Source organism: Gymnodraco acuticeps, unplaced genomic scaffold, assembly GCF_902827175.1.
Source record: "Gymnodraco acuticeps unplaced genomic scaffold, fGymAcu1.1, whole genome shotgun sequence".
NCBI classification, from domain to species: Eukaryota; Metazoa; Chordata; class Actinopteri; order Perciformes; family Bathydraconidae; genus Gymnodraco; species Gymnodraco acuticeps.
Window position 1 is genome coordinate 1 of NW_022991247.1, and position 51,577 is coordinate 51,577.

Here is a 51,577-nt window from a genome sequence, read left to right on the forward strand (position 1 = left end):
ATTGTGTTCTACATGTAAGAAGTAGAAAGTACAGGTATTTGAGTTCAACATGTAAGAAGTAGAAAGTACAGGTATTTGAGTTCAACATGTAAGAAGTAGAAAGTACAGGTATTTGAGTTCAACATGTAAGAAGTAGAAAGTACAGGTATTTGAGTTCAACATGTAAGAAGTAGAAAGTACAGGTATTTGTGTTCAACATGTAAGAAGTAGAAAGTACAGGTATTTGAGTTCAAATGTAAGAAGTAGAAGTACAGGTATTTGTGTTCAACATGTAAGAAGTAGAAAGTACAGGTATTTGTTCAAATGTAAGAAGTAGAAAGTACAGGTATTTGAGTTCAACATGTAAGAAGTAGAAAGTACAGGTATTTGGGTTCAACATGTAAGAAGTAGAAAGTACAGGTATTGTGTTCAACATGTAAGAAGTAGAAAGTACAGGTATTTGGGTTCAACATGTAAGAAGTAGAAAGTACAGGTATTTGAGTTCAACATGTAAGAAGTAGAAAGTACAGGTATTAGTGTTCAACATGTAAGAAGTAGACAGTACAGGTATTAGTGTTCAACATGTAAGAAGTAGAAAGTACCAGGTATTAGTGTTTCAACATGTAAGAAGTAGAAAGTACAGGTATTTGAGTTCAACATGTAAGAAGTAGAAAGTACAGGTATTGAGTTCAACATGTAAGAAGTAGAAAGTACAGGTAGTTAGTGTTCAACATGTAAGAAGTTAAGGAAAGTACAGGTATTTGAGTTCAACATGTAAGAAGTAGAAAGTACAGGTATTTTGAGTTCAAAGTGTAAGAAAGTAGAAAGTACAGGTTATTGTGTTCAAGATGTAAGAAGTAGAAAGTACAGGTATTGTGTTCAAAATGTAAGAAGTTAGAAAGTTTACCAGGTATTTGTGTTCAACGTGTAAGAAGTAGAAAGTACAGGTATTTGAGTTTCAAGATGTTAAGAAGTAGAAGTACAGGTATTTTGTGTCAAGAATGTACGAAGAGAAGTTACAGGTATTTGTGTTCAAATGTAAGGAAGTAGAAAGTACATGTATTTGTGTTCACGATGTAAGAAGTAGAAAGTACAGTATTGGTTAACACTTAAGAAGTAGAAAGTACAGGTATTGTGTTTCAAGATGTAAGAAGTAGAAAGTACAGGTATTTGTGTTCAACATGTAAGAAGTAGAAAGAAAGTACAGGTATTTGTGTAGAAATGTAAGAAGTAGAAAGTACAGGTATTTGTGTTCAACATGTAAGAAGTAGAAAGTACAGGTATTTGGGTTCAACATGTAAGAAGTAGAAAGTACAAGGTATTGTGTTTCAACATGTAAGAAGTAGAAAGTACAGGTATTTGTGTTCAACATGTAAGAAGTAGAAAGAAGTACAGGTATTTGTGTTCAACATGTAAGAAGTAGAAAAGTACCAGGTATTTGTGTTCACCATGTAAGAAGTAGAAAGTACAGGTATTTGTGTTCAACATGTAAGAAGTAAGTAGAAAGTTCAGGTATTTGTGTTCAACATGTACGAAGTAGAAAGTTCAGGTCTTGTGTTCAACATGTAAGAAGTAAAAGTAAAAAGTCGTCAGAAAAAGAAGTAGTGGAGTAAAGTACTGATACCAGAAAAATGTACTTAAGTACAGTTAACGAGGTATTGTACTCCACTACTTCCCACCTCTGCAGATGATCGTCTTGATTGCCTGCCTGGCGACCTCTCTGAATCACACTGCTGGGCTCTGAATAAGCCGAGCAGTAAAAGTTTAGGACGGGGAAGGGACCTGCTCTGCCTCTGGGTTAAACCTCTGGGATATATCCTCTGCCTGTCTCGCTCCGTTTCCTGTGATATCTGTGAAAACTCTGCTCCGTGCCCTCTGGTTGCGGCCCGATGGACGGTCATGGCTTTAACTCAAATGGAAGATGGAGGAAAGAGGGGGAGAAGGCAGGAGATCAAAGCCATGGAGGGAGAAACCAGGTTACAGGCAGCGTGAGGTGAGAAAGAAAAATGAGACAGAGCAGGTGTTAGATTGATGACACCCTGTCAGGTGAGTCAGGGTCAGGAGGAAAGGTGTGATGACGACCACGGAAGAATGGAGAGGGGATGCCAGAAACGTCCACTGAGACTTTAAAGCAGTTTGCGCATTGAAGTTTGAGAGCTGTTCTTTTCATTAGCTAAAACAGCTGTGGACACAAACATATTGCAGTCTGCGCTTCCACACGTCTTGAGTGATGAAGACTTTACTCACTTCTTCATCCAGTCTGCAATATCCTTCGCTGTGCCTCCGTAGTTCTCAAAGTGGTGAAGGAACTTCCCGTTCCTAAAAGAGCACAAAATGAGGTTTAGTCCAAACCACATGTCAGCAATTGGAAGAATATGGATTGGTCGTTTTGCTGTTTTGAAAGACTTTTAAAAATCCCAGGCAATGTAATAACTGCCATATCATACAACACTACAAATATACTTTAGTTGTATATTTCTGCAACATTTCTACAATTGTATTTGAAGAGAATACCCTACCTAAACATGTCTTCTGGATAATAATAATAATACATTATATTTATATAGCGCCTTTCAAGGGACACAAGGTCGCTGTACATCAGGGGTGTCAAACTCAATTTCATCGCGGGCCACATTGGAATTATGGTTGCACTCAAAGGTCCGGGTTGTAACTTTAAGAGTATATAAATATTTAATATGTATAAAATGAATAATAAACGGATTATTATCGGATAGGGTAATAACTTCGTAATTAACTACGTCTGAAAGCAGAAGTCTACGGCAAATAATTGCAAGTCTCCGGTGAGAATGTCACAAAATTATTTAAAAAGAAAAGCCAAATTCTGGAAAAAAAGTTAAAACAAATAAAATGTTACATTGGGGGAAAAAAGTAAGATTTTGAAAAAAAAACTATGTTTTGGAAAATTCTGAGAAAAAGCCAAATTCTAAGAAAAAACGCATATTTTGAAGAAAAAACATCAAATTTGAGATGCATTGTGGGACATGTAGTTTATGGGCAACGTGCTTCTGTAAATTGGCATGTAACCGTATAATACACATATTATATTCTTTGCAAGCTCTTGTGAGGCCACAGAAAATGAAGTCACGGGCCGGATTTGGCCCCCGGGCCTTGAGTTTGATCCCCCTGCTGTACATGGTGGACAAACAAAACAAACAGACAGTCAAAGGGCAAACAAAAAATAAAGGAAGCCGGGGGACCAAGAAAGGGCTAGGGCCCGAAGGCCAGGGGGAACGGGTGTGTTTTTAATGATGATTTGAAGATGTCCAGGGAGGCAGCATAACGGCAATCTCGGCAGGAAGTGCATTCCAGAGGGTGGGGGCCGCAACACTGAACGCCCTGTCACCAACAGTTCGGAGGCGAGAGCAGGGGATGGAGAGCAGGCCCGTGTCTGAGGACCGCAGACTCCGAGAAGGGGTGTAGGGATGGAGGAGGTCCGATAAGTACTGGGGGGCGAGGGTATGGAGGGACTTGTACGTGAGGAGGAGTGTTTTGTACTGAATGCCGGTGGAGGTGGATGTGGGTGATGTGTTGCCATGGCTTGGCGGCAGAGTTCTGGACGTATTGGAGCCTGTCCAGGGGCTGGGAACCCCGGACAGGACTCCATTGCAGTAGTCCAGACGGGATGTGATGAAGGCGTGTACGAGTGTTTTTGCCACAGAGTCAGAGGGTGTTTCTCAATGTCGAGTAAAGCTGCTCCAGAGCCACTATTTCAAGCATACTACGTCATCGAGTGCCGCCGAAGTGCTGTTCCAATGTCCAGCATACTTGGAATCCTACCGAGCCCGGCGTACTTCGTTTGGAGACATCTCGAGGCTGCACATGAGTAGACTCCGCGGTCTTAAAATCCCCACAATGCTTTGCGCACGGACCAATTTCCCCAAATCTGTGGCGGAAGATGTAAGGCGGGGCCTCTCATATGACGCACACCTGCACACTTGCTCGCCTGTTCCACTCTTTGTTTTCCGAATGCCAGGAAGTATTCTTCTTTTACACTCGGAAGACATGTGCTACCAAGCAAGCGTACTCAACATTGAGAAAACCCAGAGAGTGAAGGCCGGAGTCTGGATATTTTAAACTCTAATAGGTTCATTAGTAGTAAATACTAAAGCTGTATACAATCAAAGAAAAGGCATTATAGTAGAAACCCAACTTTAACAAGGACTGTATGCTCCAAAGTCATTTTCTCCATATGATTAGAAACAAATGACAATTTGGTCAAATATAAATTAAATAAACCACTTTAAAAAGAGTCAGCCCTAGTAAATATACCACGGTGCATTTGGTATCGTAACCTTTAGACTAAATAATTAAAGAGGCCCTATAGATGCTTTTTGGGGTTTTACCTTTCCTTAAGTGTTCTATACGTTTGTGTGCATTTATAGCACATGAGTCAAACTCAAGGCCCGGGGGCCAAATCAGGCCCGTGGTGGATTTAATTTCGGCCCGCAGAATCATTTCTAATTACTATTAGATCTGGCCCTCCGGTATATTGCACGCACACCTTCACTCCATCCTGAGGGTCTCCTCCGCTCAGAGCCTGAGCCCAAACATTGATGACCTTGCTCCCAAGATGAGATGCCAAGTATCTGAGCTAGCATCACAGAGCAGCACACTGAGTTCAATGGATGTTTCCTTCTGCACTTTCTCTCTCAGGACAACAGGGCATGTTTGGTTTTCTCTTTGAGGGGAATAGTTTTGTTGAAGCTGTTGTTGGCCTGTGGAGAAATGTACTCATAAGAAATGACTCTGGAAAAGCTGCAGATAGAGCCGTAAGAAATGAAAGCAACTGATTATTTAATGTTGTTTTTATAGGCAATCATTGAAGCTTTGTTAGTTCCAGGTTTAATATGTGCAATAAGTTCATTTCAATAAGTTCTGCAATAAACATTGAACCAGTCCAGCCCTCGAGTAGTACCCATTTTTTTAATTTTGGCCCACTGTGTGTTTGAGTTTGAAACCCCTGATCGAAATGGTCTGCAAAGGCTAAAATAAAAACACACAACATAACAGCTCAAAGTCTAAATGAAAAGTAGATCTGACGAAAGGAAAATATGATTGATGCCACTTCCTTGTATTTTGAATGTTAGCATAACATTACAGATGCCAGTGACCCCTCGGTATGCATTTAAAGTGAGCTGAAAGCATTTACTCAGCTGCAAATTCGTGAGAAGATAAAAACTGTAAGCATATTTCCTTCATAAGAATGAGTTTATCTACTCTGCTGTTCGCTGCGACTCAGAGCAGGAGGATCAGTGTCAGGAGTAACTGGCTTTCTGCAAACAGTTACAGCTCGGGAGACACAGCGCGGACACTATTAAAGGTGATACACGATTACACACAAACTGGATTTTGAGCTTAAAAATCGCATTTTAAGTGATCCGAATGCCGCGGTGGAGAGAGGAGCTGCTTGGAATTCAATCAGTGAGATTTATGACCAACTCTTTATTCACCTGCTTTATCTCCGCTGCTGTAAATCCACTGAAACCGTGTTAAAAAGTTAAGTCGAGATATGTCGAATTCATGTCATTCTTGGGTAAAGGACACAGGAAAGACAAAGTAGCTCAAATAGTTTCACTTTCATTGTTGCTTTAATTGATAGGAAGTGGAGGGCTGCTGCAGTATTGGCCAGTAAGCTTCCTTAATCTGCAGGGCTGAAAAGGTAAAGGACCTTGAAACCTCGCTCCTGCAGCGGAGAGATAACTCCAGCCGTGTTGATGCCGATTGACCCCGCAGTGATTAGCTGCTGTTTATCAGCCAGGCGCTCATTACTGAAGCCAATGGCCTCGGCTGGTCGTTAGCTAGCCCTGCGCTGACACTAATGCACTGCCTGCTAACGGACTGGCTCCAGACCAGCTACACGTTAGCTAGCCCGCATGTGTGTGTGTGTGTACAGCAACACACAAAGTAAGAAGTGCAGGAAGAGGGCAAATGCACACACACACACACACACACACACACACACACACACACACACACACACACACACACACACACACACACACACACACACACACACACACACACACACACACACACACACACACACACCACACACACACACACACACACACACACACACACACACACACACACACACACACACACACACACACACACACACACACACACACACACACTTAATCAGCCCCGGTCTAATTAAAAGGCCAGACTAGAATGAGAGTGTTTAATGTGGAAATGAGGGTGATAAAGCTGCTGCAGGAGGAATAAGAAGAACCGCTATGAAGCACAATGTGAACAGCAGTAAATATGAGGATAGTAATGCTGTGGCTGGGGGGGTTTCTTGCATTAACAAACACCATCAGCCTCAGCTCCTACTTTGCAAGTGGCTTCAATGTTATAGTAGTAAAGCGAAATGAGTAGATTAACCAACAGCATTTCAAACACTAAAGGAGAAACGCTGAAGCCCAAACGCTAAATCGATACCTTTAAAGTGTTCTTTGAGATGAAAAAAACATTGGCACGGTATTTTAAAGCCTTTACTTAGTCTGGCGTATTAATTATTTAAAACACTGGTTCATTTTGAGTGTTTGGGCAGACAACAGCTCTGTGTGGAAGAATGCAGCCCCACTGAGTTTCCAATGGGCAGCTGCGATGGCTCAGTGTGGCTCCTGAAGAAAAGGCTCTGCCAGAAAATATGGGGTTGTGAAGTGCAAGACCGCTTAGAGATGTCCCGCCCCTTTAGCCTATCACGTACAATGTGTTGGAGCGCTAGCCAATAGGAGCATGAGTGTTACCGCTACACAAAACGTACTTCTTAATCCATTATTTTGGAGCATACTCAGGGTATATGCAGGAATCCTGAAGTCAAACGTAAAACCTTTTAAGACCTTTTTTAAGACCCTTTCCATACATTTTAAGACCTCATCGCCACTTTGAGTTCTAACCGGTTACATTGGCGACACACCTCTTTGGACAATTTATATACTTATTGAAAACAAGCTACAAAATGTTATACCTTGGGAAATGCCCTTTAATACTTTTTAATAGCCATCATTTTCGCTAAATGGATTTATTAACTTTTAATACTTTTTAAAACCCCGCGGACACCCTGATACAGCCTCGTTAAAGTCAGTTTCCTACTATAATGCCTTTTCTTTGATTGACTACAGCTTTAGTATTTACTACAACTGTACTTCAGCGAGTTTATAATATCCAGAAGACAGGTTTAGGTAGGGTATTCCCTTTAAATAAAACACATGTTGTAGAAATATAACCAGTTAAGTAAGGTTTAAGAAAAAAAATGGTTTTGTATTATGACAGTTATTATATTGGCTGTTACATAGTGAAGTCACTTTGTTCAGGAAGTGATCAAAGGAGTCCAATGGTGACTTTTCAGGCAGGGGTTGGGCGTGTGTGGGAGAGAAATACAGGGATTTGAGCCTTTGCAGACCATTTACATGCACTAAAACCTATATAAACACACCAAAGGATAGGGAACACCACAAAAAGCACAATTATGAATTGGTGAGCATGAAGGAAGGGGTGAGTAGCCATTTTGTTTGATAAATGGCTTCAACCATGATGAACCATTTTGAACAATCAAAATGGTTACCGATAATTTTCTTTCTCCATTAACTTCAGCTCTACTTCATATCCAAGAATACAGCACCTCGTGAGTGAACTCCATGCCAGTGTGAGAAAAAGTTTTTAGAGAGATTTTACTGCATCACACATAGGGTTGGGTATCGTTTGGATTTTAACGATTCCGGTTCTGCTTTTCGATTCCGGTTATTTTCGGTTCTCGATTCCGGTTCTTTGAGAGGGTAAAAATAAGTCAAACTGGGAGAAAAATATATTTATGAAAACATTAAGTCAAATCTGTATTCCTATTTACAAATCACTTCATACTGTTTAATTTCTTACGGTTATTGAATACAATTATATAAAAATTATCTCTGCATTGTTTAGTTAGTTCTAAGTGGTGCAGTTTCAGAATGTGCAATTGGCCCAGTCTCCTCTGATGTTACACTGCAACCTGCCTGTGAGACAAAGTCCAACCACACATGTCCAACACATACGTGTAGGACATAACCTAATAATAATAATAATACATTATATTTATAGCCTATAGGCCTAGCGCTTTTCTACAACTCAAAGACGCTTGCACGCTTACACATGTCCTGCAATACACATGCTGCAGCTGCCCAGCTGCTCACTGTTTGTAAAAGTAAATAAATAGTATTTTCATTTCAATAATGTACTTTCTATACCCTGCTTCATAAACAATACTGACATCCCTGTGCTCCTCCGAGTCTGGGGTCCGGGGATGTGAGGACAGCGCGAGGACACAGACAGGGAGGCTGCTTTACTTCATAAAGGACATGGTGGTCAATATTAACAACACAGGAGCTAAAACGCTTAATAACCTTCATTACGTGTTAGAGAAAGAACATAAGAAAGTTTGACAAAGATGAGGCTGTTAAACGGGCAGCAGAGCCGCTGTGTGTAGAAAGAGAGAGAGACGCTGAGCTGCACCTTGCAGCGATCAGCTGATACGGAGCATAGAGAGAGAGAGCTGCGGTCCGCGGGCTCGGCCTCGCCTCCTGTCCTCACAACTCTTATTAATCCCGGGACCGGACAATTGTTATTTGTTCCCACTGTGCTACACTTCCCGCCCCGCCCCGCCCCCGTCTACTGTACAGAAAGCGTCGAGATGCATTTCCTTATGAATCGACAAGCAGAACCGAAACTAACATTTCTAAACGAACAATGGAGGACACGTACAGTTTGCGAATGAGTTCTGCCTTTTGTAAACTGAATGTATCAATAATTTGTCAATAAACGTCACTTGTCTGCCGGACAAGTCAATTGACAGATCTACTTGTCCGATATTGTAAATAACACGTCCCGGACGGTGGGACGTGTACTTTTTCGCACACTGCATGCTCCTCGACAATAGCACTCACATCCTTGACTTCCTCATGTGAAATTACTTTGTCCAATATACTGAGAAACTTTTTCCTTCACACCTGTTAAAGCAATTTTCTGAACCTCCCTGGCAAATTGTACGTTTGACACCCCCCTGTCTGCCGGTGTTTGAGCTCTGGGCTGGCCTTTCTGTTTGAAGTGTCCCAGATGTTCTGAGCCTTGGAAGTGAGGCTGAGCCCTAAGTGAGACGGATGAGAGGACTCCAACTCACTCAAAGTAGCAGAAAGTCGGGTAGCCTTTGACGTTGTACTCCTGCTTCAGGCCGTCAAACTCGGCCGGGTGAACGTTCATCCCCGCCAGCACCTGGAGGAAAAACAACGTCAAGGGGGAAATAAGGAGTTTGCTGTCAGAGAGGTGGAGAAAGCAGAGACACAAGAAACAGAAAGGACATGAAAACAGGTCAGAGGACTCCGTAATGAAAGTATGATTACTCCATGATTGAAAAGAGACTTCACTGGGAAAGGACATACATAGGTCATAGGTCAAATGAATGTTGATTAGCGAACTGTAATCACATTTAACTTGATTAAATAAATAAATAAATAAGTCCCCTATTGTGGACGTGATTAATGTACAAAATATATTTATAGGCAAGAACTACCTTTAATTGGTTGCAGCAAACTTACCATTTTAATTAAAGGTCCCATGTCATGCTTTTCTGGTTGTTACCCGTCCCCTTGTGTTATGTAGCTTTGTCTGCATGTAAACGGTCTGCAGAGTCACAAACCCTCAAAGTGCACCCTGTAGCGAGTAAAACTCTAACACAGAAAATACCTGTCTGTGCTGCCCCAGAACGCCTCGTTGTTTCTCTTTTTCCATTGTTTACTTCTTGGGTTTAGTGACGTATTTCGGGTATAGTGACGTATTTCGGGTATAGTGACGTAACGGCTCCTGGATTGGTCCAAATTGACCAATCCAGGAGCCGTTTAGGACAGAGAGTGAATACACACACTATACAGAGATGCTGTCAGAAACCAATGTGAGTTTGGAACATTGAACAATGTAAATCTATTCTAGTAGACCTCAACAATGGAATTATGATCAGTAGAAATGGCCATGACATGTGACCTTTACGTGTTTTTTTAAACAGTTTTATTTATTTTTTGTTTCCCATGTTTTTCACATTAAGATGCGTATAACATCATCAGACCCAAAACACCCTCCCCATTGGGAGTGCTCTACATTTTTAGATTAATGTAAAGATATCTTTTTTGATTTTAAACTTGTGGGACAAAGACTTTTTGTTTGTCCTTGGGGTTGTGCATCGGGAACGGTAATTTGACTAAGCTGCTCAACATTGACAGATTTTGTTTGAAAGGTCATCATATAGCCTTGACCTCATACTTGCCAACCCTCCCGATTTTCGCCAGAGACTCCCGATTTCATTGCCCTCTCCCTGTTTCCTCCCAGGGTCATATTTCTCCCGCATTTCTGACAAAATCAGATTTACTCACGACAGTTTCCACTCGGACTTTAATACAGCTACAACATTGTTTGGTTGCCATGGTAGCGCGTCTCTTTAGCAGCGTGCGCAACTGAAAGTCTGAGAGGGTGTTCAGCATGGTGAGGAAGATAGTCACAGAACAAGAATGGACAACTCGACCCTCTGCTCACTCCTTTCCTGTAAATACAGGTCCAGCCCACACATACGCTCCATCAGTGCTACAGGCAGCAAGGCAGTGCACTTACAACTACAATACACATGTGTAGATGTTCTTGTCATCTTTAAAAGTCAGTTTCCCCGGGGGGTGATACACGTGGGAGAGGAGTTCAAACAGCTCCGGCGATCAACTAGCACCGCCCCCTCCCATTTTTAAATGCTCACGATTTCTGAGGTCTCAAGTGTGGCAAGTATGCTCGACCTTCAGCTGGGTGGAATGCTAATGTTAGCAGGATATTGTTAGTGTATTTTAATGCTAATGTAAGCATCTTACTATGCTTATAGTTTGCTAACATTCAGTATGTAATGATGTTTACTCACATTAACTTGCTAGTGTGTGCAGTTAGTAATACAACAATATCTCCATGACGCTGTTTCAGTCTATCCAGGGAGTCAGACGAAATCAAATGTGAATGTTTACCTTTTAATCTTTAGCGTGTTATAATGTGTACATATACAACCTCTGCCTTTGTGTCAATGTGTGTCAACTGTTTAGCATCCCAATAGTTTATATGTATGGTATTTAAAATAAATCAAACACCTGACATTTCCCAGGTTTCTTCAGAGGTAATGTGGTGTTTAAAGAAGAGCCAAAAACTGATTTCAAAATGTCTTTGTCCTCTTGAGTCTTTTCAGATACATCTACCTGACTGCACACAACACTTCAGACATTGACCGTACGTCTTCCTGTCTCTATGACACAGAGGTGAGTAATGTGTACAACTCTGCTGAGCACTAACTCAGTATTCAAACCTGTCACTTCTCCGTAGTCTCTTGTAATAACTGGCACGCCTCCAATAATCCATCTCAGCCTGGCAAACAAACCCCTTTGTGTTCTGAGCAGGGAACTTGTATGCATACTGTTAATTTCCAGTTAAGAGGCTTACATTTCACAAGCTAAAATGCTCCATAATCAGACAAACATGCAGGCGAGCACTACTTCACGCTCCCCTCAGGCAGCTGCTCTCTTATTGTCAGACACCCTCAGATCCCTCTTCTTCATGGTGCTTCAAGTGTTTGTGAACACAAAGCATTTGTTTCCCTAGCTGATCACATATGCCTCTGGTTGTTTTTGTGCTGGCATCTCTCCAGTGCTCTTAAAAAAACGTTACCACAGCTGGAAACAGAGCACCCTTTCCCCCCCATGTTTAGTTGCGGTTGTAATACGGCTTGTCTGCAAACTGACAACACGGGTCTTTAGGGGACCCTCGAGACCAGGGAGGAGAAGAAAACATGATAAATACAGGAGGGAGGAGGAAGCAACACTAAGACTGGATGGACTAAACTGATATTCAATATATTTAGGTGGTGGTCTTTATCTAGAACCACATTAGCCCTGTATTGTGGATGCGTTGCCAGGTAAAACATAAATGAATTCCATGATTTAAAACCTGCAAAATGATATCAACTACTCAAATTATTTAAAACAGATTGAGATGCAAGGTTGGAAGACTTTTGAAGGAACATCTGTGATGGTTCTGGTTTGTCAAAATATACAGTTTAAATGAAGTCCAGCAGAGAGGGGTGTCAGGGTTTCTGTTGGGGAAATACTGAATGTTCTCTTCCAGTATGAGAGTAACATGATAACAAAGGTATCCCAACTGTAGCTGTGAACATGACAGGATGTGTGATTACCTAGAAGAGCATCAGGACTGTTTGAGGCATATGATAGCTATGTGATTAACATGATGATTCAGCCTCTATGGAGATAGACATATGACAAGCATGCTCATTTCTGACGTGGAGCTAATCTGAAGTAAACATTGCATTTTTAGGTTTTGAGAAAAAAGTCAGATTTTTGAGAACAATTTCAGATTTTTTATATTTTGAGAAAAAGTCAACATTTTGAGAAAAAGTCAACATTTTGAGAAAAAGTCAACATTTTGAGATTTTGAGAGAAAGTCAGAATTTTTTGATTTTGAGAGAAAGTCCGAATTTTTTGAAAAAGTCAGAATTTTTTGAAAAAGTCAGAATTTTGAGAGAAAGTCAGAATTTTGAGAGAAATTCAGAATTTTGAGAGAAAGTCAGAATTTTGAGAGAAAGTCAGAATTTTGAGAGAAAGTCAGAATTTTGAGAGAAAGTCAGAATTTTGAGAGAAAGTCAGAATTTTTAGAGAAAGTCAGAATTTTGAGAGAAAGTCAGAATTTTGAGAGAAAGTCAGAATTTTTAGAGAAAGTCAGAATTTTTAGAGAAAGTCAGAATTTTGAAATTTTGAGAAAAAACTATTTTGTACATGACAGGATGTTTGATCACCTAAGAACCGGTATTCCTCCATCTTGTGACTGTGTAACTCCCTCTCTTGGATATCAGCATGTGAAGGACACTGTTCAGGAACTAGTTGATGCTCTGTATGTGAGGACTACTTCCATTCTGGAGAGGATCACAAACACATGGATCCTGAGATTGAAGCTGAAGGGTAGTGTACTGGTGGTCATTTTAGCAGGAAGTACAACAAGGGAAGGCTTTGATTCAGGCCAGTCTGACAGATTGCTCTCCTGCCAAACTTAACAATCCAGACATCCACTGCTGACACATCTCATCTAATCAGCTCAGATCACAGATCAGTTATTGCAGTGAAACAAGTGAGCAGACTTACATATGTCCCCTTGGTCTCTGTGGCTGCTTGCTGAAAGACGGGCTGCATCCTTTTACAAACCCCGCACCCTGTAACAAAGATAGAAATCACGAACAGAAGTTATGACAGAGAACTCGATGGGAACCAGCGCGCTGACAGCATCGATGCAACTGTCAACAAAATGTCCATAATCTGACAGAGGGGATGTTTTTTTTTGTCAATAGCAGCTTGCGTTGTGTCATCGGCAGTGAAAGAGGTGATGCACTGACAACACACTTTATTACATGGCTTAGTTGAATACTCGATTCTGATTGGTCAATTCAGAACATGTGACACGTTGTTAATCCAGTACAGACAGACCGCTGTCAAGGACTTATTGACCGTTGTTAAGGACGCTCACATCTGCAGAAAGAAGTCCGGTCGATTGAACTGTTCGACCTGGGACAAGAAAAACAGCGCAGAAGTAACGGGGCAGAAACCCTCGTTTTTACGCAGCGGTCCAGACATAGACATCAAAACATATTCAGTTGCCAGTTGCTTTGGCATTAGGGCAGGGATATCGAGGGTTGACATCATGAACTGTGCTACTTTTAAAGCAAGCAACGATGTTTTCAAATCTGTAATCAAAAAGCTCCTCAAAAACGCTATCGAAGCAGATCCTGACGTCGCTACGTTAGTTCAAACGGTAACAACGGACTATTTTTCTTAGCGGATCAAGAAAGAGAAAGGAAATGAGGTTAAAAGGCGGAGTGCTGGACGTCAGATAAATCACCAGAAGAAGGCAGAGGAAGTAAACACCAACAGGAACAGAACACGGTATGAGCTCAGCATAATGACCGCCTCGCTGCACATTATCCCTTACTTAATAACCGAGCACGACACATGGGAAACTGCATAATACTGTTTTACTAACCATCAGGTGACAAGACAATTAACTCTACACTGACGTAACACCATTTTGTTTCATCATTTGTAATTGTTTCATTCATTCACCTGAGAGAAAACACTGAACATTGACACTTAATGACTTTATATTCAATGTTTTGAACCAGGAGACTTATTGGGATTATAGAAAACATTTCAATATCATTTCTATGGGGAAAAGCATCTATTTTTCAAAGGGAAACCTGACAAGTTACAGAAGAACAAAAATCAAGTAAGTGGACCTCATATTTAAGTTTCATTCATATGAAAATATTGGTATCTTAATTTAAAAGCATAAACAAGTCCTGAGGAAGCAGAGAATATAGTCTGGACATTTTCTCCCATAAAATAAAAAAACAAAGTTCTTACATTTTAAAAGGTCCCCTATTTTACTGTTTGTCATCAATGTATCACAGGTCTCAGATATATCCAGAACCTGTCTCTGATTGGCTGAAACACCAAACTGATCATTGCAGCATTACCCATAATCCCCTCTGTTTCAGCCCTGTTTCCAAAGTACTGATTCTCTGTCTGTTACTTCAGATGAAAATAAGGAGCCCCTCCCCACGCCCCTCTGAGAGACATTTGGTTAAAAATAACACAATAGGCGCGTTCACACCGGAGTACTTTTCCCAGGACTTAGTTCATGAGAACTCTTTAGTTCTCATGAACTAAAGAGTTCTCATGAACTAAGTACAGTACCGCTGACGTCACTTATTCTTCTTCTGCTTTGGGTTTACTGGCAGGCTGCAAACAACTTCACGGCGTATACTGCCACCCGGAGTCCCCGGCCGGAAGTCCCCGGAGTTGGGGACTGGCTTCAGTAGAAGCTGCTGGGAGTCCCAGCAGCTTCTACTGAAGCCTTCCGAGTAAATCGCCAGAACGCCGACACCTCCTCATCTCCACCGCTCCCATGTTTTATTTTGTGTTGCCATTCGTTAGTCTCTCTGCGTTTCTGCGCTGGGCTAATGATAATGCTAATAATGCTAATGCGAGGATAATAAAATGGCGGCTTCACAAAACTTTTTCAGAGTTTTACGGGGCGTGGTTTGCAATCCGCCCAGCCAATCAGACATAGGGACCTTTTTCTCCCACGAAAGAACCTGCTCTCTAGCAGGGACTGAAAAGGGGGTGGAAAGGTTCTCATGAACTAATTTTAGTTCTGGCTCTTTTTGGTGTGAACGCGACATTTCGGAACTAAAGTGGGAAAAGTACTGCGGTGTGAACGCGGCTAATGGTGCTCTAGGAGGAGATTCAGGTGATAAGGTGTGGGGGGAGGGTTCCTTGGTTGCTGATTGGCTAATGGGTACACAAGCCAAAAACATCGTTATGACATCATAAAGTGGCCAAAATCTGATCAGCTCATTTTCAGACAGGTTTTTATAGAAATGGATCAAAAAGAGAGAGAATCTATGTTCCTGAAACGTTCAGAGTCTCTTTCCACAGAGGGGACACATGTTGATGTAGAAGAGACATGGAGAAGAGGGGACACATGTTGATGTAGAAGAGACATGAAGAAGAGGGGACACATGTTGATGTAGAAGAGACATGAAGAAGAGGGGACACATGGTGATGTAGAAGAGACATGAAGAAGAGGGGACACATGTTGATGTAGAAGAGACATGGAGAAGAGGGGACACATGTTGATGTAGAAGAGACATGGAGAAGAGGGGACACATGTTGATGTAGAAGAGACATGAAGAAGAGGGGACACATGTTGATTGTAGAAGAGACATGAAGAAGAGGGGACACATGTTGATGTAGAAGAGACATGAAGAAGAGGGGACACATGTTGATGTAGAAGAGACATGAGAAGAGGGGACACATGTTGATGTAGAAGAGACATGAAGAAGAGGGGACACATGTTGATGTAGAAGAGACATGAAGAAGAGGGACACATGTTGATGTAGAAGAGACATGGAGAAGAGGGGACACATGTTGATGTAGAAGAGACATGAAGAAGAGGGGACACATGTTGATGTAGAAGAGACATAAGAAGAGGGGACACATGTTGATGTAGAAGAGACATGAAGAAGAGGGGACACATGTTGATGTAGAAGAGACATGAGAAGAGGGGACACATGTTGATGTAGAAGAGACATGAGAGGGGACACATGTTGATGTAGAAGAGACATAAGAAAGAGGACGGGACACATGTTGATGTAGAAGAGACATGAGGAAGAGGGGACACATGTTGATGTAGAAGAGACATGAAGAAGAGGGGACACATGTTGATGTAGAAGAGACATGAAGAAGAGGGGACACATGTTTGATGTAGAAGAGACATGAAGAAGAGGGGGACACATGTTGATGTAGAAGAGACATAAAGACAGATGGGGACACATGTTGATGTAGAAGAGACATGAAGAAGAGGGGACACATGTTGATGTAGAAGAGACATGAAGAAGAGGGGACACATGTTGATGTAGAAGAGACATGAAGAAGAGGGGGACACATGTTGATGTAGAAGAGACATGAAGAAGAGGGGACACATGTTGATGTAGAAGAGACATAAAGAAGAGGGGACACATGTTGATGTAGAAGAGACATGAAGAAGAGGGGACACATGTTGATGTAGAAGAGACATGAAGAAGAGGGGACACATGTTGATGTAGAAGAGACATGAAGAAGAGGGGACACATGTTGATGTAGAAGAGACATGAAGAAGAGGGGACACATGTTGATGTAGAAGAGACATGAAGAAGAGGGGACACATGGTGATTTATGTAAAGTGGATTTTGCATAATAGGTGACCTTTAATATTAACGTAATACATACTATAATAATAATACATTACATTTATAAAGCGCTTTTCCCGGTGCTCAAAGCGCTTACAAGCAAGTAAAACAAAATAGGAAATATATGCTCTCTCCATATCTGATATGTTTTTCATCGTTCTGCACGATAACAGCTCTTGTCTTTTGATCACAACATGTTCTGCACAGTAAAGAGAGCAGCACTTGATAATAGAGGACTCACAGGGAGCGTAGAACATCATGAGGACCGGCCTCTCCTCTCTCTTCAGCAGCTTCCTGAAGTCCTTCAGAGGAAGGAGAGAGGGAACATGATTAACACGCCTTATCATCTATTAATGAAAGATATGTAAAGTAAGGGCTGGGGGATAATTAGATATGATAATGCATCGGGGCTGCGAGGAAAACGTTAAACATTGTCTAAATTAAAGATAACAAGCACATGCCATATCACATTTCGCAGAAGATATGATCACCTTAATCACACAATGGTTTTAATCTGATTATACCTGTAAAACATTCAATTGAAAAAGTGTTTTGCATTTAAGTTATTTTCATTTGTCGGATGCTTAATACACACAGGACTTTATAAAAATAGGTTTTAAGACTCGGTTGTTTCATATACACTTGGTATTGAATGGACACATGCTATATCAGATATATATATTGTGATACTGAGTATATATCACAATAGATATATCACTTCTGGGATACTGACAGCATCCAATATAGAGATGGACAATTTCACAAATATCCCAGAAGTGTCATGATGATGGGTTTGTGTTGAATGACTCCAGTTTGATTTTGAAATGTATTTTCCTCCTTGTGTCTTGTCTGGGTTCTCTTGTGTTTTCCCTCGTGAGCCTGATTGTCTGGGTATGTTTCACCTGCCCTCTCCAGCTGTGTCTTGTCTCTGTGATTAGTCTTGTGTGTATTTAGGTCCGTCTTCCCTTATGTTCTTGGTGCGATCGTTCCTGTCAGCATTTCTGCTCCTGCTCCTTGTCCCCTATAGGGCTGCTCGATTATGGCAACAATCATAATTATTTGGGTCAATAATTGATATCACGATTATTAAAAACGATTATCCATTTACTTTGAAAACATCCATATATTGAAAATAAAAATTGAACAGTATGTTTTTAACAGTTGATTACCCTGAACTTTAAGTCTAACTCAACTGAAAAACAAAAACAAAAAAACAAAATTAATTAAAACAAAATTAATTAAAATAAATAAATAATCGTTTTATTTCGATGTTGTTTGTTTTGATAATCGTTGCAAGCCAAAATCGTAATTGCGATTAAAATACGATTAATTGAGCAGCCGTAGTCCCCTGGTTAGTACTTCTGTTTTTTACGTGAGCTAGTCTGGACCCCCTTTTTGTATAAACTCCTACATACGCCTCCTCTGTCTTCGTACTGAATGTAGGTCCTGCAGCCTTACCCTCAACGTAACAAGAAGCCTTTGTACAGTAAATCAAATGACTAACTTTGTCCAAGAAAATTCAAGATGTCTTTAAGTATCTCTCCGTTTAGATGGAGCTCTAAAACAACTAAGCACACCATCATCTTCCAGCTTTTTCAGCAAATTAATAGACTGTATTTTCCACATCAGCAGACACATTAGTTATTCTGACAGCAGGTGGACCCCCCCCGACAATTCCTCCTGCTCCTCTTCACCTCCATGAGTGTGGATACTTCCTAATAACTCACATTCAGCACAATCTTCTGTGGATACCTTCAACAAGCCTCAGGGCAGGAGAGGGCGAGGGGGTGGAAACCAACAGAACTGCTGTTCGTTGAGTCACAGGGTTTTCAAAATGCTGTATATATCTGTGAGTGTGTCAGGTTGTCAGGGGAATGTCCCGGGGGGGGGTTAAGACGAGTGCCATCTGACCTAACTGGACGAGAGCTGTCTAGAAAGGCTTTTTGGTAAACTTCATGAACCACGCTGAGCTGCTCTTTGATGATAAAGCCCTGATATTGTACTTTCCTGTGTGGGTGTTTTGTTGCAGAGGTGGACATGCTGCTGAGTCAGCTTTAGAGGCAGATCAAACCCTCAGCAGGACAGGAGAGCTGGATCCTGCATCACATTACCTGCTTCCTCTGTCTTATTATCACAGTTACTGTCCATCAACATTAAAGAGTTCTCTCCTGCTGATGTTCAGGTGTATATCAGTATGTAGTGTCTCTACTTTAAAGAGTCCTCTCCTGCTGATGTTCAGGTGTATATCAGTATGTAGTGTCTCTACTTTAAAGAGTCCTCTCCTGCTGATGTTCAGGTGTATATCAGTATGTAGTGTCTCTACTTTAAAGAGTCCTCTCCTGCTGATGTTCAGGTGTATATCAGTATGTAGTGTCTCTACTTTAAAGAGTCCTCTCCTGCTGATGTTCAGGTGTATATCAGTATGTAGTGTCTCTACTTTAAAGAGTCCTCTCCTGCTGATATTCAGGTGTATATCAGTATGTAGTGTCTCTACTTTAAAGAGTCCTCTCCTGCTGATGTTCAGGTGTATATCAGTATGTAGTGTCTCTACTTTAAAGAGTCCTCTCCTGCTGATGTTCAGGTGTATATCAGTATGTAGTGTCTCTACTTTAAAGAGTCCTCTCCTGCTGATGTTCAGGTGTATATCAGTATGTAGTGTCTCTACTTTAAAGAGTCCTCTCCTGCTGATGTTCAGGTGTATATCAGTATGTAGTGTCTCTACTTTAAAGAGTCCTCTCCTGCTGATGTTCAGGTGTATATCAGGATGTAGTGTCTCTACTTTAAAGTGTCCTCTCCTGCTGATGTTCAGGTGTATATCAGTATGTAGTGTCTCTACTTTAAAGAGTCCTCTCCTGCTGATGTTCATGTGTATATCAGTATGTAGTGTCTCTACTTTAAAGAGTCCTCTCCTGCTGATGTTCAGGTGTATATCAGTATGTAGTGTCTCTACTTTAAAGAGTCCTCTCCTGCTGATGTTCAGGTGTATATCAGTATGTAGTGTCTCTACTTTAAAGAGTCCTCTCCTGCTGATGTTCAGGTGTATATCAGTATGTAGTGTCTCTACTTTAAAGAGTTCTCTCCTGCTGATGTTCAGGTGTATATCAGTATGTAGAGTCTCTACTTTAAAGAGTTCTCTCCTGCTGATGTTCAGGTGTATATCAGTATGTAGAGTCTCTACTTTAAAGAGTCCTCCTGCTGATGTTCAGGTGTATATCAGTATGTAGTGTCTCTACTTTAAAGAGTCCTCTCCTGCTGATGCTCAGGTGTATATCAGTATGTAGTGTCTCTACTTTAAAGAGTCCTCTCCTGCTGATGTTCAGGTGTATATCAGTATGTAGTGTCTCTACTTTAAAGAGTCCTCTCCTGCTGATGTTCAGGTGTATATCAGTATGTAGAGTCTCTACTTTAAAGAGTCCTCCTGCTGATGTTCAGGTGTATATCAGTATGTAGTGTCTCTACTTTAAAGAGTCCTCTCCTGCTGATGCTCAGGTGTATATCAGTATGGAGTGTCTCTACTTTAAAGAGTCCTCTCCTGCTGATGTTCAGGTGTATATCAGTATGTAGTGTCTCTACTTTAAAGAGTCCTCTCCTGCTGATGTTCAGGTGTATATCAGTATGTAGTGTCTCTACTTTAAAGAGTCCTCCTGCTGATGTTCAGGTGTATATCAGTATGTAGTGTCTCTACTTTAAAGAGTCCTCCTGCTGATGTTCAGGTGTATATCAGTATGTAGTGTCTCTACTTTAAAGAGTCCTCTCCTGCTGATGTTCAGGTGTATATCAGTATGTAGTGTCTCTACTTTAAAGAGTCCTCTCCTGCTGATGTTCAGGTGTATATCAGTATGTAGTGTCTCTACTTTAAAGAGTCCTCTCCTGCTGATGTTCAGGTGTATATCAGTATGTAGTGTCTCTACTTTAAAGAGTCCTCTCCTGCTGATGTTCAGGTGTATATCAGTATGTAGTGTCTCTACTTTAAAGAGTCCTCTCCTGCTGATGTTCAGGTGTATATCAGTATGTAGTGTCTCTACTTTAAAGAGTCCTCTCCTGCTGATGTTCAGGTGTATATCAGTATGTAGTGTCTCTACTTTAAAGAGTCCTCTCCTGCTGATGTTCAGGTGTATATCAGTATGTAGTGTCTCTCCATGTCTCCATGCTTTAATGTTCAAAAAGCTCTTTATTTCTCTCATACTGCCTGTGCTGCAGCACCTCTTTTCACCCTCTGTCTGAAACCAGAGCCCAGTCTGCTCTGATTGGTTAGCTGGCCGGCTCTGTTGTGATCGGTCAACCACTTAGAGATGTCCCGCCCCTTCAGGTACAATGTGTTGCAGCGCTAGCCAATAGGAGCGCAAGTATTATAGTGTTGTCATTATGTTATGGAAGAAAAACAAAAGTGTTGTTGAGGAAACTACTTACTTTTTCTGTCTCTACATGGACAATGTCTTTCGCTTCAGGGTTCTCCTCCCACAGCGGGGGTCCCGATGGGTCTTTTAAGAACGCCACCATGGACTGAATGGAGACAAAAGAAGATGAACAAGTCAGAATGATGAACAAAGGCAACATGCATGCAACAACTGGCATAAGAATAATCTCCTGAACAGAATGACTACTGATAGGGCTGCACAATTAATTTAAATGTTATCTAAATAGTGCAACATCCAATCAAAGGAAGCACAATATTTGTTAAATAATAATAATACATTTTATTTATAAAAGGGCGAGTTTCAAGGTCGCCGTACAAGGTACACAAAACACAAAAGAAACCGGACAAAAACAAGATAATATAATCAATAAAAACAGAGGACGTGTGATGTGATCAGAGTGGATGCCAGTGTGATGAGATATATAAAATATGTTAAATTAACACACTTAATAAAACCTATTAGTTGTTCAAAACCCCCCCAAAAATGATCAATCCCTCCTCTATTGTGATTGTAATATCTGATCACAATTTGTTTTGTCTTTTTTCAAATGGTGCAGCCGCACTGCTGATGATTTACCGGAGCATTGCAGAAGAAACTCTTGAGCGTATTGGAGGCTGTAGGCAGCGGCAGATGGAAACTCGTACAGACCAACATGTGCGTCGATCCAGGAGGTGTCGGAGATATCTCACTACCTGCAAGTGTCTGGTAATGGGCTTAGTAAAGCTCTGAGTAAATATAATGCACCATATGTCTGTGCAGGCGACAGCAGGAAGTATTTCATTCAGCAGCGCTACAACATTGACAATGTGGACACGGGTGGAATATTAAAGGATTATGAAGATATCATCAGCAAAATATATTTGGGGGGGTTTTAAAAGTGTATCTTACCTTTTTTCACCTAGTTAACTTTTTATTTATTTATTGATGCATATTTTACTAATCATATTACATTTCATTTAGCTGACGCTTTTATCCAAAGCGACTTATAATGACCGATTACAGGGACATTCTCCCTGGAGTAACTAAGGGCTAAGGGCCTTACTCAAGGGAACACTAGTGGTGGTGTTCCTGGCGGGATTTGAACTCACAGCCTTCCGATCTTCAGCCCACCTCACTATCCATTAGACCAGTGTTTCTCAAACTTTTCCATACCAAGGACCACTTAACCAATAAAAAAACACTCGCGGACCACCTAACTCCACAAATATCCAAAAACACATCGTTTTTTACAAATCGCCTGAAAATGGTACAAACAAGTGGCAACATGTGGGATGAAGGTGTTTATCTGGGCTATATCATGCAATCGAAAGTGAAACTTAAGCTCGCTCCATTGTGGAGATATTCCCGCGAGAGTGCGGAAAACTTAAATGTATTTATTTATTTCAAATGTGAAATGTTACCAATATACTCACGGACCACTAGGGGGCGCTCACGGACCACCAGTGGTCCGCGGACCACACTTTGAGAAGCACTGCATTAGACCATTCACTACCCTCTCAAATGGAAATATGTGTTTACATAAATGGTGACCACACCGTTTGAGACCCACTGAGAACTTAGATCAGCGTTTCTCAAAGTGTGGGGCGCGCCCCACTGGTGGGGCGCAGAGTTGTGATAGGTGGGTCGCGAAATAAAAAAGACATTTATTTAAAAAACTTTTTATTTTTTTATTTAAAAAAAACATTGTTCCCACACTGGTGGAATATCAAAACAGCGGCCCGGGGTGCAAAACGCATCAATGAAAGCGACCCTCTACCACACAAAACAACACCTGTAAATAATCCAATTTGTGTTCTTTGAAATTGAAAAGGATATTGTATTGTGTTTGTTACTTGCGTTGCAGTTGTATGTCTTAAGTGTAATTTGGCATGCTTTTATTTAGAAGGCGAGTTTACGCTGTTGACAGTTGTTGTTGCTATGGAAACAAGAAACGTTTCACAGCGGGCGGAACTTGTCATAAAGTCCGCGGTAATAAAGCCCACCCATTTAGAGGGAAGATATGATTGGTCAATTGTACTGTCATTTGACATTACTCTCTCGTTCAGTTACTATAGCGGGCCCTCTGTGAATTCATAGCTGGACGTCCAATCAGCTCCTGTCTTCACCTCGCAGAGACGAGCTTCTTTCATTTAACCCTTCACATTCAAACAGAAACTGAATAGGCAGATTCAAAGGATTTATTTCTTTGGAAATGTTATTTTAAATACAATGAAATCAAGTTATTATTGGTAAAACTAATGACAAATATTACTAAAAACATATTTAAAAAAAATATATAAAGAAAAATATAATTTGTTTTAATGTTTTTAAATATTTTTTGTAGAATATCTTAGGGAGACAGAGACAGGCTCGCCACTGGTAAAAATCTCTCATACACACATGTGAAACGCTCTCAGACACACACAACAGCGTTGCAGTCGGGAAGAAAAGCAATGTGGAGAGAGAGAGAGCGAGAGAGCACGAGAGCAAGAGAGCAAGAGAGCGAGAGAGCAAGAGAGCAAGAGAGCAAGAGAGCAAGAGAGCAACAGAGCAAGAGAGCGAGAGAGCAAGAGAGAGAGAGAGAGAGAGAGAGAGAGAGCGAGAGAGCAAGAGAGAGCACACCTTTATCTGTTTAATAAAGTTGTCAAAAATAAAGTAAGAAATCATTCCAATGTGTACTATAGAACAGTAAAAAGTTTAAAAGGGGAGGGATTAGTCAAATATGCATAAATAAAAAGAAAGAATGCTAACTAGGTAACATAAGATAAGAATAAACAAGTTTAAATGATTTGTTGTTGGTTGTGATCATATTCTAAATATGTTTGGATTATTGAAAAGTATACAGCTCCCTTTCATCTGAGTGTTGAGAGCTGTATCCATAAATTCATGATGTGCTCAAAGGAGGGCTGCTCGATTATGGCAAAAATCATAATCTCGATTATTTGGGTCAATAATTGATATCACGATTATTAAAAACGATTAACCATTTACTTTGAAAAACATCAATTTATTGAAGAAAATAATTTGAAAAGTATGTTTTTAACAGTTGATTACCCTGAACTTTAAGTATAATTCAACTGAAAAACCTATTTCAAAAAAAAAATAAAATCGTTTTATTTCGATTATGTTGTTTTCATAATCGTTGCAAGCCAAAATTGTAATTGCGATTAAAATACGATGAATTAAGCAGCCCTAGCTCAAAGTGCACCAGATTGATTCATTTAACTTCAACATTTAAAAAAAATCTTCCCTAGAGGATGTGACGTCCACCACCAAATAAAGCAGGTTAAAATAATTAAATTGCATACATTTTATTTTAGTAAACACTGAAAACGGGTCCCACAGACCCAAACAGCACACAAAGGTTAAAGGTAGCATATAATAATGTTAAAATGTGCTAAATATATACACTGCAAAAAAACAAAAAAGAGGAGTAAAAGTAGCACACGACTTGTTTTATTTTTTGAAAGTAGCTCTCATCCTAAAAAAGGTTGGAGACCCCTGTTATAGAACGATACATTTGACAATTTTAAGCTTGGCCTACCATTTTATTGGAGCGATGAGGAACAGGTGGGGCTTGAAAAGGCCCACCTGTTCAAAGTGGGGAATGACAGAAAGTTTGAGAACCACTGACTTAGACTAAGTTAACTATCTAAACACTCAGAGTCCTTTGCCTCACCTGAGCTGAGGTTCCCCCGAGCTTGAATGACACACAGAGACCAATCAAGGGCTTTGATTTATGATCTGTATGACAGTGGCCATGTCGGCAGGCCACATCATGTGGACAGCCAGTCACCCTGTGTGAGGCAGGCCACTTAACAGGCCAGAAGGAGGCGAGATCAGAGCAAGGGAGCGAGGGATCATTGTCCACAAGTTAATCGATCGCAGATGGCGTCGTGGTCACGGACGAATAAAAAAATGTATTATAAAAAAAACAAAAGAAAACCTAAATGGGTCGCGAAATATACTTGGGCGGCCGTTAATATACCTGGGCGGCCGTTAATATACCTGGGCGGCCGTTAATATACCTGGGCGGCCGTTAATATACTTGGGCGGCCGTTAATATACCTGGGCGGCCGTTAATATACCTGGGCGGCCGTTAATATACCTGGGCGGCCGTTAATATACCTGGGCGGCCGTTAATATACCTGGGCGGCCGTTAATATACCTGGGCGGCCGTTAATATACCTGGGCGGCCGTTAATATACCTGGGCGGCCCGCCCAAGTATAGTCTATGTGTGGAAAACCTGATCAGGATGTTTTTAACTGAGACTTTTATTGTTTTGTTGTTTTCGACGCCTTTCCATCTGCCAGTGAGATAAATGTGGGCCAAACACTTCGCAAGGAGACGAATACATTAAAAACAGTGAAGATGAAAGCAGCTATTGCTCCCAGATGTACTGACGGAGGATTTCTAAAGAACTCCAACAAAGAAAGTCTGTTTAGACTTTAACTTCGGGGCTATTTATTTAAAATAAAAATCATTACATGACATGCACACTTGGGTCTTGAGGGCACTTTTAATGAGAGGGACTGTTGATATCTGCGGCTTAAATAACAACTGTGAGTTTATTTAGTTTATTCTGTTCTGTTTATTTAGTTTATAGTTTATTTTTAATCTGGCTAAACTATATAATGATACATGGCTGTTGAGTGATTTACATGCTCTCTAAATACTGTATTATATTTGGTTTGCCAAAGAAAGACAAATGCATCTCCAGAAAGATGTTTCCGTAGTGTGCTTCCCCAGCCTATCAAATGCTACAACCGTGGACAGTCTGTGGAAATATTGGATTTAAGTATTGATTTCCCCTGAAGCTAACTACTTCCTCAACAGGCAGTAGATATCTATCAGACCACGTAGATATCTTCAGATGCTGCTGAATGATTTCCATTAAGCCGTTTTGCTCTGATTCATGGATGTAACAGATGGAGCGGTGCCACGATAAACATGTCAAGAGGCTATAGAGTAATCTGCTGAGTGTGTGTGGGAGGCTGGATGTGGAAGGTGACGCCAGATAGGTCAGGAAATATGCAAGAGTATGTTCACCTTTAACCTGCAATAACGTTTTATTGGCTATTAAGGGGCATCGGAAAAAAGCTGGCAACAAAACACGGTCTTTTAAGCATATTAGATACATGTTGCAACAGAATGATATTTTCCCGGCACGATAACATCACAGAGAATATATCAGTATCAGACTATTGTTATTTTAATTTGTATTAGTATGGCCACTTATAATGATCCTTAAAAGGACTGAGAAAACAACCTAATTTAAATATGCTACTAAATGAAGCATTTTATTTGACATATTAGCAGCACTTTATATCTTGTTAAATGTACTACAAAATGAACAATAACTTCATCTGCAAGCTTTTAAAATATATTTTATTATGATTATTATGAAATAGTTATAATCCCAATATTTCCCACTGTAACAAGGGTGTCGTATATTTGTAATATGGATGTAAAATTGGTGTAATGAAGGTGTAATAACAGAGTGATATGGTGTTATAATGGTGTTATATGTGTGTAATAACAGTGTAGTATGGGTGTTATCATTTAGTAATAACAGTGCAATATGTCTGTTGTAATGCTGTAATAACGGTGTAATATATGTATATAATATTATATATAATATTATATATATATAATATTATATAAAATGTATACCCTAAATAGACAATATATATTTCAGGAGTGTAATTGGAAAGTAAGGTGTCAAATTTTGAAAAACGAATTACGAAATGTGTCATTTAAGTAAAAATATATATGGTATTATGGTGATCCACAAAGTACACAGACACACTGCACTACTACTCAGGAAAGTCTTATAGAATAACTAACACTGAACTTTGAAAATGGAATAGACAATAACCCCCCTGGTTTAAAAATGTCAGGTTTTAGCGGAGCACTTACCTTGAAGGTGGCGGGTCTGTTGTACTCGGTGTGGAACGTCCCATCTCTGCAACACAAAGCAGGCACAGAGCTCACAACAGCAGGAAGAAAAGCTGAACAACATCATTCAGAGAACACGGGTCCACCTTCCAGAAAGCACTGAGCTGTGGGTGAGTGTTTGACAGCCTGCTGAGGTTCTCACTTATAATGTAGCAGCTCTGCTCCTCCATGTTTAGAGCTGGGGTCCACCTTCACTTTCTTACACAGCTTACGGCCCTCCGATTCCCTGAGAGAGAGAGAGAGAGAGAGAGAGAGAGAGAGAGAGAGAGAGAGAGAGAGAGAGAGAGAGAGAGAGAGAGAGAGAGAGAGAGAGAGAGAGAGAGAGAGAGAGAGAGAGAGAGAGAGAGGAGAGAGATGAGAGAGAGAGAGAGAGATAGAGAGAGAGAGAGAGAGAGAGAGAGAGAGAGAGAGAGAGAGAGAGAGATTAATTCAATCACTTGCATAGTGTTCTAGGAAATGCATTTGTCGATAGAGGAAAGGTGGAAACGTAGTCGGTATCCTAGAATGATTTGATAATGGAAGTCCTTCTTGTATTTTAATGTGTTTTTTTTGTTATACCTCGGGACTGTGGGAAACAGTATTTTGATCTGTCTGTGTGTACAAACATATTTTGAGATTGACAATAACATTTACTTTGACTTTTGTTCACCACCTGGATACAATACATCTATAAAACCCATTTTAAAATGCACTATGATTAGTCATCCCCAATTGGCTGCTGGAGCAGGTTGTCAATTGATACATTTTTGTACCAGTCTTTCCTTTACTTAGCCTATTTAAACTCTCCCTGGTGAAACTAAACTAGTAGAACAATTCATCTGCGTAAAAAGCATCAACAATCTCAACAATTTGTTCATGTATCTTTCTTTATACAACACACATAATGTCCCTTCTGTTCAGTAACCGCTTGTTATATTCTTTGTACTGCTACTATTATGTATTCTGTATATTCATTTCTACATTACATACCTAATTCTGTTTAAAAATATGCTTTGTCGGCACGATTTTTGTTTTACAAAGTCTTTCCAATAACGCTTCACCGAAGTGAATTAGGAAAAGTGGAAGGTGGAAGCGGCGTGAAGACATAACGGTATTTACATTTCAAAGACCAATCGAATGACATGTGTGTGCAGAGCCATATAAACCAGGCTCTATTTATTAGCTGCTCCGGTACACATACATGTGAAATGGGATTATTATGCTGATTACAACCTATAATGTACCACTTGTAAGCATAACGAAAATAGGCTTATTTCTGTAATTGAAAAACCAGAGCCTAGTTGAAAAGGAAATACCACCTACACACACTTCACATTCGCTACAGAGGTAATACGAGCAGCTTGAAGTACTCTTCTGATGTAAAAGAGCAAGGTATATGTGCTTTCATTTAGAGAGAGAAAGACATGGAGGGAGATCTGAGCCCGAGAGAAGGCCTGATGCTAATAAATTCAAAGAGAAGCTGGAATTAAATTACGGCTCCAAGACCCACAGAGAGGCAGATATACGTTCGGTGTATTTCTGCGTTATACGAGGAGCGGTGTGACAGACAGTCCTTCAGGTAATGACTGTGTGCTTAAAGCCATATTCTGCTGACTCATGAAGGCAGATGGCACCGGCAAGACCAGATGTGACCTTGACACGATCTGCAGAGGACGCTCAGTCATCCGATTTAAAACCAGTCTGCCAATCATTGAGAAATTGCCACAAGTGACAGAGGCTGAGAGGACAACACTGGGATAATAAGCCCTGAATTAAAAAAGGGACCCTCATTTAAGTTCACTTTTAATCATTCACAACTGGATATATTGTGAATGAAACATGGTCAGATCTCTGGTTGTTCACGGACGCATGCTGTGAAGTCAATAAGTGAAATTGCTGATTTCAACCTGTTAAACCCCAAGGTCTCCGTCGGCGGGGACCCTGTTTTTTTTTTCACGACACTGTCTCAGGGGATCTTAATATTTAAGAACCTATTAATGTGTTATACCAGATTAACGGAAATAATCTCAGCTAACTGACGATACAAACCATTTTTACCAAAACAAAACACAAGTCTCATAAGAAGCATCTAAATGACCCCTTAGCGAAAAATGCTAACGGACATTGGCACGGAACTCAAGATAAAAGTACCCTTATTACTTATCGTAGCTGCACATACAATATATCCGATTAAAGCTGAGGTTCCACAGATTATAAAGTATCATCACTGAGTGATCCGGACTCGCGACAGGGGAAGCAAATACAGACATCACAACACGTACCTTTACGGAGCTTCTAGGGAGATCGTCTCACCGTAGCTGTCAATCTGATCAAAAGACGTGTTCAATGGCATTACAACGAGAAAAAACGCGTCTGAATCGGTTAATCCATAGGTTTTTAACGTCTCTGTATAGAAAAATGATTTAATTTATAATCCATAATACCATTTTTATGTAAAAATCGGAGAGCAAATGCTAGCTGCTAATGGTAGACACCAGAGTGGCTGCTGCTTCCGGTCTAGGCCATGCGGCAGTCTCACACACACACACATTACCAAATAAGGACTATGTGGGAGTTCCCCTCGATGCCATTGGCTCTGACTATCAGAAAGAGATGTCACATGTCAAAATCCACCAAGGGGGGCCAGAGATATGGAAAATCCACCCAAATGGCCCCAGATGAGTTTTTTTTGTGCTAAATCTGTCTAAAAAGGTCAAATATCACTTGTTTTGCATCAATCTTGATACAGGGTACTTATTATATGTTGTACTTTGGATTCCTAAAGCTTTTAGTCTACTAACCCATCATCCAAGGTTAGTTTTCACTATAAGTACAACATATTGTTTGGACGGACACTATAATTTACAGTTTTTTACCATGTTCAATCTGAATTTTCTTTAAAATAAAAAACATCTATATTGAATCTGACTTTTCTACATCCAACTCACAGGTTTATCATTACTTTGAGAAAAAAGATTATTAATTTAACCCTTTTAGAAGGGAAGATATGGTCATTTGTTCTGGGAATGTCATTTTCGAGCCAGAAACCTGAAAAACAGGCTCTTGGTTTAACAGGTTTTAAAGTTTGACTTTGGGGGAAATTTGACAGAGTAAATTAACTAAGGATCCCAAATTGAGATCGCTGATAGTGCAATTTGGCAGGCTTTCGTAGGAGAGAGTATTAGGGCCAGATGAGAAAATTCGTTTTGGGTTGTGACCAAAAGTTAAAAAAAAAAGGAAAATGGTTAGGTTTCTGAGATAAAAGTCAAATTTCTGAGGAAAAAAAACGTCGGAAAATCTCAGAATTGAAGACTTGACTTTTTTAACGGATTAAAAATCATTATTGGTCAGATCTCAAATCCTTTTTCACATGCGGCCCTCTTCCGAACTTTCGCGATGTGTTTATCCTCAAAAAAAGGTTATTTAGCGACGCTCAGTCCGATTAGATAATGGAGAAAAAATGTCTTACCATTGTGTTTAAACTGGACTGAGCTGGTCAGTCCTGGCATGAAATACCATCCTGTATTGTTAGAAGGCACGATTTGCAGGAATGTGCAAAGGCCAGGTTACATTTCCTGGCTCTGACGAGTACAACAATGGATATGGGCTTTCAGTCTCATACTCTCACAGTCAGACTGACTCACAGAAAAACAAAGTTGCATGCCATTGTGATCTGCCCTTTCTCCAACCAATGACACAGCAGTACGCCTAAATCTCAGAACAAATGGAAGACCAAAGAAGTGGGAATGACTCACTAGTGTTCAGCACACAAAGGCAATTAATGGCAGTTGATCAGAGAACAGTCCGTCGGATGATAAGCACCGCTGTGCATTCATCTCTAGGGTAACCTCAGTCTATGCGTCAGAGCAGGAAGTATACAACTGTTCTGGTAGAAGTGGAGGCTGAGCAGGAGGAGAAGGCGGGCGAGAAGTAATAAGGTGCTGACAAACAGATGAGGATATAGAGACTGTAACAGTGCAGCAGATGCCAAGAAAACAACGGTCCAATCATGTGTTGTTGGAATAAGTCATAATGGTAAAGAACAATTACTCATCACAAAAGGTGAAAGAGAAGAAAAAGAGAAAGACTGTTCTCGCCAACCCTGAGGATTTAAATAAATGAAAACATCAGTTTGTATCTTACTCCTTTAGTTCAAATAGGCCTTGGGTGTGTACAGCATCATTGAGGAAGTGCACTGTTCCAAATACTTGGTTCAGAATTTGCTGGTTCCAGTTGAAAAATGCATATATTCACTATAAATATTTGAATCCTGTTCGTAAATATGGGGTCTAACCTGCTGTCCAACACAAAAAATTCCCCAAATGAAGTACAAAGTACCTATCTATCCATCTATCTATCTATCTATCTATCCATCCATCCATCCATCTATCCATCCATCCATCCATCCATCTATCTATCCATCTATCTATCATCCATTTATCCATCTATCTATCATCCATCTATCCATCCATCCATCTATCCATCCATCTATCCATCCATCCATCTATCTATCTATCCATCCATCCATCTATCTATCTATCCATCCATCCATCTATCCATCTATCTATCCATCCATCCATCCATCTATCCATCTATCTATCCATCCATCCATCCATCTATCCATCTATCTATCCATTCTTCCATCTATCTATCTATCTATCTATCTATCCATCCATCTATCTATCCATCCATCCATCCATCCATCCATCTATCTATCTATCTATCCATCTATCCATTCTTCCATCTATCCATCCATCCATCTATCTATCCATTCTTCCATCCATCTATCTATCTATCAGTTTGATATTAAAGAGGTACCTACTGGTGAAATGTGCAACAGCATTTCCAAAACCTTGGCAATCAGGTTGTGCAACAGAGACCCTTTTTGTGACGGATTCATTATGGATTCATCATGCAAAGAGGATGAAGCCCCTGCATGCCATTTAATTACAACTCTTCCAAAACACAAATCCTAATCCGTGCTGTGCTTGTTTGTGCTCAGCTGCTCTCATTGATCCAGACAAGATCCTGCTTTGTACCGTGTTCTCGGTGAGCACTGTACTTCCCTTCCGAGGTCGGAAGAAGTGGAGTACAAATACTTTGTTACTGTACTTAAGTACATTTTTCTAGTATCAGTACTTTACTCCACTACTTATTTTACTGACGACTTTTTTCTTTTACTTCTTACATTTTTAACCCAAATACCTGTACTTTCTACTTCTTACATATTGAACACAAATACCTGTACTTTCTACTTCTTACATATTGAACACAAATACCTGTACTTTCTACTTCTTACATATTGAACACAAATACCTGTACTTTCTACTTCTTACATGTTGAACTCAAATACCTGTACTTTCTACTTCTTACATGTTGAACACAAATACCTGTACTTTCTACTTCTTACATATTGAACACAAATACCTGTACTTTCTACTTCTTACATGTTGAACTCAAATACCTGTACTTTCTACTTCTTACATATTGAACACAAATACCTGTACTTTCTACTTCTTACATGTTGAACACAAATACCTGTACTTTCTACTTCTTACATGTTGAACACAAATACCTGTACTTTCTACTTCTTACATATTGAACACAAATACCTGAACTTTCTACTTCTTACATGTTGAACACAAATACCTGTACTTTCTACTTCTTACATGTTGAACACAAATACCTGTACTTTCTACTTCTCTCATTTTCCAAACAGCTGGTTCCTTTAGTCTGAATGTGTGTTTGATGCGTGATCATTATTCTTTAGAGTCATTGGGTGCCTATTGATTTGAACACGATCCGTGTATCCATCATTTCCTGGTCTTCTCTAAAGAAGAGGGACCAATGGAAACGTTGTCATGTTGCCGTTGTTCAGCATGGAAACATTCATTAGCTAACAATGACATTATTGTTCTATTAATATAAAGGGAGGTCAGGTACTCTTTAAAACAGCTGCTAGTTATGGGTACTTTTTACTTAAGTACATTTCAAAGCCTCTTTACTTTTACTTGAGTAAAGAAGTTTAGTCAGTACTTCTACTTTCACCAGAGTATTTTGAAACACGAGTATCTGTACTTCTACTTGAGTAAAGGATGTGGGTACTTTTGCCATCTCTGCTTCCCTTCCTGTATGAGCTCATCCTTCCTGGTGGATCCCAGTTGGCCAACACTCAGGTGCCTGTCATCTGTTCAAAGTGTGTCATTCTGGCCCTCTTTCCTTTGGCAGCGCTGACCGTTCTCACGCTGTGATATGCGGACTACTCTCACTCTCCTCTGTCCACCATGAGCTCACAGCTGGAGGTTCGATTGGGAAGCGGCCCATTTGAGACGGTGGTGAAACATGCCAAGTAGCACAATGCCTTCTCTACAGAGCCTGGCTCCGGATCTGTGTGTCCTGTAGTGATGAACCGGGATAACTCTAGCTCTCCTGTCAGAAATGTGGCTGGGTTTCAAATAGAAATCTCTGCTCAGCATTAAAGGTCCCCTATTATACTGTTTTTCATCAATATATCACAGGTCTCAGATATATACAGAACATGTCTCTGATTGGCTGAAACACCAAACAGATCATTGCAGCATTACCCATAATCCCCTCTGTGTCAGCCCTGTTTCCAAAGTGCTGATTCTCTGTCTGTTACTTTAGATGAAAATAAGGAGCCCCTCCCCACGCCCCTCTGATGGGGCTTTCACACCAACGCGGTTCCAGGGCCGGTTTGGAGCTAGAGCCTGAAAAGCACCGTTTTTTCCTGTTCACACCGCAGCGGAGCCGCCTCTAAGCTCCGGAATCCGGTTTGTTTCAAGCACCAAAAAATTGTCGGTCTAGAAGCAAGAACCGCATACGTCACGCTTACGTCGGAGGGGGGCGAGATTATCCTGAGCTAACAATTAAAGGCGAGTACGGCAAAAAGTTGTAACAAGCAGTAGCTCTTACCTCATTCACACCAATGCAACTCCGGTTCAAGCTCCGTGCTAAAGCTTTTCAGGTTCAGAACCGGTTCTTCGGTTCAGCTCCGGCTCTTTTCACACTGCCCAGAGTCCGACTGGTGCTGCGTCATTGCGTCATCGCTTGCGTCATGACGTAACCGTTTGCGTGCCTGCTTCATAAAGCCAAACCGCGCGGAAACCCCTCACAGCTCACACCGACAACAACAACAATGGCCGATTGTGCTCCAGCTTCCTCTGTACCTCTTCGGAAGACCAGATTCCCAGTAGGTAGCTGGTCTCTTCAGTGGACCACTGCTGCTTGTTAAGTTTCTCCATCGTTGTGTACAAACTAGGGCTGACCGATTAATCGATTTTAAATCGAAATCGCGATTTGAAATGATGCGATTATCAAATCGCAAAGCCTTACAATTTTTTTTTTTTTTACAATTTTTGTGTGTGAGTCATCCACACCAATCAGAAGTGCTGTGCTCCACATGCACCAGCCATTGTTAATCAATCAGAAGTGGCCCATGATAGAAGGTGATAGACAGATTGATCCAATCACCTGCCAAGTGCTTCTGAAAGTGCCTGCCCTTTCCAAATGGCTTCCAAAGGAGCTCACCTAGATGGTTTGGTGAAACAAACTGTCTGAGTCAGGTTAGTAATGCTCCATCACATGTTTCTATTACAGGGTGAATCTTAAACTGAAGCTTGACTTTAAAGCAACCCAACGGAAGTTTCATGTAAGTTTAGTTCTTTCACTCGTAGCTCGGGCTGCGGGGGTGCTAGAGACGGGAGCACGTTGATACGACCTTCCTAGCCGGAGATATGGCCGCATTTTACAATAAACTTCCGTTGGGTCGCTTAAAAACAAAATTCGAATCGCAATCGCAATATGTGTCAGAAAAATCGCAATTAGATTTTTTCCCAAAATCGTACAGCCCTAGTACAAACTGGATAAAACGCCGGCTTTTTGTTGTTGTTCAGGAGTTGATCTGCCCCTGCCCCCGCCTCGACGTAAGCGTGACGTATGCGGTGCTTTTGCTCTAGCCGGACCATTTTTTGGAGCTTGAAACGAACCGGATTCCAGAGCTAAGAGACTGCTCCGCTGCGGTGTGAACAGGAAAACCCGGTGCTTTTCAAGCTCTAGCTCCGAACCGGCCCTGAAACACCGTTGGTGTGAATGAGGTATCTGAGAAAAGTGACTAGAACGCTAATTGATGTAGAAGAGACATGAAGAAGAGGGGACACATGTTGATGTAGAAGAGACATGAAGAAGAGGGGACACATGTTGATGTAGAAGAGACATGAAGAAGAGGGGACACATGTTGATGGAGAAGAGACATGAAGAAGAGGGGACACATGTTGATGTAGAAGAGACATGGAGAAGAGGGGACACATGTTGATGTAGAAGAGGCATGAAGAAGAGGGGACACATGTTGATGTAGAAGAGGCATGAAGAAGAGGGGACACATGTTGATGTAGAAGAGACATGAAGAAGTGGATTTTGTATAATGGGTGACCTTTAACAGCATTTTCTAATATGGAGTTGTTGGCAGAGGAAGACAGAGAGGATACCATACTCTCCCAAGTCAAAAGTAAACAGTAAAAATAGAAAATCATGGGGTTTCTTTGAAGAGGAATGTGAACTTCTGAGTTTAGTTTCTCTTCCTCTCCGTCTTGGATCCCGGATAAGCTTGAGAGAGATTGTGAATGCTGCAATGAGCGCTCGGTGTCAAAGGGGAGTTACAGCCTTCCTCACAGTTCCCTGTTCTATGATACATGCTTTCCTCTCTGGTTCATGCAGTTGATGGGTTGACAGGTATGAAAAAAATTAAATAAAGTAAGTGGAACCGAACACCAGGAAAGAAAGAAAGAAAGAACAACAAGCCAAAGTCAGATCACTGGGGAGCAGAAGGAGCTGTGGTTAGTGGGGAAAACATCCACTGAGGAGAAACACTTCCACTGTGACACTGGAGATAGATGTGCTCTAATGTAAAGGATGACAGATGGGTCGTTCTGCAGGGAAGGGTGAGGAGAATAGAAAGAGACTTTAAACCAGAAATATAGGACTTTAAATGCAACAAATGACTGTTTTAATTGACTAAATACCTGTTTTTATTTTTTTGTTAATAGATTAATTGCTTAGTCACCTATTAATGGTTACTAAGACCTACAGGTGACGTAACTTGTTTGTCCAATAAGGTCAAAAACCCTTCAACATTAACAGAAAAAATATATACGATTATCAATCTCTCTGTATTAAATCATTTGGTAGAATGTCAATTTCTATTATACTAAAAAGACAATTTAGTGAGAGATTGTTTTCCTTTGTTCAGTGATCATGTTTAATTTGTTTTTGATGAGGGAAACAATTATCGTGCCACATTTAGTTAATTCATTGTTTTATTTATGCCGGGTTTTGGTACGTGTCCTTAAACATTTACAAATGAGATTATTTGTTTCCAATAACAAAGAAAAACATGTGGATATTACTCAAAGCAAGGCAATGAATGTTTTGGCCATTGGTGCCAAATTGGTCCCCTGAATTTGAACTAGTATCAAATAACTATGAGTATTAAAATAATGACCCTATAGGCCAGGGGTGGGGAACCGTTTTCCTCTCAAGGGCCATTTCAATTTTTATAACATCCTCCAAGGGCCGTACAAATTATTGAACTCAACCTCTGCAAAAAAAAACTAGAATCACAGCCCATTCATTTCACCTTTCTTTCATGCTGTGCAAAGAAAAAGCAACCTCTTAATCCAGATATCTTACCATGACGTGCACGGTGTGGCATGACCACCCTAACAGAAAGATATGGACACAAGATGTGTGCAAATGTGTTTAGTTTCCTATCCATGTGAACATGATTTAAGTGAGGGGGGGGAGACTCACCTGGGGGGGTCCGGGGGCATGTTCCCCCAGGAAGATTTTTAAATGTTGAAGTTAAAAGCATCAATCTGGTGCACTTTGAGAGCAACATTAAGAGATCTATGGAAACATCTCTCAACACGCATATGAAACAGAACTGTAAGCAGATTTTCTTTTTCTTTATATATAACTGTATTTACTTTTGTGTTGTATGCCCTGTAACCAAATAATTCCTCTTGAATACACCAACAGAGGGACTGATCATTTTAAATGTTGCACACGCAACTAAAAACAACATAAAATCCCTCTTGATGGGAGACATTCAACCAGATTTAAACGAAATGACTCAAAGAAATGTTAAGAAACTCTGACAAAGAACATCTTTTGGCTTCACTCTCGGAGGGCAGAGAAGAAGCATTGCCGGTCCCACTTTACAATAAGACTACCCTTATAAAGGGTTTACGAATAGTTTGTAATTCATTTATTAATTAGGTTGTGAACACTTTATAAATCATTAATAAGCTTTTATAAGACATGAGATAAACAGGGCAACTGTGACCGGTTGCTTGCCAAATAGTGAGCCCACATGTATCTGTACTGCCAAGCCTTATATTGGCTACCTAGCTTACTTTGTCTCCTTCATCAGCCAGCATCCTTGGTATCTGTTGTTCACTGAGTTGATTCTCGCTAAGTAGCCAATATAAGGCTTAGTCATCTTGCTAAATAGTGAGCCCACATGTATCTGTACTGCTGAGCCTTATTAGAAATGGTAGTAACTCATTAATAAATGGTGATTTGTTTCACACTTTACAATAAGGCTCCCTTTTGGCGACTATAAATGTTAGTAACTCGTAAATAAATGGTCATAAGAGATGCCAAGAAACATCAAGATGGGGAGGCTGGGAATCAACTCAGTGAGCAACAGATACCAAGGATGCTGGCTGATGAAGAAGACGAGGTAAGCCAAGTAGCCAATATAAGACTTAAATGTGGGCTCACTATTTGGCAAGATGACTGTTACGTACTCCCCCCCTTTTTGTTGTCCTCTTTGTTCTCTCTGCTGTGCAGGTACACCTGGCTCCGCCTTCCCCAGGTGTTCCCAGTTGTCACTCAGCCGAGCTTGGCCCAGGTGTTCCCAGTTGCCAATCAGCCGAACATAAAAGAGGAGGCTGAAGGAGAAGGAAGGACCCGATCACTACTCCGGATGTCTCTGCTGTGGCAGAGCTCTTTTGCTTCTTGTTGTGTTTCCTGGAGGACGTGTTAAAGTTATGTTTTCGCGGCTTTATTTCTCCCGTTAGGTTGTGTGTGATTTTGGGTAGCGGAGGAAGGCTCTGGATCCTACGGCCCGTGGTGTGGTTGGCCCAAGTCGCCTCCGTCTTTTGTTTGTTTTACCTGTCCTCCAGTGTATGTTTTATGATTGTGGCAATAAATGTACGATCACTGTTTAGTGCCTACGTGTTGTGTATTTTTGTTTTATGTTGCGGACTGCCTCACGAGCCACTACTATTAAGTAGGGAGGCGGGTTGTAACAATGACTAAGCCTTATATTGGCTACCTAGCTTACTTCGTCTTCTTCATCAGCCAGCATCCTTGGTATCTGTTGTTCACTGAGTTGATTCTCGCTAAGTAGCCAATATAAGGCTTAGTCATCTTGCCAAATAGTGAGCCTCTGTTGATGTATGTTAGAACTGGTTTATAAATGGTTCTTAATGATTAATAGTGTTTACAACCTAATTAATAACCTAATTATAAACCCTTTTAATCTTATTGTAAAGTGGTACCGCATTGCCTCCATTAATCATTAACCATGTTAAGATAATATGTACACAAAAGGGAGAAGTGAAAAGGGAGAACTTAAATGGTACAAAGAGATGTAAAACCATTCGACCCCCGGCTTCAAAAGCTCTCCAATAGGTGAGTGGCCTGCTGTCAAATTACACCCTCACAAAGGAGCCGGTGGAACAAGGCCATTTACACCCCGGTGAAAAAAGAGAAGCCATAAATTGTGCAGATGGATGGCTGTGGAGACATTCTTGGGAGCAGTAAATTGTTCTGCCTTTTTAACTGCCGCCAGAAAATTCCTCGCACAAGAGGGGCCGTATAAATCGAAAAAAGACGGAGTCAATGGGCGTGATGGAGGGAGAAGAAGTCCCACAGCGTGTTTTTAAAAATCCCATTACTTACCCACAGTTGACCCAGGCGATCGTCCCCTGGCCCTTCACTGTCTGGGCCACGTCGGATAGCAGTTTCAGGTGAGAGTCCCCTGATGTAGCTGCAGACACAGAGAATAAACCACGGTCAGCTTTGTCACCAAACCCGGTCAATAGCTCAGGAGAAAGCTGGCGGACACAGAGGAACACTGTCATGTCCGAACGAGACGAGGGGGGTTGAGTTACAGTGAAGCTCGCTGTATTACTAAAAGGCCCGAGTACAGAAGAAAGAGATCACTGAGACTGGGATGGAAGAGGGGTTTCTAATAGCTTGATGGGTTCAGGGAGGAGGTTTAAGTTACATTAGCTTTCAACGTGGTACAATAGTGTGGCTAAGCAGGGGATGGGAGGATTATATTTTGGGGGCACAAAGACTTCTGGAGCACACCGACTGTTCGGATAACGGAGGAAGCGCAGCAGGTGTGTTTTGGGGATCTGTAGTTTGTACCTGCTGCATGCTGCTTCCCACCATATCCTAAGACATGATAAACACGAGTGTGAACTCATTCATGGACCACATGGAGGGTTTATAATCACTGGAGACTTGCACAATGCACTGTGTCAGAGAGGAGAAATGGCTGACTTTGCTTTGTGTTAGGAAAGAGGAGAAACTAGTGTAATAAACTGTACCAGCTACAAGAACAACACACGGTTATATTAGTGATTTCCATCAGATATGACAAGCGAATTAGATTCCTGCGAGTTAAGTAAACAACATGTAGTCCTTGTGTAATACAATACATCATTAATATACTCCCCCCGAAACAAAATGTGTTTTATTCACTGCAAGAGAACAATTCCTCCCAGAGCTCCAGGCTATATTTAGACCTGGGGGCACTGACATGACTCCCCAGGGTCTCGCTCTGTAACAAAAACATCTGGCAGTTCAGGATCAGTTACTGTATAACCATGTATGGAGCAGATTATGGCTGGTGGAATTTCAAATATGCTCACTTGGGGCTGGGCAATATGACCCAACGTTTCTATTGCAATAAAGCTCATTTAATCTCTTGATCAAAAATGTCCAACAGGTACAGTATAGCATGTTTTGTGGTTATTCAATATAGAAGTATTCTGTATGAATCAAGATGTATGTTTTATTTACTGTTTATTGCAATATAATTGATAGAGCAAAATATATATGATAGATGTTATTATATCATATTTAGACTGGAGCCACACGAGAACGGTAACGCAAACGAACCGAATTCGATATCAAAAAGGTCTTCCGTCCACACGCAACAGGCACCAGAAACGTGTCCGTTCACACGAGACCGCTCGAAAGCGCTGGAGACGCCGTAGTACATATGCCGGGCCTGTAAGTGGCGCTGTACTTCCGCCACAAAATACACAAAAAGCAGCGAAGAAGACTTCCCGCGCATGGTTGCCATGGTTGCCCTTCTGTTTATTCTCCGCTGTGGACGCTCTGGCTCTTTTTCTCCCTCCCCGAGGCAAGCGTGTTCTCCTGCTGTATACAATTTGAAAAGTGCCGGTCAGAGGTCTTCATTTTTATTTATTGAGCTTTAAAACAAATTGATAACGACTCTATATATCATAATATAAGAATAATAAATGAAGCCTCTCTTTTCCTCCCCCTCTTCTGACAGCCCAGCAGCTGATCTCTGAGCAGGAGAGGCGAGGCTATGGCGTCATCGTTATCAGGAAATTATCGTATAGGGCGTAGACACAGAGCCGTTTGCCCCCCCCAGAGCGTTTTGTCCGCAGATCTACCCACCTTGGGACCCGTTATCGTTTTCAACATTTCCATGTCGGCCTCGTGTGGCCGAACCGTCTATATGATAGAGAACTGTAGCGGATCCGACCGTTACCGTTCTCGTGTGGCTGCAGCCTTAGAATGGTGCAGGAATGAGTCTTAAAACCCGGAAATGAGTTAGCATTTTTATCACTTCCCTTGTCTTTTAGGTCAACGTTTGTTCGAAAAGTTAAATGCCAAAAAATAAGGTCTGTGGTTAACACAAGCTGAAGAGATTTCCACTTTTTATTCTACGACATAAAACACGTCAGTAAATACTACACTGGTGAATCTCTGAAGCTTTGAACGTGTCCTAAAAACCAACAAGTGACTAAATGAGACTACTAAACGTCTTCACACCGAACATTAGCTTAGCGGTGGCGACGTGAAGTCATGTGACTGTGCTGTAGTTTGTTTATAGCCCAACATTAGCTAGTTATTTATTTTACAAAAAGCGTAATAGTGGTTTTAATATGTAGAGATTATCCTGTTGAATAAAACGTGTCAGTATGGTAGACGCGTGTTTTTCAGAGAGCTTATTTTCCAACATCCAATGTAAAAATACCATTGATTTTGGTCCAATGAGCGCTTGCGATGCTAACTTCCGGGTTAGCCTACTGCACCACTCTTTAGCATCTATTGCTATACTCACTTTTAAAACTTGATGTCCTCAAAACAAAGCAAAACTCACTAACTGTGACTTACTGCAGAGGGCCAGAGGCTGGTGATGGGCAAGAACTGTGCAATAGTGTTTTTTACTGAATTTAATGTTGCTTGAAGTGGTCAGATAATTGTCTGGTGAGGAAGACATTAAGGAAGGAATCTGGGTGTGACCCTAGATAACAAACTGTCCTTCACTGCAAACATAGCTGCTACAACCCGCTGCTACAGATACATGCTTTACAACATCAGGAGGATACGTCCCCTTCTGACACAGAAAGCGACGCAGGTTCTGGTCCAGGCTCTCGTCATCTCACGCCTAGACTACTGCAACTCCCTCCTGGCTGGTCTACCTGCATGTGCCATCCGACCTCTGCAGCTCATCCAGAATGCAGCGGCTCGTCTGGTCTTCAACCTTCCTAAATTCTCCCACACCACTCCGCTCCTCCGCTCCCTTCACTGGCTTCCGGTAACTGCTAGAATCCACTTCAAGACACTGGTATTGCGTACCATGCTGCGAATGGATCTGGCCCTTCCTACATCCAGGACATGGTTAAACCGTACACCCCAGCACGTGCACTACGCTCTGCATCAGCCAAACGGCTTGCTGCACCCTCGCTGCGAGGGGGACCCAAGTTCCCATCAGCAAAAATACTGGGTTTGCTATCCTGGCTCCAAGATGGTGGAATGAGCTCCCCATTGACATCAGGACAGCAGATAGCTTACACACCTTCCGGCGCAGACTGAAAACTCATCTCTTTCGACTCCACTTCGAGCGATAGAACTATTAACAAAGCACTTTTATACTAATAAAGGACTCGCTTACCTAAAGCCAGTTGAGTAGCACTTGAAATGTTTTTGCTCTATGAAACCTGATGTACTTATATGATTCTGTTTTCTTCAAGGTTGTATTTTGTTGGTCGAAAGCACTTATTGTAAGTCGCTTTGGATAAAAGCGTCAGCTAAATGTAATGTAATGTAATTAAACCAGCGTGGACGAAAACATGCGAAAGCAGAGGAGCCTTTAGTGTCTTTAAAGAAGAAACGTCTCAGTGATGCTGCAACCAGTGATCAATCAGAGCCGGCTCGATACTGGAAGCCTTTATCCAATGACCTCGCTGATGTGGAACATGAATAATAAAACAAATACATCTTTGGCTGTGGGGCTCTCAGAGTCCTGTGTAATTTATTGAGGCATGAGAGGCTCTTTTGAATGGAAAATTAGTCATTTCTAGCAGCGCCATCTACAAGCCTGCTGAGTGCAGTCTTCCTAGAACTATGCAAATGAAATTGAACAACCGTAAGGGTTCCCTAATGTTTCGGAAGAAGACATTGCTTTAAAGCTCTGTTTGACTGCATAAAGTGTTTTATTTTCTATTTAACGCTTACTCTCTAATTCTGTGAGATAAGCGTTTTCTAAGTTCATTACGGAGATAAAACCCTGAGATCTCCCCCATTTAGAGCTGCAGGCTAATTCTGCACAGAACATTAATTTTAAATATATTCTAAAATACTGGGGTAAAATGTTTTTTAATCTGTTGCATCAGATTTGGGCAAAGGGCCACGGTGCAATTGCATTTCCTTATTACAGAATTAATTGAGTGAATTCGTGCAGTGTTGTGAAAAATTGGGACATACCAATTGTTGGGGAAATATTTTCTAAGGCCCATAACTTTGACCCAGTTTATCAGTTCATACTGTCCTGACCGAGCACAGGCACCTGCTGTAACCTTGGCTGCTGTGCTCTCAGTGTAGGGCTGTGCAATTAATCGTATTTTAATCGCAATTACGATTTTGGCCAGCCACAACTACGAAAACAACATAATCGAAAAAACGATTTTGCTTTGCTTGGTTGGGACTGCCACATATTTTATCTAATTTATTTTAGTCTAATTTATTTGTATTTATCATATTTACATATGTTTAGTAGCTTGTGGAAGTGCGCTCCAAAATATTTGTTGATCTTGTTTATTGGTATTTATTATTTTGATATTATTTATTTAAAGGTGGGGTAGGTAAGTTTCAGAAACCGGCTCGAGTGCACTAACATTTGAAAGTACACAGCCGAAAAGAATCCGCCCCTTCCTTCAGACTTCCTTACAGAGCACCTCCTCCAACACACATGAACGCGCAATGCACGCCCAATTACGGCACACCCAATGAGGGCACGAGATACATTTGTGCGTGCACGAGATGGAAGGCTGACAGACAGGGCGGCAATCCAATCCGCCGGCTAAACGGATTGGTCGTGCTTTTTACAGCGCCACAGCTTCCACAGATGACATTTTTTAATGGATTTTTTGTCAAAGCATTTCAGATATTCATTGCTATCGGGATGTTAAGAGCATTCCATGGAATATAACAAAAAGTGTATCTCGAGCCGGTTTCTCAAACTTACCTACCCCACCTTTAATGTAAATGTATCATTAATTTTTGTATTGGTTTTTCAGTTGAATTCTACGTTCAGGGTAATCAACAGTTACAAAGATACTGTTCAAATTATTATTTGTATTTGTTTTAAAGTTCAATAAATGGATGTTTTCAAAGTCAATGAATAACCGTATTTAATAATCGTGATATCAATTATTGACCAAAATAATCGTGATTATGATTTTTGCCATAATCGCACAGCCCTATCTCAGTGTTTGGTCTCCCTGTTCCTGCCTGTTGGCGTCAGCTGATAGAGGAGTTATGATGAACTAGCTAAATACACGGTTCTGGGGTAGAGTTCTTCAGATTTGATTGTGGCTGTGGTTTTATTAAATGTGCCAAGTGCTAGGACTGTCTTAGGGAAGAAAGCTTTTAGATGTGCAGCTCCACTAACATGGAACAGTCTGCAAAAAGAAATGGAAAATTACCAAGCTAGTACCACTACATGTTTTTAAAGCTCGGTTGGATGCTACAAAATCAGATGCTGTTGGTACCTGTACATGTGGTTAGATATGTAAATTGTAATCCCTGTACATTTTGCTGTATGATGTCCTTTTGTTGTTCTGTTGTTTATGTTTTTATGTCTTCTTGTGGAACCTACTGCTGCAGGTCTCCCTTGAAAAAGAGATAATTGATCTCAATGGGATTTTACCTGGATAAATAAAGGGTTTGAATTGAATTGATTTGATTGTGGCATCTCTACCGTGTGGTCAACTCGTGGCCCGTGACATGTCTTGTGAATTCTCCGGCCGAAGCTCCAAATAAACCGTCAGTGTTTGCCATCAAAGCTCCAGCTCTCCTCGTGTCTCTCTGAGTCCTGACTCCAATTGCTTCAGAAGTTTCCCCCACAAAAATGATGACAATGACATCTATGGCCATTACTTTCTCTTACACTTGCTATTTGATATTGTGTATTGTGTGCATAAGGTAGGCATTTTTGGATAATGTTGTATTTATGCTACTACACATAATTAAAGGAAATGGCATTAAGATGTGAAATTACATCTGTAACTTGTTTCAGTTCTCTAAATCAAGATGTCGGACAAAACATATAATGTGTGTTGGAGACAGTCAAAAGTTTGTATTTGTGTGTGCAATCATTATTTTCTGTTATCACAAATTATTTATTAATGACAAATGAAAGCTGTTGGATGTCTTTTAAACGTAGCTAAAGGCTTTATTGGTGACGGCTTCTAACCAAGTACCTACAAATGTAAATTGTGTAAACTGTGATTATAAAAATAAATTGTGTTTAATAATGCAAGTGTACAAGTCCATAATGCATCAGCACTTAAAGCTTCCTTTGCTTATCAATAAAAATAAGTTGACAATTATGATTTTGCATTAAAAAAAGACAACAAAATGCATCTTTAAAATGGGGGCATTTCTTTAGTTGTGTGTGACACATATTTTGTCTGTGAAATGTGTTAATTGGTTTTTCCAACGACCTCTACAGTGACAAGCTGTATAAAAGCCATTAAGATAATAAGCCATTTCTATGATTCCTGTACATGTTCTCTCCTCCCTCGACAGAAACACGGAGGCTAAACCAAACATGTATGCTGCTAAACATGAGATCATATTAGATGTGGAAGTGTTCTCTGACCTGTCTTGGTGTACGCCACCAGGACGTTGGTTCTCGTCCTCAGAAGCTTCTTGAAGTCTTTGTGGTCGCTGACCTTCTCTATGAGAGGAGACACCTTCAGCGCCTCGAGCACCGGCAGCAGCCACACCTGAGGAAACACAAAAACACAATCATTTATGATGCTGTCCAATAGCTGCCCACTGCTCCTGGTACTAGGATGGGTTAAAGCAGAGAACACATGTCACTGTGTGTGCTCTGCATGTGTGACCATTGAAGAGGGTTTCATTCCTCCTATATGTTGGCAAAGTACAGAAAGACATTAGATGGATGGATCAATCTCATTTTGTTTGTGAAGCTAAATATAACACATTAGTTGCTCTACAGCAGGGGTGTCAAACTCAAGGCCCGGGGGCCAAATCCGGCCCTCCACTTCATTTTATGTGGCCCCACAAGAGCTCTGAAAGAATATAATATGTTTATTATACGGTTACATGCCGCTTTACAGAAGCACGTCACCCATAAACTACATGTCCCACAATGCATCTCTCATTTTGTGACATGCTCCCTGAAGAGACTTGCCATTATTTCCCCTGGACTTCTGCTTTCAGACGTAGTTAATTATGAAGTTATTATTCTATCCCATAATAATCCAATGCAGAGCCAATCATATCATATAATACATTATTTTATATATATGATATATTTATATATGTACAACACAACATTTTGATATTTGTATGTGTTTATATGTTTCTAGTTATTGTGCTTTTTTTCTTGTTTTTAATTATTGTTTTATTATTTTACTCCTATTGTGTTCTTCTATATGTGTTCCCTGTGCAGCACTTTGGTCAACTGAGGTTGTTTTAAATGTGCACTGTAAATAAATAAAGATTGAGATTGAGAGTTCCAACCGGCCCTTTGAGTGCTACCATAACGCTAATGTGGCCCACGATGAAATTGAGTTTGAGACCCCTGCTCTACAGGCTGCACAGCTTCAACACCCTCTGTCCTTAGACCCTTCACATATACGGAAACAATCAATCTCCAAAAAGGAAAAGGAAGTGTTTCTTTTCACCCTATGAACTTCACAGAAGTGCCAGGATCTGAAAAAGCTCACATGTATAGGTGATTTCTGTTAAACATTGCTGTTATTCTCCCCGTCAAAATGTTAGTTGTAATAAACCTTCACAGACCACCGGCAGGGATTAGACTTTAAGACTTGTTATGAAATTAAAATGTCAAAGCTATGAGGGGTATCAGTTAGATCTAAGTGAAAGAGTTTGATGCAGAGCTAGTCTTATAGCACTGACTGCAGTAGTCCAAAGCACCGGCTGAGAGCCATTGTTGAACCTCTTTACTGTGCTCATACTTGCCAGTATATTGTTATATTTCCTCTGAAGTGGAAAGCTATTGGAGAGCTTCAACTAGGGCTGAACGATTAATCAATTTTAAATCGAAATTGCGATTTCAAATGATGGAATTATCAAAAAGAAAATGTAATTCTTGTGTGTGAGTCATCCACACCAATCAGAAGTGCTGTGCTCCACATGTACCAGCCATTGTTAACCAATCAGAAGTGGCCCCTGATAGAAGGTGACAGACAGATTGATCCAATTACCTGCCAAGTGCTTTTGAAATTGCCTGCCCTTTCAAAACGGCTTCCAATGGAGCTTTCCTAGATGGTTTCTGAGTCAGGTTAGTAATGATCCATCACATGTTTCTATTACAGGGAGAATCTTAAACTGAAGCTTGACTTTAAAGCAACCCAACGGAAGTTTCATGTAAGTTTAGTTCTTTCACTCGTAGCTCGGGCTGTGGGGGTGCTAGAGACGGGAGCACGTTGATACGACCTTCCTAGCCGGAGATATGGCCGCATTTTACAATAAACTTCCGTAGGGTCGCTTAAAAACAAATATCGCAAATCGAATCGCAATATCTGTCAGAAAAAATCACAATTAGATGTTTTCCCCTAATCGTGCAGCCCTAGCTTCTAAACAGCTTTTATATGGAAACTGATTTATTTTCCTATGGCTCAAAGGAGACAGGATGTTGCCTTCAGTGTGGACCTGTGCTAAAGGTGGCTTCGAAGTAAGCAACAGATGGGTTGCATCTGCTTCATTAGTCCGAATGGTGCATTCGACTTTCCCAACGCTGGTAGAAGGCTAATGGTGTGGAGCACCTAATATGGGTAACAAAGCTCATATTGAGAAGCTTGCACTTTAATCAAAGGGCACTAAAAAAAAAACAAGACTGATTACACCCGAGCCGTATGAAGTGAATTCCCTGCCTTCTAATGGTCTCCGTGCCATCACCATTCATTAAAAAGCTCTTTGTTTCTGCCTACGGAGGATTAAATTAGACACAAAACATCGTCTGCTCGCTCAGCGGATCCTTCCTGATGAGAGATATCACCTGGAAGGAAAACAAGCACCGGTCAGGCTCATTTTCTCATTTTGATTCTCAACTGGGTGCTCTCCTGAGGGAGGCTGATGGGAATCTTAAAGAAGGACACTTTGCACACCAGTACACTTCTAAATGAACATAGAAGAGACAAAGGGCTTAGAAAAAAGGATGAACAGAGACCTTATGTTTCATACAGACGGATCGAGGCAATTTATTTGTGTTGATCTGCGTTTATTTTGTCACTTGATGTCAGTGCATGAGGCCGATTAGCTTTATGTGAAGACAAGATAAACACAAGCTGTGTCACTGTTTGTTATGAGACCTATGGGAATCACACTGAGGGGGGGGGGGTAATGAGGGTGGCTCAGTGACACATGTCGTATATATGTCATATAGGTGGGCATTTAGAGAGCGTGAGGAAGATTAGGAAATGATTGCAGGCTGTCTTATTGCCTCAGCCCAGAAGATGTGTTTTTGTTTGGGGTTATTTATCAACAACAAACTGGATTACTGAAAAACTACACGCCTGATTCTAATGAAAGTTTGAGAAAAGCTGGTCAGTTTGTCTGGAAGGATGCTTAAAGGAATCCTCAGATCAAAACCTCCATTCGGCTTGAAAGATGGCTGAAATGTGTAGCTTGCTAATTCACAGAAGTCAACATATCTACCACCACTACAACAGGACTGTCAACTGTTAATCCATCCATGTTAAGTATGCTCCAATAAATCAATGTTCACAAAATCATGCTTCTTCCAGAGGGGCTTTGGTACTATGAGGATTGTTTTGAAACGTTTTTAAGGACACTTTAGGCGCTTTCACACCAGAGTACTTTTCCCGTTTAGTTCCTGGGATTTTGAATTCACACTAAAAAGAGAACTTAGTTCATGAGAACTTTTCCCCCCTTTTCAGTCCCTGCTAGCGAGGTGGGACTATCCTGGGGAGAGAAAAGTTCCAATTTCTGATTGGTTAGGCGAATTGCAAACCACGCCCCGTAAAACTCGGAAAAGTCTAAGCCGCCATTGTATTTGAACAATTTGTGTGACATTGAGGGTGTGCTGTTGGCAGAGCAATCTTATCTCAGTCTTACCAACCACTGCCTAAGACTGCTAATATCTCCCTTCCTCTGCCTAAAAACACTCCAGAAATAAATAAGGGCCTCTTTAAAATGTTTATCAAATGTTAAAACCCGAGTTAAAATGCCAATATGCACTTCTGGGTAAAACATTTCTAATAAAAACATTACATAAAAGCAAAGAGTGATCCGTAAAACCAGCAGGTGATATGCTGCACATTTTAAAAATATTAAAATGATGCTTAAAACAATAAAAACGATCTAGTCTAGCTGATGAGATTCTATTCTCTCTGATGTGGGACCAGGTGTACTGCCTGTTGTCTGCGTGCATCCTTCTCCATACATCCACCAGGCCGTGGGCGTGGACCAGCTGCCTCAGAGCATGCTGGATGCGGCTCTGCATGGTTGCGATCCAAAGATGCATTTTCTGTACAATTAAAATCCCCACCCAAGAATAAAAAATGCTCCGTGGCACAACCGTTTAAAACATCATTAACTTTGAGTAAAAACAGCTTCCTCTCTGCACCGTTTGTTGGAGCATACACATTTATAAAAACAGCTGTAAAAAGGTCAAACCGTGCTTTTATTAAAAGCAACCTCCCATTGATAAAATGCTCGACCTCCAGAGAGACAGGACTAAAAGACTTGGAGAGGAGGAAGCCCACCCCCCCCCCACTAAGAGAGGTGTTGTGGCTTAAAATGACTTCCCCCTCCCACTCCTTCCTCCAGTCCGTCTCATTAAAAACGTCGCTGTGCGTCTCTTGTAAAAAGAGGACATCGATATGTTTTATTTTTGCAGTCTGAAATATGAAAGCCCTCTTTCTTTCCTCTCTGGCTCCATTCACATTTAAACGTCCCACTCTAAAAGTATCCATTTCGAGTGAGATGTTAAAAGCAAAAATAAAAACAAATAAATTAAACACAGACATTGAGGTTTTTAAAATCACCGCTGCCCATTTGCTTCCTTACTTTAGTAACAATTATTTTTAGTCTGTATATTTCCAGCTCATCCAGGACAGACTCTCTCCGGCTCATGAGTTCTTGCTGAGGCACAAAAAACGGACAAATCTGGGAAATATTCTTCTATAATTAAATTATGTTGGTTTTTTGTCTGCACCAGGTCATTTTTTATCATTTCAGCCGAGTACATTTTTTTTTGTTGGCTACTGCTCAAAAGACCTGGCACATCGCTGCTGTCAGACACAATCATCCCAACTCTCATCCGCCTGTTCTTGCTCTCTTTCTTCCTTTCCCTCACTCACTACTTTACTGCTTTTTGCAACGGTTGATTCATCCTTTTTATTTCTCCTGCGTTTAGTAGCAGTCGTTTTTTTATATATCATTTCTGTTGCGACCTCCTCTTCCTCCATCTCAGCAACCTCCACCTGCTCGCCCCATGTTTTCTTCTCCTCTCTTGTTTTGTCCAAATGTGTTTCCCTATCTATATCCTCCTCCTGTGTTTTACTGACTTCACCTGTCCCTACATTTTCTTTTACCAAATCACCAAATCACCTTCTGGTTCATTGATTATTCCAGGTTTTCACCATTTGTATTTTTATCTTTTTTTCTCCCATCCCCCTTTTCTTCTGCTTCACACAAAACCACCACCTCATTTTCCTGGACATAATCACCCACACCCAACACCACCGCACCGCAAGCCGGGCACAGCAGCAGAACCGCGCTGTACAGCGCGCCCTCGCCCGCTCCGCGTCCGAGACGGCACATCGCGCGCCACCGCCGACTGCTCAGGAGCAGCGTTGCCGTCAGCAGCAGCGGCCGCCTCCGGAGGGGGGCCCTCCACCACCGTAGCGGCCGCCACCGTGGGTGACACCCCTCCCTCAGCAGCAGCCACCTGCTGCTCCATTACAACCGGCGCACCGGCCGCAGGCGCGGCAGTCCGCCTCGGCGCAGCGGTGGACGACCCCGCGGGTGGCCCCGGCGCAGCGGTGGACGACCCCGCCGCTGGCGCGTTGGACGGCCCAGCCTGCGGGTCATCCGGACCAGGCGGAGCCGGATCCCCTTGCCTCGGACAGGCATTCATGGTGTGCCCCTCCTCCCCGCAACCAAAACACTTCATAACCAAAACACCTCGATGACGCGGTTCACCTTCTCCACCTAATCCAGAAAGATCACCACCCGCGCTGTTCATCTGCGCCAGGGACTTAATGCTGCTGTGCCCGACCTTCTCTCCCACAGCCAGCCCGATCTCCTCCACAGTGCATGGGAAACCGGCTGAGATTTTAATGCCGTGCTTCCTCGTGAGTTTGGCAAACTCTCCATTTACCATGGCGTCAGACGCCGGCCGGCGAGACACCGGCAGGAGAACCCCACAAAACACCCCAAAAACACCACGAATTAGCCCAAAAGTAAAGCAAATCAAACCACCACCGATAAACTATATTAAATGAACATCCATTACACGGAAAATATAACGAAAAAGTTTCGCTCTTCTCTTTCTCTCACACCTCAAAATCTCCCAGC

General features: G+C 41.2%; 1 protein-coding gene across 1 annotated transcript; it reads right to left on the reverse strand.

The window, feature by feature from the left end:
• Positions 1 to 2,196: 2,196 nt before the first annotated feature.
• Positions 2,197 to 49,499, reverse strand: LOC117561955 (protein disulfide-isomerase A5-like). Its single transcript, XM_034239690.1, has 10 exons — positions 49,440 to 49,499; positions 45,642 to 45,768; positions 39,167 to 39,254; positions 27,345 to 27,428; positions 27,164 to 27,209; positions 21,257 to 21,349; positions 17,088 to 17,148; positions 13,206 to 13,273; positions 9,161 to 9,252; positions 2,197 to 2,298 (listed from the first exon to the last, which is right to left on the reverse strand). The coding sequence occupies exons 1-10, from the start codon at positions 49,497 to 49,499 to the stop codon at positions 2,223 to 2,225; spliced, it is 795 nt and encodes a 264-aa protein (XP_034095581.1). The 3' UTR covers positions 2,197 to 2,222.
• Between the last annotated feature and the right edge of the window lie 2,078 nt (positions 49,500 to 51,577).

What these genes read in the sequence shown, in the direction of transcription:
- LOC117561955 (XM_034239690.1), bottom strand. Translation starts at nt 49,499, where the DNA reads ATGCAGAGCCGCATCCAGCATGCTCTGAGGCAGCTGGTCCACGCCCAC. An exon ending in ACGCCCACGGCCTGGTGGAT is followed by an intron (nt 45,769 to 49,439) that starts GTATGGAGAAGG and finishes GTGTTTCCTCAG; the next exon opens with GTGTGGCTGCTGCCGGTGCT. An exon ending in CATGATGTTCTACGCTCCCT is followed by an intron (nt 13,274 to 17,087) that starts GTGAGTCCTCTA and finishes TCTTTGTTACAG; the next exon opens with GGTGCGGGGTTTGTAAAAGG.